Consider the following 72089-nt stretch of genomic DNA (forward strand, 5'->3'; position numbering starts at 1 on the left):
CCAGCACGTATTATAAATAAACAAATAAAATTATTTTTTTAAAAACCCATTAATCTATGTATCACTTTGATCCTAAGCCTTCTTGTTAATTCTCCCAGAATTCCAAGTCTTCTTCTTATCAGTTTCTATTTTTAGCTCCTTCCTTTCTTTCTGCTGCTGCTGCTGTGTCACTTCAGTCATGTCCGACTCTGTGTGACCCCATAGACGGAAGCCCACCAGGCTCCCCCGTCCCCGGGATTCTTCAGGCAAGAACACTGGAGTGGGTTGCCATTTCCTTCTCCAATGTGTGAAAGTGAAAAGTGAAAGTGAAGTTGCTCAGTCGTGTCCGACCCTTAGCGACCCCACGGACTGCAGCCTACCAGGCTCCTCCGTCCATGGGATTCTCCAGGCAAGAGCACTGGAGTGGGTTGCCATTGCCTTCTCCGTCCTTTCTTTCTATAATGATAAAATTCTATTCACCAGTATTCCAGGGGGCTGCCCCCAGACAGAGATGAGCAATCAGACCTGACCAGACTTCCTGAATGCTGGCAACAGCCCCAGGGCAGCAGTGTGACTGCCAATGCTATGGCTCTGGAAGGAGCAGGATGCGAGCAGGAGAGAAGTGGAGGGGAGCCCTGGGGCCACTGGGGGCACAGTGCAGACCCAGACCAGCTGGGAGAATCTGGGACAAGAGATTTGTGAACAACACCCATGAATACTTCAGGAAGATGAGCGCATGAAATCTTAGGATGCTTTCCTGCAATTTGCTGGGTCCTTTCTTCAATAAAACCTACGCTAAAGAGAGGCTGTATTTCTTGCTCTCGTGTTTCCCTGCAAAGCCCTAACCCAATTTCTATCCACTAAACAGTCCCTTTATTTTTCTTGGCTCCAAAATCACTGAAGATGGTGACTGCAGCCATGAAATTAAAAGATGCTGGCTCCTTGGAAGAAAAGCTGTGACCAAACTATACAGCATATTAAAAAGCAGAGACATTACTTTGGCAACAAAGGTCTGTCTAGTCAAAGCTATGGTTTTTTTCAGTAGTCATGTATGGATGTGAGAGTTGGGCTATTAAGAAAGCTGAGAGCCTAAGAACTGATGCTTTTGAACTGTGGTGTTGAAGACTCTTGCGAGTCCCTTGGATTGCAAGGAGATCCAACCAGTCAATCCTAAAGTAAATCAGTTATGAATATTCATTGGAGGGACTGATGCTGAAGCTGAAACTCCAATACTTAGGCCACCTGATGCAAAGGGTCGGCTCATTGGAAAAGACTCCGATACTGGGAAAGATAGAAGGCAAAAGAAGGGAACGACAGAGGATGAAATGGTTAGATGGCATCACCGACTCAACGGACATGAGTCTGAGTAAGTCCTGAGAGTTGGTGGTGGACAGGGAGGCCTGGCATGCTGTGGTTCATGGGTCTCAAAGAGTCGGACATGACTGAGGGACTGAGCTCAGCTGAACTGAACTGAACAGTCCCAACTGCCCACACCAGTAAGAAAAGATCCCACCAGAGACAGGAACTATCGTGGGTCACATTTTCATGGAGGGTCTACTTTAGACACTTGGTACTCAGAGTTCAGTGCTTGCTGTGGGCACCACTGTTGCACCGGCTGAGACTTCTGGCATCAGGCAGGACTTTGGCGCTCTGCTAAAGAAGTTGTTTATAAGACTTGGGAACGAGTGGGCATGACCAGAGCTCCCAGACATGAGCGTGGTACTTTTTTCTACTCCTACACTAATTGCCTCATTCACTCTCAGGAATTCTCTTTTCTCCTCTCTTCCATAAACCTTATCAGCTGTCCATCACAACTTGTGTATCAACTTGGCCGCTTATAGTTCTAGAGCAAAGCTTTCTCCTCATCAGCCATCCCGATTAAAACAAATTGGAAAAGTAGTTCTGGTGTTTACTTGTGTGCATGTCACCCTCTTCCTTCATGATATGAAAAGTTGCTTTGAAGGAGAAAGGATTTAGAAAAGGACCCCTGGGCCACCTGGTAGTAAAGGACTTTATGTGTTGCATTGGCTTAAAAAGCAGGAAGGAATCTCCACAGGTGTCTAGTTAGTGATCTTACAATGCTGGTAATGGCTAAACATTTTGCCAGATGAAAACCTTAGCTCATTCTGCCAGACGAAAACTTCCCTGACTGTCCAGTGGTTAAGGCTTTGCTTTCCAATGCATGCATGGGGTGCCAGTTTGATCCCTGACCAGGGAGCTAAGATCCCACATGCCTTGTGGCCAAAACACCAGAACATAAACAACAGAAGCAATATTCCAATGAATTTAATAAAGACAAAAAAAATGGTCCACATTAAAAAAGACAAAACAAAACCCGCAGCCCAGATTGGAATAAGTGAAGTAGGTTCTGACCCCGGGCCAGCTTTCTCCTCATCCCCCATTTCCCCTCACCACGTGGCTCTATGACCTTGGGCAAGTAGCTGTGTACCCCACTGTGTTCTCCTGTGCCCACAAAGTAAGACAGCAGTGCCTGTTGCATGGACTCGGTGCAAACATAAAACAAGAGGGTATAAGTGAAACCCTAGACACCATGCCTGGAAAATAGCAGTGTCCAGCAAACGGTGCCATTACTGTTTTTCTTACTGATGGCAGAACTAAGTCTAGAGGCCTTCTCACTCCTCTTTCAGGCTCTTCCATTTCTTTATACTGAAACTTATACAACTTGTCCCCACTTTGCTTTTGTTCTACTGCTGTTACTTTCAGGATGCTCTCACTTTCAGATTCCCCCTACTGCCACCACCGGCTTGGACGCAGCCACCAGTCCCAGCCTATCTTCTTCTCTGTTAACAAGCTGGGGCCCAGGCACGCACGCGCACGCAGATATGCACGTGCAGAAGAGCACCCAGCCTTGCTCTCTGCAGGCAGGCTGGGTCAAAACTGTCTTGTTCCTCTGGCCTCCCTCTCTGGCAGCATCACTGCCTCGCCCTCTCTGTCTTGGCCTTTTCTCCTTTGCCTGATAGAACAGGTTTTTCTTGGCCTCCTTGTCCTTTTTACAGTCTCTTCCTGCCTTTTCCTCCCCTTGCCTGCCTCACCAGCATCCTGTCTCATCTCTTTCCTGTCTCCCATTCCTGCCTCCTTACTGATGGATGAGCCCACTTGATCGCATGCTTGGTCCTGTTCCATCCAGTTTTATCCAGTGGGTTCCTGCGGTCTTTGCCTCGTTTGAAGGTTTTAAACAGGGACTGAAACACCATCCTAATGCTTGAGGCAGTACCATCATCTCACATCAGGGTCTTATGGTTACAACAGGAGCGCTGTTGGAATAAATATGGGAGCCAGGTGCTGCTACTGATAATCCCCAATAAAGGGCTCCGCGAGGCCCACGATGATGTACTACCAGATGAATCAATGCCATCTGGATGTCCAACTCTGGCCAGGAAGGCAGTGAAGTTATTGTGCTCAGTATTTAATGTTAATTTCCCCTGAATAACCCAGAGTGAATTTTGTAATTTTCAATATTGTAAATTTTGTCAACATGTGGGGAGCTAAAACACTGTTTATCCTGTACACTCTGGCTAATGATACCCTGGCTGTCTTTCTGATTGCCGATTCATTTTGTTCATACTTAAAACAGAATAAATGTATCCCAGAGAACGCACTTGTCTGGATGAGCTCTGAAATGGAAGCAAAGGCTGAGCTACGGAGGATAATTGGGTTCAGAGCCAAAAAAGTGCTGCTTCCAGGGAAGAGTGCATCTATCAATACTGAAAGAGTTAGGTTCTCAGGTAAAATTGGGATCAGCACATAAATCTTGGAGAAAAATTCACCTTCCCAGACTCCCTGATCATTCAAGCCACTTGCTTGTCCAATGGTAAAAATATAACCCCTCTTACCAAAATTCTGTAACTAGAGAATTCTATTAGTCAGAAATCTCTGTTGTTGGTGCTTTGCTAGTATAATTTGATATATACTATATGTAATGCATATGTAATTACATGGCATATAATCACATAGTATAGATGGGTTACATCATATAATTATGTATCATATGCCATATCTACTGCATTTATAATATGTAACTATTGGTGCCTTCCTAGTAAAGTTGAGTATGTAATGAGTAATATGTAATACAAATAGTCATAATAAAGAACTTGCAGTTCAGTTAAACTACAAAACATAGCTCTAATAACCAAAGAAATTCATTCATCATTCACCAAAGATTTAAGAAACTTCTGTATGAAAAATAAAACCTGGAATTTCAAATTGTGTTCAGTTAGTTCCCATGTTAAGAATATTTTATTGTAGTTTAGTGATCAAAGATTTGAATGCACATGCAGGATCAGATTTGGTTTTTCATTTCTTAAAGGCTGTACATTGAATGATCATATATGATTTGATATATTATAATCTGTCCAAGGTACATCTGCTGCGTTTGTCTGCCCGGCATGTCTTCTTCCTCATTGTGAATTGTGTCCCAATTCATCTTTGGAGAACTACCCTACCCCATTGCAAGCAGTGATATAATATATATTTAAAGGATAAATATATAATCAAATAGCCTCCACGAACAATTAACCTATTTTTCCTTTTGGATTATTTGCAGGTCAGGTGGTTCCCTTTTGTCCCCTTCCCAATATATTCCTTCTTCCCCACAAATCAATGAAATTGAGGCTGCTGGGCAATCTTTTTAAGTTCATAATCCAAGTGTTTCTTTTCCTCTCTATCTGCCTCGCGCTCCCCACCACCCCCCTTCTGAGAGCTCATTATTTCCACTGAGTTTCCTTTACTGGCGTCGTCTCTGTGACCTTCACTCTCCTCAATCAGAAAAGTAAAGAACAAAGGAAGTTGATAATAGCATGAGACACTTCAGCCTGTTGAAAAGGGATATCCCTGAGGCTCCCCCTTCAGAAAATTTCTGATAGGTTGGGGATCTACCTGAGCTATCAGTCCTCCCTGAGCTGGGAGACCCAATCACCAGGTTAGGCTGAAAGACATCATTATACAGTGTCACCTGTAACCCAAGCCTGCAGCCTGGACCCCAGAGCTATGTCCTAGCTCTGGTGGCAGCATCATTCACCCACGGGAGAAGCTTGATGCTTCAATAACATTTGCTCCCTACACTGCAAGTTTTACATCCCGGTGACTTTTCGGAGATTAATTACAGTTTTCTCTAAGAGCAAATTGTGAAACTCAGCAGCTCACTTTACGTGGCTGCAAGAATAATTCTCATTTGGCTAAAATTAAGAATTTAAATGGGTGCCTTTGGAGTCCAGGTAGTTTAAGAACTCCCTGGGTCCTCTTTACAGCTGAGTTATGCTCTGGAAAGTCCTGGTAGAGGAGCTACCTGTGACCAAAATGCCATGGAGACTGCTTCTTTAAGACACTTTTGACTTCTCTCCCCGACTTCCCAGTAAAAACCCAGCAGTTGGGTGGCCTGTATTATTAGAGGACAGAGTCATCCCTGTTTAGGGACTCTACTTGATGGGTCCTCATTCATCTGCAAATAAACCCTTTTTCTCTCAATTTTCCTGCTGTGACACACTCATCTCTCTGATTCTCTCCTGCTCTCATTTACATATTCCCCACATTAGTATAGAAGATCTCTGAAAACAGAGAAGGCAAACATGAGCAGTTGCCGTGTCCGAGTGTCTGGTTTGGATTAGAAGATAAACACCTCTCACCATCCTATACCCTACTGAGTCTTACTGGGAGGGGCTCTGAAACTTGCAATAATTTGGTGACTCTGGGAGAGAAGTCAGTATTTTACATCATCTATATCTAGACAAAATCCTTCTTTGTGTCTATTGCACTACATCATCAGTAAATCCTCAAAATAAATATTAACTACATTTTTAGTAAAGATCTAATGATTTAAATTCTCTATGTTTTATAAATAAGTCACTTGCTAATTGTGTAACCTTGGGCAGGCTGTTTATCTCTCTGTTCCCCAGTTGTCTGTAAAATGGGAAGTAATGATACGGGTACCAATCTCCAATGGTGATTATGAGGATTCAGTGAGGCAGTTTGTGTGTTTACCCACCTGCTGCTGTATGTAGTAAGAGCTCAATTAATGTTAAGCATTTAGCTGCTATGGGAGAGACCTTGTAATTGGATTCCCATCCCTGAGTCAAATATGCAACAGGTCTCTACTATCCAATCTTTTCTTGTCTTTGAGCTATAGCAATGAATAAACTACAGTGCCTATCCTCAGAGAGCAAGCAGTTAGACCAGGGGAGAGCTACAGAATCCTTTATATAGCCTACAATATGGTTAGAGATAGTAATAACCTTAACATTTATTGAGTCCTTAATACTATGCTGGGCATTTTACATGGATTGCTTTATTTAATCGTTTCAGAAACTTACGCGGTAGACATAAGTTCTTGAAGAAACTTAAGAAACTTGTGTTTATTGTTCAGATGAAGAAATTAAGGCTTTGAAAGATTAAGTATCTTCACATCCGTCAGACCTCAGAAACTATGCTTTTTACCATTTTCCTTTACTGAGTGCTGGAGATACAAATACGTACCATGTGCTAAGATTGCCCACATACAGTGGAAATCATTGTGTTTTCAGAACCTGTGGACAGGAGGTGGCACATGAGCAGGGTCTTGACAGAAGAAGGAAAACAGCCAAAGAATGAAGGGGAGGAGGAAGCATTCAAAACCAGGCGGGTGTGGCCGTGACCAGATAGCATTGCGGGTACAGAGAGCGGGCAGGGATGACTGGAATGGGCAGGTCCATTGGGAATGGCCTGGGGCACAATGGGACAGAATTTGAATTGATTGTGTGTTCAAGAGAGGTTTCTAAGAAGATACAATACAAGATCCCAAAATCAAGTGATCAAAAACCAAGCAAGCAAAAACTTTGCCAACATCAAGCTGGCCTAGGGGAGACCCCTAAACAAAACTCAAGAATGAAATAAACGTCAGGGATCTTTCCACACAGAGAGGAGAAGAGCTCAGGCAGGTGAGTAGCACATTTATCTGTGTGTTTATTTGACAACTTTCTGTCTCCCCCACCAGATCATTGAGGTTATCAATGCAGTGACTATGCTAATTTTGCTATTTTAATTCTAAAACTTAACACTGTCCTGTCCTTAGCAGATATCCTATAAATATACTTTGCCTGAAATTTTGGAGTCACTAAAAGCTCAGAAGAGGGGCTCCAGATATGGTGCATAGTCAAGAAATCAAAACAAGGTGATCCTTGTGCTGAGCCTTGAAGGATGATTGGACATTAATAGGCCAACGGTGGGAGAGAGGGATGTACTGGAGAGGAAAGGTCACTGGGTGAAAAAATGGAGGCACGAGAGAGGGCAGTGCATGCAGGCAACTCCAAGTAGGTTGGTCTGGCTAGAACAGGGTTTCTAAGCCTCAGCACTATGGACATTTTGGCTAATTCTTTGTCGTGTGTAGCTGTTCTATGCATTGTTGGATATTTAGCAGCACCTGAGGCCTCTGTCCAGTAGATACCAGAGGCAATTCCCCCTTTCGCCCCTAACCATGACCATCTAAGACGCCCCCAGATATTGCCAATGACCTCCCCCTGCCAATTCAGACCCACTGCCAGGGTTTTTCCAGTGAAGAGAAAAAATAAATATGGGGACATAACACAAGATGCTGCTAGAGGAAAAAGTAGAGGGAAAAGGTCAAAAGACATGTGGGTCATGGCCAAAGTCGATGGGCTTAACCTGAGCTCAGTGGGAAAATCCCTGAGGGACTGAAACCGAGCAGGGCCATGAACACAGCCTTGTGTTTTGGGAAAATCACTTGGCAGCAGTGGTTCGCAGAGGGTTAGGCATGTCTGCAAGGAGCACAGGCTGTTTCAGCCCTCCATGCAGGAAGACACGAGAGCTGGAACTGAGCCCACGGGCAGGAGAAGTGGGAGGGCAGATGAGAGCTTCTTAGGAGGTTAAACCCACAGTGTTTTGTTCCAAAGAAAGATGATACCAGCAGAGATGTGATGAAAGTAACCCCTTCAAGGATAGAGGGGAAGCTAAGCAAGAGAAGCTAGTTGGAAGCTAAACAGTTAATATCGGAGAAGGATGCTAATCAAATGAGCAAGTGTGAAGTGAAAATGCCAACCCAAGGGAAGAAATCCTGCCAAAGGTGGCACAGGCACACAGAGAAAACTGTGAGCTGTGCGACTGAGACGGTCCTGAACGTGGACTCGGACCGCATGAGAGGATTCAGGCAGAGGGAAACAGATGGTCCTGGTGATGTCCTCAGTCACTTGACAAGCTGGATAAATAATTGTTGCCAGGGAAGAAATAATAAAAGCAGGATTCTGCCAGCATGAGCTGCTGCTGCTGCCATGGCCTTTGGTTCAGAGCATGCTTCTGGAGGCGAGGGGAAGGAAAATAAATATGGAATGACGGAGGGAAATCAATTAGCCCCTCACAGATGGCCTCCCACATCCAAGAGACTGTTATTGCCACTAACACGAAAGGTTGAATAAGGTAGGAAGAGAAATAACACGGAGAAGGCTGTGTCCAGGGCTTCGTGAGATAACCTCACAGCAGCAGAGGTGCCCACAGGGCTCACAAGACAGCTGTGGAGGATGGGACCTGGGCCAAACCCGGCCAGGCCGGTGCCTGAGAGTTCAGGCCAAGCTCCCCTGAGGGGGCAAAAAGTCGGGCTTGCAGAACCGGACTGCGGCAGTTATGGACCCTGACAATTTCACTGACTGCAGAAACCCACACGGTGTGGCGGGGTGTGGGGGTGCTTTGGTGGGAGGAAGAGATGGATGGATTGTCTAAAATAGGGTATTTTCTTCCCATTAAACACATTATATTTTGAAGTAAACAGCACAACAGGCTAGCTCATGAAATGGAAAGAGTACTGAAAAGAGAATAATACATAATTAAAGCGAAGAACTGTATAAGGTACGTAAGCTGGACTCTGACTTCACGTGATGCTCAACAAATTAAGATGGAGGAGGAAAAGGGGAAGGGAGAAACGGCGGGAGGAGGAGGAAAGAAAAAGAAAAGAAAGGGGAAGAGAAAGACGAGGAACAGGGAAAAGAAATTTGTGAGCAAAACATCACATTGTATTTTTTTTTTCCCCACCAGAAGCATGTTTATATCAAGCTTGAGTCTGGGGTAATAATCTGAGGTTTTGCTCATGTTTATCTTTAATCATTCATAATTGAAATGTTATTGGCATTTCTTGGGCATCTGAAGATGAGCCTAATTTATTTTCATCTTTTCTGAATTTGATATCAATAATATTCATGAAGCCACACAATGCCTAAATGGGGACCCAAAAGTTGTTACTCTAAATAAAGAAATTCTTGCATTTTTATAGTTCTTTACATGATTTTATTGGATCCTGACAACAACCCTGTGTGAGGGGCAAAAGGAGGTATTATTATCTTCACTTTTTTTTCAGTGGAGGAAATGACAACCTACTCCAGTATTCTTGCCTGGAGAACTTGCATGGACAGAGGAGCCTGGCAGGCTACATGAGGTCGCAGAGTTGGACATGACTGAGTGACTAACACACACACAGTAACAGCAATTTACAAAGTCTAATGAGCTTTCCAGGGGCCTCCCTGGTGGCTCAGTGGTAAAGAATCTGCATGCAATGCAAGAGACCTGAGTTCGATCCCTGGGTTGGGAAAATCCCCTGGAGGAGGGCATGGCAACCCACTCCAGTATTCTTGCCTAGAGAATCCCATGGATACAGGAGCCTGGTGGGCTATAGTCCATAGAGTCACAAAGGGTCAGACACGACTGAAGCCACTTAGCATGCACGCATGCACACAATGAGTTTTCCGAGCTTTCCTAGCTCATTGTATAAAACTTGGGGTTGAAAATCATGTCTTTGATTCTCCATTTAGTGCTCATGGGATCTTAGTTCCCTTACCGGGAATTGAACCCGGACCCTTGACAGTGAGAGTAGAGTCCTAATCACTGGACCATCAGGGAATTCCCCTAACCATATCTTTTGATAGCAATAAATACAAAGTCCCTTTTCTCACTCTATCAATTTGCCTCTGAAAACAAGGCCACTCCTGCCCCTACTGTGCCCTGACTTTTCCCATTAGCTCATAACTCTATTTTAAGACCAGGAAAGCTCACTTCTTCTAGAAAATTCTCCTTGATTAATTCTACCTTAATTAACCCCACTTTTAGACTAACAGGTTCTTAATTCTTCAGTTCAGTTCAGTTTAGTTCAGTCACTCAGTCGTGTCCCACAGCACACCAGGCCTCCCTGTCCATCACCAACTCCCAGAGTTCACTCAAACTCATGTCCACCGAGTCGGTGATGCCATCCAGCCATCTCATTCTCTGTCGATCCCGTCTCCTCCTACCCCCAATCCCTCCCAGCATCAGACTCTTTTCCAGTGAGTCAACTCGTCGTGTGAGGTGGCCAAAGTATTGGAGTTTCAGCTTCAGCATAAGTCCTTCCAATGAACACCCAGGATTGATCTCCCTTAGAATGGACTGGTTGGATCTCCTTGCAGTCCAAGGGACTCTCAAGAGTCTTCTCCAACACCACAGTTCAAAAGCATCAATTCTTCGGCGATCAGCTTTCTTCACAGTCCAACTCTCACATCCATACATGACCACGGGAAAAATCATTGCCTTGACTAGACGGACCTTTGTTGGCAAAGTAATGTCTCTGCTTTTTAATATACTAGCTTGTACTAATTCTTAGTTTGCACATGTTGGGTTGCATTTTTTAAAACTAGTGATTTTATTACAGCTACTATAGTGAAGGCTTTTGAATACACCTTCATGTAGTAGGAAATGGCTTTTAAAATATTAAACAATTTGAAATCTATATCTTGTAAGTAAAAAGGGCTGAATATCAGCAATTTAATATTTTAATATTAGCAATTTACTATCAGCTCAATCTTAACCATCATTTTTGTAGAGATTGCTTTTTTCCAGTTTTCACTTCCTGTCATTCAAGAAACTGTGCTGGTCTGAACTAACTGCTTGCCTCAGTTCCCAAAATAAAAGGTGATAACAGAAAGCAGAAGATAAAGAATATTTTCTGCCTTTTTAGGTCTCAAAAGGGTGAACCTTTAAGGAAAAAACTAAACTTAAGGAACAGATAAAAGTTTGCAGAAAAATATTTTAGGCACAAGCAAAAACCAACGAAAACCACTCTCTGGGACTTCCTCTGGTGGTCCAGAGGATAAGACTCTGAGCACCCAATGCAGGGTGCCGTGGTTCGATCCCTAGTCAGGGAACTAGATCCCACATGCCGCAAAGAAAGGTCTCGCACACTGCAACTAAGACTTGGCGCCACCAAATAAATAAATCAACCCCTGTCTTAGCTGGAAGGGGAAAAAAGATTCACCGGACCCAGGAGAAAGTGGGAGAGGACCAGAGCTAAAGGGATTAGAGTCAGCTTCACGGTTATAAGTATAGATGGTCTGAGACAATAAGGCTGGATCTGCAGGAAGCACAGGTTGTGAGAAGATCCAGACGTGCAGGTCACCAGGCTCCTCTTAAGATGGCACTGCCCATCATCCATAGATAAAAGCCCTTGGGAGGTTGAGGTGACACATTAGGTCCACTGGGATGGTCAACCCCTAAGGGCTGTTGCCTCACAGCTGCATTTCCTATCCTTTGATGGTCAATAGCATGCTGCTCCTTGATCATCCCAAAAGGAGTCAAAAGGAATGTCTCCACTCTCTGCCCTGATACTCTGCCTGGCCCCTGTCTACTTCTTCCCTATTTACCTCCTCCCCTTGGCATCCAGAACCCCAGCCCCAAGTGCTATCTACTTCATACTTTTGCAACATACTTGATCAGTTCACCCAAGGCAGAAATGTCTTTCAGATGTGCATGTCCCATATTATACTTGCATGTGAATTTCCAACACTCAAAGCACTTTTCTAACTCACCTTTTTTTAGATTTTTCCAACAGATTTTTCAGTAAGTAAGAGAAAAAAAAAGCTAAGAATTAAATTCTCTCTTTTTATTGATTCACTGAGTCTTCATCAAGGCCTACTCCTCACCTGCTAGGACATACAATGTACCCCCCCACCCCCCATTTTAATGTTGTGTTCAGAAAAGGGAAGAGCCACAAAAACTCCATTATTGAGTTAACTTGTGTTCCAGGAGCTTCCAAAAGACTAGTCTGGCATTGGTGTGCAAGACAGATGAAGCAGAGAGAAGAAATGTATAGGGAGGGATTGCTGGAATCCAGGAATGATGTGACATGCTCAGAGATGCTTATTGTACCGGGCTTTAAAAATGATACTACTAATTCTTTTAGTGATTTGTTATCTAAAACCTGGGCTAGTCACTAAAACAGATAAATAATTTATTCATTCGTTGTTCATTCCTTGGTGCCCCAAAGTTACTGGGCCAGACAAGATTTATGGGATGCATTTAAAAGCCCAAGATAGACCATTGAAAGAAGGGAGATCAAGTTCCTAGAAACTGTCATTAACAATCTTCTGCCTCTTTAAACTCTTTCCCATGTGGCATCTTAGCAGCGGGTCAGAACCCACATCGGAATAGGAATTGTAAAGGATTCCGGCTTCATAGCTGTTTGTGATAAAACAGAAATTGACTTTCAACTGAAGTTAGCATGGGGGAAGTCAAACATGAAAGACGGTGTAAAACCTCCAGCATTTTCATGGGCTTGGAAGGTAGACTGTTGTTCAGAGACTGCTCAAGACTGAACGTGTCCCTGCCGAGTTATCAGTGGGCTGTGGGTATAACTCCACTTACAAAGCACTTGAGCATTGTTTATCTTGAATTTTATTTGCCTCTTTATTGCCCAGTTGCTCAAGCCAGAAATAGGAAATTATCCTCCTTTCTCTTCTTCTTCAACGCAAATATCCAATCAATCACCCATTCTCACAGCTCAGCAGCTCAAATTTTAGCATGCATCAGAATCACCCAGTGGGTGGATTGTTCAGCCCAGCCTTAGAGTTCCTGGGATAAGGCCTGAGCATCTGGGTTTGTGACAGATTTCCAGGTGGATGCTTTAATTTGGCGACCACACGTTGAGAACCACTGCTGGGGACTGGGTCCTGAGCCTCCATCACATTCATCCATTTTTGCTATTCCCATCCTTAGCATTTTAATCCAGGTCACCCATTGTACATCAACTGTTTTATGGCAGGGATCTTTTTAAAGTCACAAATCTGATCATTTAGACCCCTGCTGAAAACTTCAGTGACTCTCTAGGACCCCAAAGATGATGTTCATCTCCTCTCTGCCTTCCTCAGAGACAAAATTTTAATCCTTTGTCTGACTATTTTGTTATTTAACTACATATTTCAAAGTAACATCCCTGAATTGCCATTCCTTACAATTTTAGTTTTAGGTTTTATCTATTGAATTTCCACTATAAGACATACGGTTCTCTCTAGATATTTAATCCTTCATGAGCCCTACACATTCTCCCATTCTCTCATATCATCCTTTTGTCAGCATTAACGGTAACTGCTTACATACTGTGACTATGCAAATGATATTCACAAATGATGATCACTTTTTGTTTTGCCTATAGTGAATAATGAGTTTGGTCTTATTGCTTATCTTTTATATCCTTGTTATAGAGTGTATATATGTGTGTGCGTATGTATGTATATATACTTTCATATACTTTCCATGCTGATCTTCTGTATCTGGAGTGTTCTTTACCCTGGATTTTCTCCATAGATTTTGTGAAACATATTCTCCAGTAATTTTCAAAGCAATGTTGCATGAAAAATAAGTCTCTTGAAATTTTGTATGTCTTAAAATAGTTTTAGTCTATCCTGATGTTTAATTGACAGTTTGGCTCAACTTCAATTTTGAAGTTGAAAATAATTTCCCTTTAGATTTTTGAAGGTACTTGTCCATCACCTTCTAGTTACCTGCCTTTCTTTTGATAAAATCTTTTAACTGTGACTTTTCATGTCCTTCTGGAAATTTATAGGATGTTCTCTTTGCCCCCAGTGTCCTCAAATTTCTCTATAAAGCACCGTGGTGTGGGTCTGTTATGTCCATTGTGTCAGACACTTGATGACCCTTTTAAAATAAAAACTGATATATTTCAGTTGTGGAAATTTTCTTCACTATTATTTTAATTTTTCCTACCTTCCATGTTTCAATCTTATCTTTTGTGTACCTCATATATATTTATGCTGGACTATTTCTTTCACTATTATATAATGATTTTCTTTATTCCTAACACTGATTTTAGCCTAAAGCAATGTTATAATAATAGAGTCATATCGACTTTATTTAGGTTACTATTTCATATTTATAAAATAGTTTATATTTTTATATTTAAAAATAGTTTATTTCAATATTTGGGGGTCATTATATTCAACTGTGTCTCTAAAAGAATATAGATATCTCTATATGCATTCATAACTGTCACTGATCAATACAAGTTTATTTCTCAAATCACATTTTAGGCTTTTTAAAAAAAACTTTTTTTTTCCTCTTTTTCCTGCTTTCTGTTAGACTGTTTCATTTTCTTTATCCATTTATTTTCCTCCTCTAATGACTTAGAAATTTCATAATTTATAATGCATTTCTATTTAGATTGTAGTGTTTTCACCTTGAGCAAGTTCCCTCATCTTTCTGTATATTTGAATTTCCCTATCTGTAGAAAGGAGTTGATAGTGAAATATTCCTTAACAGAGTTACTGTTAAAATTTAATCAGATAATAAATTTAATACATTCAGATATTTAGCATATTGTGTAGCTCACAATAAACACCCCATAAAAAGTAGGTGATGATTATTACTAATGTTTTATATATTTAACTTTAAATGACCTGAAAATCTTTCCAGACACTTCACTAACTTAAAAATTCTGAGAAGCAGATTGTGTATTCTAGTGCAATAGTGTAGTTTACCTGTGTGCTGGGAGTTTAATTATGTACCTTCCTGCTAACGCCTTTAGTGGGAAGTCAGACTATCAACACTGTGGGAAATTGATTGATTAACTCAATCAAGATCATCCTCAAAGATGACTCCAAAAATATCTCTGACGGCTTGTGGTTGAGAAAATCAGTCAGCATTTGGGGTGGGGGGAGGAGGAGTCAGGCAGAGGGATCACTTTCACTGAATTACCAGTCCTGTACAAGACTAATGTTATGTGATAACTCCATGTGAAAAACTCTTCCTGTTACCTACAGAGTTTTGAAAATAACTCTTCAAAATTCACTCCAAGACGATTTGTGTTTCAGCTTCTGGGGCTTAGGGTATTTATTTGCCCTTCAGGCAATATTTTTAACATAGAATATATACCATAGAATAAACAGTAACTTTTATGAAACTGTACTGTACTGAGCAACTTGGAGAAGGAAATGGCAACCCACTTCAGTATTCTTGACTGAAAAATCCCATGGAGAAAGGAGCCGGGGGAGCACCAGTGGGTTACAAAGAGTCAGATATGACTGAGTGACTAAGAAGGCAGAGCGGCCATTTTGAGGAACTGGTTCCCACATAAGGAAGCATTTGTTTCAAATAACCAGACACTAGGGACTCAAACCAACTGGCCACATTTCTCAGTCCTGAAAGAAAGATACATGCATTTAGATCAGGGCTGAAAGACTTACATGGTGTACATCCTTCTTTCTCCCCCACACATGTGACTAAATGGCTTTGTAGTCAGGCTGATTAAAAGCAGAATTGAGAAGTGAACATATTTGTTTTCACTAGGACTCCATCCTCTAGATCTAGAAAGCATGTGCCTGTACACACACACACGTGCGCGTGTGCACACCCACACACATGCTCCTCCTTTCCATCTCTTCTCTTTCTACTGCCATTGTCAAGAATCAAGTGGCATTTTCAAAAGTCAGCTCATTCCATTAGAGCTTGGGTACCTGTAACCATTAGGAAAATCAAATTCTAACTCAGCCATTCAAAATCTTAGCAAGATCTAACAACTTGTGTCATCAATCTTTTACCATGATGCCTTCTGTGGGTTCACAAAAAAGGTCCTGAGAAAATCTTGGATGGGATATATCATAATTCAGAGCAGAGCTGGTAATGTACCTCTGAAGACATCTCTGTTAATCGATACTCTGGATACAGTCATTCTAAAAAGCTCAGCTTGCGTTTCAGCACTTCTGCTTGAACCATTTCAGGGGCTCCCGTCATCTCCCTTATGTAACTGAAGTGTGTTCTATGAATTAGAGTTGAACTGCAAGCTGCTAATTTCCTTAAAAAATTTTTTTATTAAGGTATAGTTGATTTACCATGTTGTGTTTGTTCCTGCTGTACAGCAAAGTGAATCAATTATACATGGACATATATCTACTCTTCTTTAGATTCTTTTCTCATGGAGGTCATTACAGAGTATTGGATAGAGTCACTGTACTATACAGTAGGTCCTTATTAGCTATCTGTTTTGTATATAATAGAGTGTGTATGTCAATCCCAATCTCCTAATCCATGCCTCCTCCCCTTTACCTCCCAGTGACTGTAAGTTTGGTTTCTACAATTGTAACTCTATTTCTATTTTGTAGATAAGTTAATCTGTAGCCTTTAAAAAAAATATTCCACATATAAACCATATCATATGGTATCTGTCCTTCTCTGTCTAACCTAATTTACTCAGTGTGATAAGGTGCTTATTTGCAGTCTGCATCAAGGTCAGTACAGAAATTGAGAATAAGTATAGTTAGTAGAAAGAGTGATTTTATGTCAACTGAATCTCATAATTAAAGATTTGGCTAGTATTTTGTGTCTTTTTTTTTCTTCTAATTATCCATTTTACTGTGTTTCACAAATATATTTGATTGGTCAGTGATGGAATAAAAATTTAAGAAATAAAAATGGGTCTTTGGTCAAGAAAGTTTGAGAAGTGTTGATTGACAGGATAAAGTCCCAGGTCTTTGTAAGACCCGCAAGGTCACTGGTGTCCTGATCCCTGCACGATTCTGAAGCTCTTCAGCTTCACCTCCTGCCACTCCCCTCCCTTCACAGCACTATGTTCTCGCCATATAAAATCACAGGCGCTGTTCTCTTACAAATGCTGGCCCTCCTGCCCGGAATGCGTTTTGTAGTCTCAGTTTGCTGCTAAATTTCTACACATCAATCAAGTCTAACCTTTCTAGATGAGTCAGGACCCTTAGCTGCAAGTGACAGACACATAACTTGAATCGTTTAAACAGAAAGGAATTTAGGAACAGAGGTGGAGCAGTCTTGAGACTCAATAACATCCGCAGACGAGAATGGTTTCAGCTAGCTTTCTCTCTTTTTTTCTCCACCCCTATTTCTCTTGACATTCTCTTTGTATTACTTCTCTTTTACCGCAGATGGGCTTGTTCTCTATAGCAGAAGACATTGTGGAACCAAACTCTGTTGACCCAACTTAGCAAAGCAAGAGGATAGAGAAGATACCTCTCTTAGCTTCAGAATGAAACCATCCCCAAAATGATTCTTATTTTCATCAAGTACCCACAATGACCTCTGGACCAATTAATGTGGGCAGAGAGAAGGGATAGTCTCTGCAGTCCAACTTCTACCCTTTTATCAGAAAAAATTATTCTAAAATATAATTACATCTTTCCTCATTTTAAAGACCTTCCCTGCTCTTTCCTCCGCTGCCGCTAAGGTGCTCGGCTCTTCCGAGGAAGCTAAGGCCGTTTTGGGGTGAGGCCCTCACTTCATCCGGCGACTAGCACCGCGCCCGGCAGCCACCACCTAGCATTCGCCCACACCATGGCCTCCGTCTCGGAGCTCGCTTGCATCTACTCTGCCCTCATTCTGCACGCCAATGAGGTTACGGTTACGGAGGATAAGATCAATGCCCTCATTAAAGCAGCCGGTGTAAATGTTGAGCCTTTCTGGCCAGGTTTGTTTGCAAAGGCTTTGGCCAATGTCAACATCGGGAGCCTCATCTGCAATGTGGGGGCTGGTGGACCTGCACCAGCAGGAGGTCCTGCCCCATCCACCGCTGCTGCCCCAGCTGAGGAGAAGAAAGTAGAAGCAAAGTAAGAAGAATCTGAAGAGTCTGATGATGACATGAGCTTTGGTCTTTTTGACTAAGCCTCTTTAGTAACACATTCAATAAAAAGCTGAGCTGTTTAAAAAAAAATGAAAAAATAAAGACCTTCCCTGCCCTTCATCTGCAGAAGAGAATTCAGGATGTTTCATCCTTCATAAGCAAGGTTTAGTGGTTTCCTCTACTTTCACCACTGGGGTGAAAGATGCAACGATTTCCAGAACCTATGCTGTTCACATGCTGAAACCCTCCCCCAACATTCCAGGAAGGAATCCCTATGAATCTCACAACAGAAACAGGTGTTGCTTCACTTAGTAAGTCTTCTCGAGTCATCTCTAAATATACTCACTATCACTGAGATACACTTCATGGACTTGCAATACTCTAATATTGCAAGATATTGTCTTTTTTTCCTTATGCATTTTCTACTAAACTCTGAGTTTATCCACATTGTCTGACATATGTTTGGCACCCAGTAGATGCCCAAATTGATGTTTGCTGAAACAAACTATCACATTGACCCTCTTGTAGTACAGTTGTATATTTACTTATCTTCCTTTCATACTAAAGTTTGATCTCTTTAAATATGAAGAGTCCTTCACTGCATCTTCAGAAACTAGCGTAGTGCTTAACACATAGTAAGTGATAAATGAGTGCTGAGGATGAATAATTAAGTGAACAGATTAAGGGGAAATTGCTATATATGGAGCACAGTTGGTGACTTTACCAAGACTTAATTTGCTAACGAGAATTGACTGGTTACTGTGGGGTTACACAGTGCCTGTCTGTGATCCTTCCTTCTTTACAACTAATCTCATGACAGGTTGGGTGCAAGACAGATGAGAGAGGCTGTTTACCTTACAAAGACAAAATTCATTTCTGGCCCTGGGTCATAGTTGAGGGTCGTGTCTACTTCCTAGTTCCTTCCACTCAGTGTTTATTAAATCACTCTCCGATCGACTCACATCCCTCTTAATACTTGAGGTCCAAAAGGCAGGGATCTTCTGCTCTGTACTCCTGATAACTACAAAGAAACATTCATCACCGAGAGAGTCTTCCACATAGATTCTCATTAGGCATAAACAGCAGCTAGTGATCTGGTTCTACAGAGATGCTCAGAGCAGGAAATGAGGTCTATCTGGTACACAGGGTTGGGGTAGGCAGTAAGGAAGGGTGGGAGGATGGCTGCAACTTACCAATGTAAATAACAAAGTCAGGTCATGATAACCATTGCCTTGGCGACAAGTCATTTCTATCTCTCCAGCATGCACATAGTTTGTCATCTGTCATCATCTCCCCAGTGTCAGGTTGACACAACCTGAGACGCTATTAACATCTCAAAATTGCAGGCCCAGGAGAGTGATACCTTGGTTGTTTATTTCTAAGCGAGACCCAAGAACAATATCTTGGGTGCTTATTCGCAGAAATTTTGTATCACACTGGGGGACTGGAAAGCATATACATTTGACTTATGGCCTTGAAGTGTCTTGTTTGAAAAGATACCACAATCTGATTAGAAATATTCACTTTTGAAGGGGCTTTGTTATTTGTCAGAGAATTTTTGCTATTACTGAACATTCTACATCTTATAAAAACACTTGATAATTATTTTATTGGTCTTCTGTGAAACACTCTGGAGAAGCTACCTATTCGCTCAGTACATACATGAGCACAGGTCTGTCTCAAAGTATATTTATTGTGCTAGAACTGATGTGTCTTGGAAAGTGCTAGGTTGATTTTAACCTATAAAACAGAATCACATAAACTTTGTGTAAAACTTTGAAAAATTATTTTTATGATTGTTACTCATTTAACTATTGGACTATGAGATTTGACTATATATATGGGACCAATACTTTGACCACCTGATGCAAAGAACTGACTCATTGGAAAAGACCCTGATGCTGGGAAAGATTGAAGGCAGGAGGAGAAGGGGACAAGAGAGGATGAGATAGTTGGACAGCATCACTGACTCGATGGACATGAGTTTAAGTAAGTTCTGGGAGTTGGTGATGGACAGGGAAGCATGACATGCTGCAGTCCATGGGGTTGCAAAGAGCCAGACATGACTGAGCGACTGAACTGAACTGAATGGGACCAAACTTCCTTCATTGCCTAACAATAGCAGATATCAAAGATAATTGCTGAAAAAGTAAATGAATTAACAATTGCAGACCTGTTGGTATATGTACTATTATAAGCATAGTGACTAACTTAAAATCCTGCAAAACACAGAGTAAGAGTCAATGCAGTATCCAGACTCAAATATTTGTTCTTTTCCAAATACTTAAGGCTGTCCAACCTCTAACATCTCAGTCTACCTTTGTTCCTTCTGCTTTGAGCATCCTTCTCCACTTTGCCCAGAAGATAAACTCCTATAGTCATTCCTGATCTTGCTTCTCCCCAGCCCTAGCCCTTCCCACTGACCCCTCATAATGACAGAGTCGGCTATGCTCCCCAACATGCCACAGGCTTCTCAGGTGGCGTTAGTGGTAAAGAACCCTCCTGCCAATTCTGGAGACGTAACAGATGCAGGCTCAGTCCCTGGTTCGGGAAGACCCTCTGGAGGGCATGGCAACCCATTCCAGTATCCTTGCCTGGAGAATCCCATGGACAGAGGAGCCTGGCGGGCTACAGTCCAAGGGGTCACAAAGAGTCAGATATGACTGAAGCAACTGAGCACACATGTACACATGCCACACTGTAAATTGTGAATTCCTGTCAGTGTCAGTTCCATTAACCACACTGGGCCATAATGATCTTTTTCAAGGTCAGAAGCATCTCAATTAGCTTTGTATTTCCAGTGCCTGGGTAGAGTAAGGACACAATAAAATTTGGTTGAAAAAAATAATTCTAGTATACATGGGAACAAAATTCAAGTGCAGCTAAAATTTATACACTAGAAGAATAGTGCATTGGTTCAAATCTAATTATTTACAGTCCCATAGCATGTAAGTGGTAAGCCTCTGAAGACTCCCAAGATCTGAACCTGACTCCATCTGATGCCAGTATCCATGTTCTTTCCCCCCATGTCTTGAAGGACACTCAAGGGCACTGGGAGTACACTGGATCAAGAAGGGAAGCTTCCTGAGGGAAGTATTTGAATTTAACATCTGCAAGTGCTAGGAAAGAGGCTGATGCAGAGGAATGATAATAGAAGCAGGGAGAAACAGAACTGATTCCATTCCTTTAGGCACTAACATGCCAGGCAAGGAATCCTATGGCATTTCATCACCCTCCACAACTGGAGCAAGAAGGCAAAGGCACCTTCACTGTTTTGAAATTAGACTATAGACTCCATGATGGAAATTCAATTTTTACTTCCCACCACCTATGGGCACATAGCAGGCAGTGAATAAGTACTTCATGAACAAAAAGTACATGCGACCCAAGCAATTATGTCTTTGGAATGAAGTTTCCAGCTCTCCTTACGAAGCTGTGGGATCTCACATTTTAGCTGGGTTTATTTTTACCCCCGATCCCGCAAGGGCTGTGGTGGAGGTGAAAACAGAGCTTCTCTGAAGGAATGATTCTTATTCGGCACCTTATCCCCAACATTTTATGAAAAGGCATTTTCCAAGAGGTCCCCTAAATACTTCAGATCTCCAGGCAGTAGTACTTCAATGTCTTTTAAAATATGAAAATCTTGCCCCCCCACAATCTTTTGCTTGGCTCTCTCTCCAGGGTGACTGGTTGAACCGCACAGCAGCAGCTCAGCTGCACCTGTGTTTGATCTTGCACACGCTGAACTGCAGTCCTTGGGTCTTGGACTGCAGACAACTTCCAACATGTACATGAAAGTCTACCTGGCGCCCTCTGCCAAGGACGTGGGAGACCTTTTTTTTTTTTTTTTTTTGTCAAAGAAACAAATACATGTCGTTTCAGAGGTAGCATGAGGCAAGGCCACGCTTCTTTTTTTCTTCCCTACCTGTTCTTTTTACTCTGTCTCAGGCTGAGAAGTAGCTAATTATCTAGCGGGGCTTAAGGGAGCAGCCACAAGAATCACAGCCTCACATGGACACTATACTAGAAGGAAATCTAGGTCAGGCTTGTCTTCCAGAGATGCAAATTGAAATAATAGCCTCTGCCTGCGTGTCAGGGTGAACAAGCTTTCAAACGTGGTGGCAGGAGAGGAAATGTCGTCCGCAGGCTCACAATCAGTAAAAACGTACTTTTTGATCTTTTGGAGATAGAAATTGATTTTCTGAGCTTTTGTGCACTGTCCCCAAATGCCTTCGCTGTTAAATCTCTGAAGTGGCTACATAAAACAAGAAGATCTGTGTGCCAGGATCGAACTTTCTTTGGCCTTGAAGATGATCTGAGCGTCTGGTTTTCTACCAGCAGAATCAGAGTCGGGTCTGGCCTAGGAGCTGTCTCAGTACATGCCAGATGCAGCTGAGCAAACTCTGTTATCAGATTTAACCCCCGGTCAACATCTAAGATACAAAAACCTTTGTCTAGTAGAATTTAGTACAGCCTGTGTGGAATCCAGTTCACACAGGAATGAATATAAACAGAAATCATCAGTGGCCTCTTCCACTTACTGACATCTGGAGATTTTTGCCTTGCCTGATATTTGAGGTCATCCCACCCTGGTAGGATTTTCTCTAATCTTATATTTCAAATTGCCTACTTTTTAAAGAACTATTTCTTTTGCATATGCCTGTACCAGTACTCTTGCCTAGAAAATCCCATGGATGGAGAAGCCTGGTAGGCTGCAGTCCGTGGGGTCGCTAAGGGTCAGACATGACTGAGCGACTTCACTTTCACTTTTCACTTTCACACATTGGAGAAGGAAATGGCAACCCACTCCAGTGTTCTTGCCTGGAGAATCCCAGGGAAGGGGGAGCCTGGTGGGCTTCCGTCTATGGGGTCACACAGAGTCGGACACAACTGAAGTGACTTAGCAGCAGCAGCAGCAGTACTCTACTAAGCATTTTACAATATGTCAGTATTTGTAGCTTTACGAATATCACAACTTTACAAAACACTACAAATATTTCATGTACTTCATTCAAAAAATATTTTTAGAGCATCTACTATGTGCCAGGCATTGTTCTAGGTAGGCCCCAGTGCTAACACTTCAGAGAGCTTAAGGGCTGGTGTAGGCACAATGTTAATACGTAACTTATTAATTCATTTCAGAAAATAAACTCAGGTGAGGGTAATGAGACACCAAGAAAGGCATTTAGTTTAGGGTGCTCCTCTGAACACTCTAACCAAAACCCCTCCGTATGCTCTAATGGAATTATCAAAGATATGAGGCATGCAAAAAGCCAGGAGACCAAAAGCCCTGGGCTCAGATCTTAGTGCATTTGAGAAACTTCTGGAAAGAATAGGGGGAAAAAAATCAAGAGTTGAGGTCAAACAGAAGGGACCTGATCATGTAGGGCTTTGGAGGCCAGGGTAACAAGTTTGTGTATCTGTGTGTTAGTCGCTCAGTCATGTCTGACTCTTTGCGACCCCATGAACTGTAGCCTGCGAGGCTCCTCTGTCCATGGGATTTCCCAGGTAAGAATACTGGAGTGGGTTGCCATTTTGCTCTGCAGGGTCTTCCCAACCCAGGGATCAAACCTGAGTCTCCTTCATTGCAGACAGATTCTTTACCATCTGAGCCATTTGCTTCTATTTTCAAAATAATATTTAAAAATGATATTAGATCATTCTTTAACACCATGAACAAAAATAAGCTCAAAATGGATTAAAGACCTAAATGTGAGACTGGACACTATAAAACTCATAAAGGAAAGCACAGTCAGAACATTCTCTGACATAAATCACAGAAATATCTTTTTCGATCCATCTCCCAGAATAATGAAAATAAAACAATTGGGACCGACTTGAACTCAAAAGCTTTTGCACAGCAAAAGAAATGATAAACAAAATGAAAAGGCAACTCTCAGATTGGGAGAAAATATTTGCAAATGATGTGACCAACAAGGGATTGATTAGTCTTCAAAATGTACAAACAGTACATAACACATAACAGCATCAAAATGAACAACTCAATCAAAAAATGAGCAGAAGACTTAAATAGACATTTCTCCAAAGAAAATATATAGATGGCCAATAGGCACAAGAAATGATGTTCAATATTGCTAATTATTAAAGAAATGCAAATCAAAGCTACAATGAGATATCACCTCACATCAGCCAGAATGGCTATCATCAAAAAATCCACAAACAATAAATGCTGGAGAGGATGTGGAAAGAAGGGAACCCTCCTACACTGTTGGTGGGAATGTAAATTGGTACACCCACTATAGAGAACAGTATGGAGGTTCCTTAAAAAACTAAAAAGAGAGCTACTATGTGACCCTGCAATCCCACTCCTGTGCTTATATCTGGAGAAAAACGTAATCTGAAAGGATGCATGCACCTGAATATTCATTGCAGCACTGTTTACAATAGCCAAGACATAGAAGCAACTTAAATTTGCATCAACAGAAAAATGGTTAAAGAAGATGCAGGACATATATACAACGGAATACTACTTGGACATTAAAAAGAATGAAATAATGCCATTTGCAGTAACATGGATGGATCCAGAGACTGTCATACTGAGTGAAGTAAATCAAACAGAAAAGGAGAAATATCATATGACATCCCTTATATGTGGAATGTAAAAAGAAATGACAGAAATGAACTTACAAAACAGAAAGACACTCATAGACTTACAGAATGAACTTATGGTTGCTAGGGGGAAAAGATGAGGGGAAGTGATAGTTAAGGAGTTTGGGAGGGACAAGTACATACTGCTATATTTAAAATGGATAACCAACAAAGACCTACTATATAGCACATGGAATTCTGTACAATGTTATGTAACAGCCTGGACAAGAGAGGAGTTTGGGGGAGAATGGATACACGTATAAGTATGGCTGCTTCCCTTGTGGCTCAGCTGGTAAAGAATCTGCCTGCAATGCAGGAGACCAGGGTTTGATCCCTGGGTTGGGAAGATATCCTGGAGAAGGAAATAGCAACCCTCTCCAGTATTCTTGCCTGGAGAATCCCATGGACGGAGGAGCCTGACAGGCTACAGTCCATGAGGTCGCAAAGAGTTGGACATGACTGAGCAACTTTCACTTTCATAAGTATGGCTGAGTCCCTTTGCTGTTCACCTGAATCTATCACAACTGTATATATTCAGCTGTACCCCAATACAAAATAAAAAGTCTAAAAAATAAAATAGAAACAATAGGGAGACTCTATACAACTTAACGGAGAAGGCAATGGCAAACCACTGCAGTATCTTGCCTAGAAAATCCCATGGATGGAGGAGCCTGGTAGGCTGCAGTCCGTGGGGTCGCTAAGGGTCTGACATGACTGAGCGACTTCACTTTCACTTTTCACTTTCACACATTGGAGAAGGAAATGGCAACCCACTCCAGTGTTCTTGCCTGGAGAATCCCAGGGATGGGAGAGCTTGGTGGGCTTCCGTCTATGGGGTCACACAGAGTCGGACACGACTGAAGTGACTTAGCAGCAGCAGCAGCATATAACTTAAATATCATTGCATTGGCAGCTGAGTGGAGAACAGGTGGTAAAAGGCAGGAGCAACAAGAGACAGGCGGGCTTCCCTGGTGGCTAAATGGTAAAGAATTAGCTTGCCAATGCAGGATATGCAGGTTCAATCCCTGGGTCAGGAAGGTACCCTGGAGAAGGAAATGGCAACCCATTCCAGTATTCTTGCCTGGAGAATTCCATGGACAGAGGAGCCTGGCATGCTATAGACCATAGGGTCGCAAAAGAGTTGGACACAGCTTAGTGACTGAACAACAACATAAAGAGACAGACAGGAGGTTTGAGCAGAAGGTGAGATGACAGTGGTACACTCTTGTGATATACCCTTGTGACGGGGGCAGGGGGCAGTGGGGTGGCTTGGGGATAGAGGCATAGCTAGGACAGGCTCATTTGCTCAGACAATAATTCAAAGAGATGAAGAAGCTGAGATGGTGGATGGAACTGTGATTCAGTGGATCAGCCAAAAAGTTCATTCGGGTTTTTTCCAGAAGATAGTACAGAAAAACCCAAACAAACTTTTTGGCCAACCTAATATCTGAGTGTGGCTATGATAGGAACTAGCCTTATGATGATCCACAGAGGTGAAAAACAGAGCTGAGAGGGAAGGCAGTCTCTAGCGAAGAATCAAGAGTGGAATGAGGGAAGTTAGAGAATTCAGGCTAAAGCAGCCCTCAACCATATTTTCCAATTGTTATCTGGAAATTTCCAAGGGATTTTTTTTTCATTTTGGCATTCTTGCACCTCATCGTTCCTTTACTTGATGTGTTTCTGCACTGAGAAAGACTCAGAAGCTCCACAGTTTGTTTCTTCCTTATTTAGGTGGTTCATGTGACCATTTGATGTTTGTGTCTCTCATCTCTGCAAATGAGCCACCAGAAATAAAAACCCACAAAACTGCTTTTGCGAACTTCCAGAGCTTGCCTTTGTTGCTCTGTGTTGACAAGAAAGAGAACGCTGTTGGCAAAATCTGATGCAGCTGGCTGTTTGTTTTCTTGGAGGATGCAAAGGTGAATATAAATAATTTAAAATAGCTTTTTTTTTATGATCTGTTTCTGCATGACAAAATTAAAGGAATAACACCAAGACTGAAGAGAGAAACATATAAAAAATATTTGAAGGAAAACATAAAATTTGATTTGGCCTAACAAATATTTATTGAGCAGTCACAGTGTGCAAAAAAACAAAAACTATATAATTGCTGAGTGCTTGGTTCCCACATACACTAGAATCCTGCAAAGACACAATGTAGTAGGTACAATTCTTATTGTTTTATAGATGAATAAAGAGGTCTAGAGACGTGAAGGAAACTGCTCTTAACTCTTGGATCTGGAATACAGCAGCGTGGACCCCCACTCATGCACCTGCCTGTTCTAAAGGTCAGGTTCTCAGTGAGGGTGTGGACTGCTTCTCAATTAAGGGGCTCGTCAGGCATTCACCATCTAGTGGTGTGGGATGGGGACAGACTGCTAACAGCCAGAAGTGATTTAAGGTCATCAAGAGAGGTTATGGAGGAACTGCCATTTATGCTGGGAGTTAGGAGGAAGTAGCTGATTTAAACAGAAAGATGGGGTGTCTTCTCAGGCTTCAATAATGGGGAAAAATGAGGAATCCAGGTTATCGCCTAGTAACTTCTCTCTTGATAGCCAAGCAACATTTTTGTTGCATGTCTACTCCTTTTAATGATAACACCTATGTATAATACATAATATAATGCATTATAAGTAACATTATCATGTTACTTACAATATTGCAAGTAAAACTAATATCTTTTATATATCACATAATATTTAAGGCACAGTATATTATGTAATATATCATAATGCTATAATTTGATATGAATGTATAACTTTACATAGAACTTTAACATATATATTCATAATACTTACACACATATTATGATATATAAATATCAGTATATTTTAATATGTATACTGTATTTTTTTCATGTGTACTCAGATGTATCCGACTCTTGTGATTTCATAGACTGTATCCTGCAGGCTCCTCTGCCCTTGGAATTCTCCAGGCAAGAATACTGGAGTGGGTTACCATGTCCTCCCCCAGGGGATCTTCCCAACCCAGGGATCGAACCCAGGCCTCCCGCATTGCAGGCAGACTCTTTACCGTCTGAGCCATCAGGGAAACTCAGACGGTATTTTTTTTTCATAGACCTGACTGATTGACTTGGTTTCAATCTGTGTAACAACGAAAGAGCTAGATTGGAAGTCTGAAGATGTGTTTCTCTATTTTTTTCAAGCCCCTTAATTTCTCAGGTTTGAATGGTCTTCCTTCAGATAATTAAATGGTTGTATTAAATATTTCTAGGATCCCTGACAGCTTGAAAATTCTTGGCTTTGGCCGTGAAAACCCAGCTGAGAAGCTGTACTACTTACTGGGTGACTGTCCTCAGTGTCAGTGCTGGGTGGGTATATGGCCTTGTTGTATCTACTTGCTTGTGTGCCTGTCAATCCTTCCAGACTGTGAGCCCCCTGGGGTCAGGGATGGTGTATTATCCACCTTTAACTGTAGCAGCTAGCCTGTGGCCAGGGACCAATACCTATTCCTTTTCTTGTACATTCTGCTTTCAATTATTCTATATCATTTTTTTATTAGGAAATATCACTCCAATTCCCTGATGCTGGGTAAGAATGAAGGCAGGAGGAGAAGCAGGAGACAGAGGATGAGGTGGTTGGATGGGATCACCAATTCAATGGACATGAATTTAAGGAAACTCTGAGAGACAGCACAGGACAGGGAAGCCTGGTGTGCTGCAGTCCATGGGGTCACAAGGAGCTGGTCATGACTTAGTGACTGAACAACAATAAATCACTCCAACTATGCTTCATCCTTCACTATTTCAAAGTAGTTTATTTCCAGCTTGATAAAAATAAACAGTTCCTGTCCATTGGGGTTTACTTTGGAATCCCTCATCAGAATGTTGCTAAAAAGGCTTCATAATTACTATATATTTATCCTTTCAACAAGAGATCTCAAAACAATTTAATAAGAAGGTTATTACTTTGTCATTCAGACTGAGGTACAAAGAGATCAGCAACTTATTAAAGGTTAATAAATTATTCACTGATTGGGACTTGAGCTTCTGATCCCCAGAATCACAAGTTTCTATTTAAACCCCAAAGAGCAGGCAAAGGAAATGGTATTCAGTGGCGCTCCGTACCCAGCGTGCTTAGCATAATCAGTTTACCAGTGTCAATTTCATTACCGTTTATAAACAGAGATGCTGCCTCGTGGGAAAAGAAAAGCTCTCCTACTCTTTTTCCATCTCCAAACGGGGTAATTCACCATTCAAATCTATTGTGAAAGGGGCACAGAGTTTATTTCAGCAGGCTTGGAGAAAGGATGCAGCTCTCTGCAGAAGAAGCCCCTCTGGGATTTGACTGGGGTTGAGAGACTCCGAGGTTAGATGTTATGTGTCCCGAGACCACTCATTCTGGATGCCTTCTTCATCAGAACCTTGTTTGAAAATCCTCTTATCTTCCTTTGACCCTGAAAGGCTGTTACCCAAAGGAATATATACTCTAATCCTCCTCAGCCTGTCTGGGGAGATTTAGGTCTCAGTCAAAGGAGTTTCAAAGAAAAGATTTTTCAGCAGCCCTCCTGGAAGGGAGATGTGTTGTTGACTATAAAGAAATGGGTCACGTTTACATGTTTTTGTGAGTGACTTGGAGATGTTTCTGGAAATTCAGAAACGTGTGTGTGTGTTTAGAAACAAATGTGTGTGTGTGTGATGATCACTTCAATATTTGAGGGCGAAAAGAATCAAAATTTTGTATAAATTTGAATAAGGTTCCCTGAATATTCTGGAAGAGTTTGAATTAAGGACTATTCAGCACTAAAGAAATATCCTTTTGTTACTTCCCAGCACAAAATTAATTCAGACTAAGAAAACTGTGCCTAATGAAGGTCCTAAGGGAACTGGTTTTTAGGGGTAAAAAAGGATTGCTTAAAATTAGGTTAACTTCCAAGTAATATAGGACATGTTTTCTCGGGGGTACTTTAACAATGTGACTCATGCTTTGTTTCACTGTTGTTTAAAAATACTCCTTCTACAAACTTATTTACACTTTCAACTGCACAAAATTTGTGTCTAAGAAAATAGTATCGGGGGGACTTCCCTGGTGGTCCAGTGGTTAAGAATCCGTGCTTCCACTGTTCAATCCCTGGTTGGGGAACTAGGATCCCATACGCTGTCAGGGGAGGGAGGGAAGGGATGGAGTGGAAGAAGGAAGGAAAGGAGGGAGGGAGGAGGAAGGGAAGAAGGAAGGAAGGAAGAAAATAGTGTGGAGAGATGGAAATTGTGTCCTGGAAATCAGACATACTTTGGAATCTCACCTGGTTCCAATTCCAACTTTGCCGCTGCCTGGTTGGGTAGAATCTGGGATGTTCCTTAAATTCTCTGAAGCCTCAGATTCATCTTCTGGAGAAATGATGACAAAATACTCTCCGTGAGAGATTATTGTGTGAATGGGATAACATTCACAGAACCCGCAGCTGGTGGAAATTTTTAAGATGGTATTTTCCATTTATAACCTAAGTCTTGTCCCAGTTTTCCTAAATGCCAAGACAATTGAGATTGAACAAGCGGGTATTTACTCTGTGTTATCTGTGTTTATCTCTTTGCTGTGCTGACTTCTCTCTTTCCCCATGGTTTAGGCATTTTATATATCTCCCACCATGTTTCTCCAATAAATACTTTTAAAATGTGACCTGTGGTAAATTTGAAAAGGATAGCTTTCTGTTTTCCTTTGGGAAAGAATATGTCAAGTGACAACTACTGGAAGAGCAGTCAACTTTCCCTAACTCTAACCTATTGCTAGTTTACAGATATTCAAACTCATAGCTATGTAATTCAAATGGCAGATATGTGAATTTGAGGATTAATATGATGGAATAAAACATACTAAATTTTTCCATCTTAATAAACTGTTTAGTTATCAATGAGATGTGTGACTTGGAATGAAACTCCTGAATTCTCTGAGAATCTAGTTCTTCAACAACAACAAAAAAATATAAAGTATTATTATAGGGATTAAAATACAGTAGGATATGATATTATGTTGGCAACTAATTTAAATTTTTTTAAAAGATGTGGTCCAACCAGCGGCCTTCACTTTGATGATCTTTTTAGTTTCCTCCTGCTAGGATTCATCAGAAACAGGCTTTGTCTATGATAAATGACTTTAATAGACTCCCTTTCACAGAGCCCAATTTGCCTATTATTGCTGATGTTTTGTAAGAATCAAAAATTCTTACAATTTCAGAATAGTGGAGATCATCAGAGACATAGCCTATCTACACTACAGCCTAAGAGGAAGAGTGATGAATGGAATGTCTCTAAAAGGTCATTTTCAGACCATGAATCATGTTTCATTGCTTTCAAGGAGGAAACTAGAATTCCATGGTATTGATGACTCCCTGGAATTCTTCCCTGGACTTAGGAAACTCAGCATTTCACATGAAAATAGCCAGCTTGTCTTGATCTTCCTTTTCCGCCTCCATTGGATATTATGATATTTGCATCTTTACACGAGAAAATGTACACGTATTTGAATATATAATTAACTGCCCTATTTTCTGCAGTAAAAAAAAAGGCAGGACCTATATTGTTTCTTTTTTTTTTTTTTACTGGTATCGTCACTCCCAGTGATACTGTATTTTAAGTGGTTTTTTTAAAGTGAGTACTTGACCTTCAGTGGTTAACTGAAAACCTATGAGTCTTAGCTGTGAATTTTGTCTACATGCATATAAGTACTCATATCCAGAGACATAAAAGCCTACAGGAAACGAAATACACTGATCTATTCTACCTCTATCACTCTAAACAAATAGCCCACTTGGAATCACTGTTTTAATTGATACAGCACTGTAACATAACTGCTGAAGGCAGTCTGCTTAGCACAACAAGGCAGGAAAATGCACGTTTGAAGGATGATTATTGGTGGTGACTAAGAGATTGTCTAAGAAACTAATAAAGCCATGATACAGCAACAATCGCTTTATTATTAGATGTTAAAGAACATCAAGGAAGATTTATATGTTCTTTGAACTTCATGCTCAGACACTTTCCAATTCAATTGCTGGGTTGTTTTAGAGGAAAGCAGAAGTTCAAAAGGAGAATATCTTTCAATGGGCTGATAATGATTTAGAGTAAGTTTTAATCATTTTTTGCTACCTCCAGGAAGATTACTAACATGACTAAAGCAGAACATACACTAATTTCATCCTCAGAGAAGGGGGGAGATGTTAAAAGCTCATTATGAACAAATGCATTTGCATGCAGCCTGTTTCACATTCACAGGGAGCAGAGATTCACAACATGGAATTCAAACCAGAGCATTTAGAATGTAAAACATGGTGTGGCTCCTAACGAATAAACAGAATTCCTATAGCCTCAAGGCTTTTAGCATAAATGAGCTCTAACTGCAAACTTAATACCCACCTTAAGTAAATTTAAAATCTCCATGTGTATCTGAATAAAAAGTTTTTCAATGAAAAACGGTAGATTCCCTGACTGTCTGGGGATTTATTTGAGATGTTTTGTTTCCTGAGTATAGTCCTTCATCTTAGACTCCTCCACTTTTCACACCCTACTTTCCAGCCAAAGGAGACGATCCCTAATTCTCTATATTCTGAATGTGCTTCACCTCCACTTTGAGCCATTGATAATGGCTGCTCAAGAATGTTCTTCCCACCCATTTTTGCATGCATAAGTCCTAATTATCTTTCCTGGCCCAATTCAAACATTACCTCCTTCAGCAAACCTTCTCTGTATCCCCAGATGGAAGCAGAATATCTGCTTCTGAACTCCTGTAGCTTTAATATGTGCATAATGACACCACACTGTATGCTACACAATGGCCACATATGCATCACTGTCCTTATTTCCTCTGCTGCTTCCTCAAAGGCAGGACTGAGCTCTAATTCAACTTTGTTTCTCTCACAGGACCTAAAATAGCCTTTTGCCCTTAATAGATTTTCCCTTAATGGCTGATTCATGTTGACATTTGGTAGAAAACAATGCAATCAGTTCAGTTCAGTTGCTCAGTTGCGTCCGACTCTCCGTGACCCCATGAATCACAGCACGCCAGGCCTCCCTGTCCATCACCAACTCCCGGAGTTCACTCAAACTCATATCCATCAAGTCGGTGATGCCATCCAACCATCTCATTCTCTGTCATCCCCTTCTCCTCCTGCCCCCAACCCCTCCCAGCATCAGAGTCTTTTCCAGTGAGTCAACTCATTGCATGAGGTGGCCAAAGTATTGGAGTGTCAGCTTCAGCATCAGTCCTTCCAATGAACACCCAGGACTGATCTCCTTTAGAATGGACTGGTTGGATCTCCTTGCAGTCCAAGGGACTCTCAAGAGTCTTCTCCAGCACCACAGTTCAAAAGCATCAATTCTTCGGTGATCAGCTTTCTTCACAGTCCAACTCTCACATCCATACATGACCACGGGAAAAACCATAGACTTGACTAGCCGGACCTTTGTTGGCAAAGTAATGTCTCTGCTTTTTAATATGCTATCTAGGTTGGTCATAACTTTCCTTTCAAGGAGTAAGCATCTTTTAATTTCATGGCTGCAATTAGCATCCGCAGTGATTCTGGAGCCCCAAAAAATAAAGTCTGACACTGTTTCCACTGTTTCTTAATACTGTAAAGCAATTATCCTTCAATTAAAAATGAGAAATAAATAAAATTGAGGAACCTAAAATTTCAATCACTGATATTCCTAGGAAAAATGCTATATGACGATCAGTTTTCTTTTATTTATTCCACAGACATTTATTGAATACCATCTGGGTGTCCAACACTGTCCGAGATGTGGGGAATGCACAGACAATGAGATCACTTATCTTCTGGTGAGCAAATAAACAAGGAGAAATATATAGTCATCAATAGTATATTACAAAGTAAGATAACGTGATAGTCAAAGGGCTGCACAAAGGACTGCTACTTAAGCTGCAAGCCAAATGACTTTTAGTTACCTGCATTATATAAAGACAGAGGAAAAAAACTTTCCAAGAGAAAGGCCAGACAGAGTGAAGTTTTAAGACAATGAAGATCGACATACATATCACAGTCAGGATTTGGACAAGAGAGCAGAAATCATTCTAGGTATTTAAAGAAAAGGGATTTAATACAGAGAATAAGAGACTTTCTATTTGACAGAGGATGAGATGGTTGGATGGCATTACCAACTCAATGGACATGAGTTTGAGCAAACTCCAGGAAAGAGTGAAGGACAGGGAAGCCTGGCACGCTGCAGTCCACTGGGGTTGCGAAGAGTCAGACGCCACTCAGCGGCTGAACAACATATACTTTTGGATGCCCTCCTGAGAGTTATTAGATGTCTTGTTGGCAGTTTTCTTTGATTTCTCCATGTGTCCCTTTTCCGAATGCTACATGGGAAAAGGACACATGGAGGAAGCAAAGAAAACTGCTAAGAAAATGTGTAATTCTCAGGAGGACATACAAAAGCAAATGCAGGTGATATTACAATAGGTGTGTATGCTGATGGAAATCATTCCATCAGCATTGAGAATGCAGAGGGAAAGTGTAAAATTTCAGATATATCATCCTTGCAGAATCTATAGGAAATGGGACCTGGCGCACAAGTGGGGGGTTTGGCTTTTGATGGGAGTGAAGGCATTTCTTTCAGAGTTAAGAAAAGGGAAGGCAGAGGTCATAGGAACAGAAGCAAGTGGCACTGTACCTGCTGCAGTAGGAAAAAGACAGTGTTCCTCTCTGGCAGCTCCTCTGTTTTTCAATGATGTAAAGACAGTAGCTGAGAGTGTGATGTTGGCAAGAAGAGGTCAAAGGATCTGAGGTGAGAAAAGAAGCCATCAAATAGCCGTCTTGGAAATGAGAAAAGCTAGGGAAGTGATGTAAAGCTGAACAGCAGTGTTGAGTACCCCATGTGATTTGGAACCATGAGTTTCAGATGACAGCAGTCATCAGCAAATTCGTTTTTTTTTTTTTTTCCTGCAAATGTTACTTAGTATAAGCAAAAATAGGTAGATAGTTCGATTTAATTAGACTTGAGACTTTGCCAGGTAAGCACAACATAGGAAGAGAGGAAAGAGCTGCCAAGAAGTTAAAGTATTTGCAAGGATGTGATGGTAATAATGAACAATTGAAGCTAGGAAGGAGAGCTGTGAAAATGTGAGGAGGTTACAGGAACATGCGGTGATGGCCATGACTGGAGATTTCATTAAGATCTGAAATTGGCAGTTAGAATCTTGGTACAAGTGTGTTGGAAGAACCAGAGGAAGTGGTCAGAAAATGAGTGAGAGATTGGGCATTTGGCAAGGATGAGGTCAAGAAAAAGTCCCTGAAAAAGTTTCAAGTTGCTCCATCTTTGTGAAGCTATTGGGGTAAAAAGATCCAGCCCTCTCATATTGTGAGTCAAGATTTCCATATGCCTTCTGATATTAGTGTTTTTTGTTTACCTATTTAAAAGAATAAAGATTTAAGAGTAAATTAAAAATTAACAGAAAATAAATAAAAGCTAGCATGAGGTACCTGGAGAAGGAAATGGCAACCCACTCCAGTACTCTTGCCTGGAAAATCCCATGGACGGAGGAGCCTGGTAGGCTACAGTCCATGGGGTCGCACAGAGTTGGACACGACTGAGCGACTTCACTTTCACTTTCTTGCATTGGAGAAGGAAATGGCAACCCACTCCAGTGTTCTTGCCTGGAGAATCCCAGGGATGGGGGAGCCTGGTAGGCTGCAGTCCATGGGGTCGCACAGGGTCGGACACGACTGAAGCAACTTAGCAGCAGCAGCAGCAGCAGCATGAGGTACCAGATAAGACAAGATGAAATCTAACTTTTTAAAGTCTTTAAAGACCAATAGGGACCCTTTACCTGAATTTAAAGACCTGAAATAAATTAACAATGCCCCACTCAATAGTAAGCTGAGTCTGGGCTCCAGGAAAATAAATCCACAAGAAACTGGGTCACAACCGAGATTAACAGAATCACATGCAGAGGACCCTTAGCCCTGCAAGAGTTTGAATTACAATAACAGAAATAATTAAAAAGTGGTGACACTAGTGATGCTGACGATGACACCACTGAACACTAGGAGTGTGTCAAGCACTTCATATCAGATTATTTTTCCATTTAATTATCTGAATAATCTTTTTTACAGGTGAAGAAAATGGATCTTAGAGAAGTTAAATAATTTGCCCAAGTAAACAAAGTAAGTTTGAAACTCTGGGCATTTGGACTTCTTGATGACTTCAGTGACCTATCTCCCACTCCCCTGTGTCCCTATGTGAGAAAAACAAGAGAAATCAATTCATCTAAACCCCAAGTCAAGCCAGTCTGTCATGATAATTAACCGAAGACTGACAAGTCAGGGGTTATGATGGAAAAAGCAAAGCCACAGTCTTCACACAGACCAGAACAGGAATTATAGACTAGCCACATATTCACCATGGGATTTGGGCAATCTACTTAATCTCTTAAGTAGCTTCTTATCTGTAAAGATGAAAAAAATATTGATGTGTTACTAGTGTTAAATGAAAAGACTAAATGAGATGAGACTAAGTCATATCTATGTGGTTCATGGTAGATTTCTTACTTTGAGGGAAGGGTATGGATTCTACTCATCTTTATTTTCTTTTTTTGGAGTCTAGTTGCTTTACAAAGGCTGTGTTAGTTTCTACTGTGCAACAAAGTAAATCAGCTACATGTATACATATGTCCCCTCCCTCCCATCCCATCCACCAAAGTAATCACAGAGCAGAAGCTGAGCTCCCTAGTCATCCATTTTACACATGGTAGTTAATATATGTCAATCCTAAGCTCCCAGTTCATCCCACCCTCCCCTTTCCCCTGTGTCCACCTATCTCTTTTCTATGTCTGCATCTCTACTCCTGACCTGCAAATAGGCTCATCCTGTACCATTTTTTAAAATGGTACCTAAGTTATCTAGTCATCATGTATGGATGTGAGATTGGACTGTGAAGAAAGCTGAGCACTGAAGAACTGATGCTTTTGAACTGTGGTGTTGGAGAAGACTCTTGAGAGTCCCTTGTAGTGCAAGGAGATCCAACCAGTCCATTCTAAAGGAGATCAGTCTTGGGTGTTCATTGGAAGGACTGATGCTAAAGCTGAAACTCCCAATACTTTGGCCACCTCATGCAAAGAGTTGACTCACTGGAAAAGACTCTGATGCTGAAGGGATTGGTGGCAGGAGGAGAAGGGGACGACAGAGAATGAGATGGCTGGATGGCGTCACCGACTCTATGGACATGAGTTTGAGTGAACTCTGGGAGTTGGTGATGGACAGGGAGGCCTGGCGTGCTGTGATTCATGGGGTCGTAAAGAGTCGGTCACCACTGAGCGACTGAACTGAATTGAAGTCATCTAGTAAGTACTCTGTGTTTAAGGAAGATGAGACAATGAGTGGATTGATGGATTGATGGATGACAAGCTTGAGGTGATGGTGGATAAAAACGAAGGGGGACTTCCTTGGTGGTCCATTGGTTAAGAATCCACCTGTCAGTGCAGGGGACAAAGGTTCAATCCCTGGTCCTGGAAGATGCCACATGATACGGAGCAACTAAGCCCATTTGTCACAACTACTTAAGCACATTTCACTTTCACTTTTCACTTTCATGCATGGGAGAAGGAAATGGCAACCCACTCCAGTGTTCTTGCCTGGAGAATCCCAGGGATGGCGGAGCCTGGTGGGCTGCCCTCTATGGGGTCGCACAGAGTCAGACACAACTGAAGCGACTTAGCAGCAGCAGCAGCACTTAAACACAAGTGCCTAAAGCCTGTGTTCCACAACAAGAGAACCACCTTAATTAAAATCCCATGCACCACAGCAAGAAGTAGCCCCTGCTTGCCGCCACTAGAGAAAGCCCTCACACAGCAACAGAGACCCAGAGCAGCCAAAAACAAATACAGTTTTTAAAAAAGAAGACGGGTATGGAAGAAATGTAAGATATATCACTCACTGACTCTCTCTGCCCTCAGACCCACATTCCTCGCCCTTTTGCAGTTCAGCCAGTAGCTATAAGCAGAAGTGATATATGTGACTTCTGGCCCAAAGCATTTAACAGTCAGAGTCGGAGAATGACTTTCTCATCCTTTCTCGCTCTGTGGCGATAACCTGGAGGACCTATGTTGAGACAGAAGAGTCATAGGGTGGGAGGATCCAGGAACACTGAGTCTTTCCAGGGCAGAAACCTACCCTGGAGTTACAGGACTCGCACCAGACTGTGAATAAACTATGATTTTATTGAGTTAACTTGTTTCTGCAGCATAACCAAGCATACTCTGCCCCTTGTAACATATATTTGAGGCCAGAAAACCATCTTTCTGGCATACAAAATTGTTGACTTTATAAGCAGGCTCAAACTAATTAGAAACAATGTCAAAGACAAGAAAAAAAACTTGAAACAGAGATAATGCTTTGGATAAAATTTGGTAAAGTCAAGTTTCACAGAATAAGCCATTGATGCTATATAAAAACACAATTAAAAGCACATCTAATTGAAGTTATGAGATTCATATTCCAGAGGGTTTGGATACTTTCTAGAGCTCATTTCCTCACAGCCCTCAGAAGCTTAGGTATAAAGCAATCACAAAGGTCATCAAGAATGACCTCCTTACTTTACTGATGAAAAATATGAGGTTCACAGCAGTAAGTTGATTTTCCCATGGTGTTTCAGCAACTCAAGGGCAGAACTAATGTTAAACACCCCATCTATCAAGCTTCAGCCTAGCATCTTTCTATCCCTACTCTCAAGAGGCTTTTTGTGTTATTACCACTGCCCGGTGATACCTGTATGCTGGGAAAGAGTTAATGTATCTTGCAAAGGGTTATTTTTCTTTAAGTTTTGAAGAAAGCCAAACTGAATAAAAACCATTTGATCCTTCTTGAGGGTGTTCATCCAGAAAATGTTAGAAGATGAAGTTATCCAGAGAGCATCTCAGTAAAAATACTTACAAGGAAAAAAAAAATAGAATTCTAGCTACCCAATTGAAAATTTACATAAGTCTTTAGAGGATTGATGCCAGTGAAGTCAGCAGTTCTTCCGGCAGGATAATGGGATCATGCCTTAATTCTCTTCATTTTTTATTTTTGAAGTTCTACCACTAGGTAGATCTGAATGAGTCAGCAGAAAGTGAATCTCGTTAAAGGGCTGCTCTGTGAAATGCATGGTGTTTATCACATAGTGATTACTTATCTGTTGCCAGCAGTTCTCAAAGTTCTCTGCTGTGCCCAACTTTTTCTCTTTCCTGGTTTTCTCTGCTTCCTAGAGAAAATGGGTCTGAGGCCCCTACCTAAAGTACATTCTTATCTGCCTTCCAAAAACTCAAGAGATTTTGTTATTCAGAATAACATGAACAAGTGCCAATCTCACAGTCTCCTCACACATCATCAGATTTTCAGACCCTCCTGATTAACTTAGGTCTCTGGGATAGCAAATGTCTTGTGAATAGAAATAAAGCAAAACCAAAAAAAAAAAAAGATCAAACAGAAAACAGCCTGTGGTAACAGATGCTCTTTCCGTGAAGATGTACCGTGTGGAGGAAGCAAGTCACAATAGACAGAAAGGAGTAAGCATTCTGGTATTTTGATTTCGTGTTTTGTTTCAGCTTTCTGATGTGGTTTATTGTGAGCTTTTTTAATGAAGCAATATCAATTAAGTGAGGAGGAAAGAGAAAGAGGAACATGGCTCTTTCAGTAAGTTGGAAAATCACTGCAATCTGCCTTATTTCTGAGATTCTGATGGAGGTCTCTGCAATCTCTGATTCAAATAAGCATATGCCTTTTATTTCCTATCAAACTTTTGGATACTTTCAATTAAACAGTTGGAGGTATCTCAAAGCTTTAATTTGCATTGCTTTGATTACTAGTGATACTAAGGATTTTAAAATATTGCTTACTGGCCATTGTATTTAAATATTTGCCTTTTCTTAATTTACTTCTTGAGAATTGGACTAAAAAGAAAGCTGAGTGCCAAAGAATCAATGCTCTTGAACTGTGGTTTTGGAGAAGACTCTTGAGAATTCCTTGGACTGCAAGGTTATCCAACCAGTCCATCCTAAAGGAGATCAGTTCTGGGTGTTCATTGGAAGGACTGATGCTGAAGCTGAAACTCCAATACCTTGGCCACCTGATGCAAAGAGCTGACTCACTGGAAAAGACCCTGATGCTGGGAAAGATTGAGGGCAGGAGGAGAAGGGGACGACAGAGGATGAGATGGTTGGATGGCATCACCGACTCAATGGACATGGGTTTGGGTGGATTCCGGGAGTTGGTGATGGACAGGGAGGCCTGTTGTGCTGCGGTTCATGGGGTCGCAAAGAATCAGACACGACTGAGTGACTGAACTGAACTGAGTTTACCTGTTCACTATTTAGTTGATGATTTTTTTACTCATTGATTTATAGAATTCCTATAAATATTATTAACCTCTTGTATGTTAAGTATATAGCAAATATTTTTCTCTAGGTAGGTCATTACACATTAAGTTTGTATATGGCTTCTTTGAACATACAAAGGTTTTTATTTGCATTACAGCCATATATGTCAGTATTTTCTTTCATGGCTTTGGGGTTTGGTCCATGCTTAGGAAATCCTGCCCTATTTCAACATATAAAAAATACCTTCCTAAATTTTCTTCTGGTGGTTTCTTAGTTCTCTCTGACGCCAACCTTCTGCATGTAGCCATAAAACCGTATTACATACTGTAAACCATATTGGTTAAGACCACAAACTCCAAAGCCAGTTGCCTTGGTTCATATTCCAGCTTCACTTATTACCAACTGTATGACCTTCAACGTCTGGCAAAAGCAATAATAATAGTTCATATGAAGCTGTTCATAGTATTAACAAATTCATTCCCATGAAGTATTTAGGATGGTGTTCCATAAATATTAGCTATGTGAGGGCACCAAACATCATTTATCTCTGTGAGCTTACCCTGAGCACAATTCCTGGCCTACAGTTTACACTCAGCAAATAAAAAGTCAGTTCACTCAAAATACATTTTTCCCATTTTGCTTTTTTATTTATTACTGAATCTGTCTGTCCACAGTCTCCATAATCATTGCAGCAACTCTTAGCTTAAATAGTTGTTTTGATTCTCGGTCAATCTTGAGGCTCTTAAATGCAACAAGTTAAATAGCTTTGCAGTAAAATTTAAACCAATCTGTGGTCTTTCCTCACCAGCACCTGGTTCTTTGGAAGGCAATGAACATTTGTTAGCCTGAAGGTATAAATAAGAACCTTGCATCTTTTTCCTTCAGGTTTTCAGTTCAGTTCAGTTCAGTCACTCAGTCGAGTCCGACTCTTTGCAACCCATGAATCACAGCACGCCAGGCCTCCCTGTCCATCACCAACTCCTGGAGTTCACTCAGACTCATGTCCATCGAGCTGGTGATGCCATCTACCCATCTCATTCTCTGTCATCCCCGTCTCCTCCCGCCCCCAATCCCTCCCAGCATCAGAGTCTTTTCCAGTGAGTCAACTCGTCGCATGAGGTTTTACTGATGTGTTTTTGTCTCAAGCCTCGATCTGGTAAATCAGTGATGATTTGCATGACTATTGGAAAGAACTTTCCGTTCTCTGGCACCAATAAATCAGAAACCAAACTATGGGATATGGGATGTGTTTCTTTGCCCTGAAGTATCTTACATCTTTAAAGAAGGAAGAGGATGAAATTGAAAAGACAAAACCTCTAAGCTTTATCTATGTGATGGAGTTGCTTAAATGATTCAGAGAACTGAAGCTGGGAACCAGGGCAGTATATGCCTCGATTTATCAGACACCTTCCTTTCAACCCATGTCTTAACTGTAGAGCCTCAATGGATTGCTTTAGCTTCAGTTACCATTCATCTCTCAGGAGCCACTAAAGCCAAAAAAGATGGGCTTTTCCCTCTTTCACTGTTATACATTCTTTCCAGACAGAGTAGCAAACCTCATGGTTTGGCCATCACAGAAGAGACTTCATACAGCTTTTAGGCTTTGATTTTCTTATTAAAAAAATAGAACTAGAGGAATTTTGAAATTTCCGTATTTCTCAGAAAACCTAGTCTCAAGTTTTCTCCCTCCTGATAGTACTATCTGAAGTGTCAGAAGTTCAAGAGACTTCCCTGGTGGTCCTGTGGCTGAGACTCTGGGCTGCCAATTCAGGGGGCCCAGGTTTGATCCCTGGTCGGGGAACTAGATCTCACATGCTGCAACTAAGGATTTGAATGCTGCCACTTGAAGATCCCACATGCTGGAATGAAGATCAAAGATCTGCATTCATCAACTAAAATCTGGCGCAACGACATAAATAAATATTTAAAAAACAATCAGAAGTTCAGCATTAACTTGTTCCTTCTCAGTTCCTCCCAACAGTAACAATGTGATTTCTTCCTGGTGGATGGATGCCTCAGCCCCACTAGGGAAAGGCCCATGAACCTGAAGAGGCAAAGGAGAAAAGCATATTAATGTTTTCCCAGAATCTTCTCCTAATTGAAAATGTATAATGGCCTTAAGGCCACTATCAGGCAAGCTGTTTGAAGTGGATCATAAGTAAGTTTGCTTGGCTAGAAGGTAAAAGGAACAAGCAGGGGAGGAGAGTGTGGTAGGAAAACCATTTGGGTGAGGACCTTGAAGCCTACATGACAACACTGGAGTTGCCTTTGATGGAGAACCAGAAGATTTTGTTCCCTTCCATGAAGAGAGGTATTATGATCGAAACGACACTTTGGGACAGCAATCTTGTTGAGGATGAGAAGGAAACAGAGGAAAAGGAAGCAGAGTACCTCAGAGTCTACTGAAATCATTCTGGGGAAAAAAAAAGGCCCTGACCCCAACAAGGTTTGCAGACCATATAGAAGAAGAGATGTCAGGTTTGGTAGTTACCTACACACCACTGCAAAAACAAGAACCAGTAAAATCTAACGTTTAGCTCAAAGTCCATGTCTCTGTGACAGACTTGTTGAACTTAGAGAACTGAAGCCAGGAGAGTGGTGTGATTCTCAGTTCATCTGATACGTTCTCCATCTTTATCTCATGCTTGTGTTTTTTAGTGATCAGTAAAGGGCAGTGATCCTACGATGTAGGTGCTTTGATCATTTCTGTTCTACAAATACACAGATGAAGCTCAAGGAGCATGACCAGGGTCACAGAATTAGAAAGTGGTAAAGCCAGGATTTGACCCCAACCCCACTGACTCTGGGGCTTCCCAGGTAACGCTAGTGATAAAAAAAAATCCGCCTGACAATGTAAGAGACACAGGTTCGATCCTGGGGTCAGTAGGAGATGGCAACCCACTCCAGTATTCTTGCCTGGAAAATTCCATTGACAGAGGTGTCTGGTGGGCTACAATCCATAGGGTCGCAAAGAATCAGACACAACTGAGCCACTGACTCTGGAGCCTGCACACCACTGCCCCTTAGGTCTCTGTAGAGACCCTGTGTGACTAAAGAGGAAATGAGGGACTTGGGTGAATTGACTGCAATAGCCAATAAGAAAAAGGATTTAAGATCATTTCAAAATTACTAATTGAACATGATTACCAATGGTGGTAAGACAATGTGAAGGGAATTGGTAGTTTCACAGGAGAAATATTTAAGCTCTTCAGTCCTTCAACAATGATTGAAGACAAATGTATCTACCAGGCACTGTGCAGGTTTCTGGAGAGGTGAAGGAGAAGAGCCCTTACCTTCATGGAGATCAAACTAGCAGAGGAGTTAGATTCTTTATTTCTTACCATTAAGAATCTGCTTACATTTTATACAATATGTAAAACTCCACAGCTCAGGATAAACATCCAGGATATTATAGGAACTCAGAGGAAGGTATCTACTTGAAACAGGGATCAAGAAGGCTTCTGAGAGGGGTGCATCCATGGGGTGTAGTGGGTAATAGTTGGCAAGGAAGGTACATGGTGGTGAGCAGAGAGATGCAGTACCAGCGGGGACAGTGTGGACACAGGCACATGGACAGGAAGGAATCAGCAGAGTCATCACCAGCTCGGTTCTTGGGCTTCACTTTCAGGGCACTGAATGGCGTCACAGTTTTGAGTAAGTCAGGCTCGTGATGAGTTATGTGCTTTGGCCAGATCTCTTTCAGTGGCATAGTCTAAAATGCAAGAAGGCACACTGGGAGCCTTGTATAACTCCACATAAGAGACATCAGTAGCTCAAAATAAAAAAAAGTGGCTGATGAATTTGGAGACAGAAGGCCAGATACTAGAAATGGTCTGACATGAGGTTTGGTAATTGACTGGATGACGAGGGAGCTGGTGGGGGTGATGTTGAGGAAAACAAGCTGAACCGTCTACATGAATAGTGGTGCTATCAGTTAGAAAATATGGGCAAAGAAACATTCAGAGAGGTCAATGAGTTCAGCGTGGGACACTGGAATAGTTTCTGAGGGATGTCACAATGAATTACTGAAAATCAGGGAGCTTAAAGTGAGAGAAATTTATATTCCCATAGTTGGGCAAATCCAAAATCAAGGTGGTGGCAGAGTTAATTCTTTTGGGAGGCTCTAAGGGGAGAATTTGTTCTATGTCTCTTTCCTAGCTTCTGGTGGCTGCCAATAATCCTTGGTGTTTCTTGGCTTGGAGGGACGTAACTCCAATCTGTGCCTCTGTCTTCACATGGCTTTCTCTTCCATGTCTGTGTGTGTCTTCTTTTCTGTTTATTGTAAGGACACCTGCTATTGAATTTAGTACCCACTCTAATCCAGGATGATCTGATCTCAAGAGTCTTACCATAATTTCCTCTGGAAAGACCCTATTTCCAAGTAAGATCACATTTGGAGTTTCTGTGGGCATTTCTTTGTGGGGACTAGTCTTTAACCCATACAGATACTTTGGGAATACCCAAGGGGTGAGTCAGAAGCTGGGATCTGAGTAAGCTGAGAATAATCAGCATTTGAGTGTAATTGAAACCAAGATAATGAATGAGAAACATAGAAGGAAGGGTGTCAGGAAGCCAAGAACAAAACCTGGGGATATACTTACTTACTTGGTTAACAGCAGTGGAAAAGGTGCCTACTGGGGCAATAAGATGATATAGATGTTTCAAAGAAAATCAAAGCATTGTTTCATGGTATCTAAATGTCTTGAGAGTCCCTTGGACAGCAAGGAGATCAAACCAGTCAATCCTAAAGGAAATCAACCCTGAATATTCATTATTTTGGCCACCTGATGCGAAGAGCCGACTTACTGGAAAAGACCCTGATGCTGGGAAAGATTGAGGGCAGGAGGAGAAGGGGGCAACAGGGGATGATATGGTTGGATGGCATCACCGACTCAGTGGACATGAGTTTGAGCAAACTCCGAGAGACAGTGAAGGACAGGAAAACCTGGTGTGTTGCAGTCTATGGGGTCACAAAAAGTTGGACTTGACTGAGAGACTGAACAACAACATATATTTATAAATGATAGATGACTTACTGTGTTCCAGGCACTATAGCAGTTCTTTATACTTAGTTCCCCAAACAGGTGTTCACAATAGGTAATCTTATTTCCACTTTATAGATCGACTAAGGCTTGGGAATGTTAAATAACTTGAACAAGATCCAAGAGCTAATTAGCAATGAACTGAGAACCGAACATCTGTCTGATTTACAAGTTTTAGCTGCTTTGCCTCACTATGCTTTTGTAACATTTGAAAAGGGTTAACTTTGTAGAAGAAATGATTTAAGATACCATGGTAATGACTGAGTTGTTTATTCATCTTTTCCCTTTCTAACAGAATCCTGGTTTTTTGGAGGAAGCAACGTGCCAAGTTTCAGAAGAATTGTCTCTTGTCTTTCCTTGGAGATATTACTGCCCTTATGACAGAATGGTGAGCAATGAGATAAGAAATTGTTGGGTCTAGGGACTATCCTTCAAAAGATGACTCCCTAAGCTGTAAGATGTCCTTTTGATATTCCACCCCTTTCTTCTTTCCTACCCTCAGGCATGCGGACATGATGTCTGTGACCACTCTTTGATCAAGAGGCATCTCTTTGGAAGGGAGTCAAGTGCAAAGCAAGGAAGAACAGAAAGATCAAAGGGGCCCAAGCCATTGGTGCCACTATAGAGTTTCTGTATCAGACCTAGAATGTCTCTTCCTAATCTTGGTAATATGAGGGGAAAGAAAGCCCTAAGTTGTTTAAGCCATTGCTTTTTTGGACTCTATTTGAACAGTCAAAGAAGTGCCCAATGTAGTGCTCCCTTCAAACAGGGTCCAAAATGAAGGAAGAGGATCAGAAGATGGAAGTGGATATAGATAATTTATGGGGCAGGAGGTAGGGCTGTTAAAGTAGATTAAACTTGATGGCTTCAACTTTTAGGATGAAGAAAGAGGAAATGTCTGCTGAGACCGAGTGTAGTAGGGCTTGGAGAAAATAGATTTTTAATCACTTTAATGGTGTGCTAAAATAAAATACTGTGCTAACTCCTAATCTAATGTACCTTGCCTACTTTGTGCTATAACCTGTCTTTGAAAAAAATTGGATAGCATTTCTCCCTTTCTGAACATAAATTACATTTGGTTTTTGTAGTTGTGCAGACTAATTCCATTTTGAAAGTTCATCGTGAACCTTTTCAATTTTTCAGTGGTAATAATAATAACCTGCAAGCTGGTTCAACCTGAAGAACATTCTTCCTTTTTTGTACTTCAAAAGAGCTACTAGAACCTTACTTGACCTCAGAAAAATCTTCAAAGTGAATCTGGAGGCAGTCAGACAACAAGTGAAATTTTGTGGTAAACATTTGCACTTTCCTGAAAGAGTCTTTTCAACACAAGCTTATAAGAAAGTGGTTGAGATAAGATGATTTCAGGGGAAAACTGTAAGGTCTCCTTTTTTTTTTTTTTTTTCCCTTGGCCTTTCTGGGGTGTTTAATTAATTTTCTTAAGTCAGTTTTTCAGTCTACCTGGAATAATCAATATTCTCAGAGTTTTATCACTAGTTTTTGGCGACAATCCTTAAGTTCACTGCATCTTGATTTATGCTCAAGCCTGGGTAGCCATGAGGTGAATTTGTATTTCTATTAGGACTAGATTTAATGATAGGATCCCATGATATTTTCGTTTTCCTAGCAAGGATCATATTCTTCTTAGGAACACACTCCTTAAAGAGGAAATGTTTTTATTCTCCCAAGTACTTTGCTAGTGATAATTCAACTTGAGATCTTACCAAATTTAAACTGATTATGCATTGAAATAATAATTACAGAGAGAGAGAGAATATCATTGCAAAATCTGCAATATCACTATCAAACAAGATAACACACATATACACATATGTTGAGACTAAAAATGATAGATGGTTAAGAGTATTGGGTCTATCTTAATTTTAATTTTTCAATATCACTTATTTAAATGTTTGTTTTTCCTTGTCCTCTGTGAGCTACCAGAGAGCAAGGATGGTGTGTCTCTTCATCTTCGTCTCCTCAGTATCAAGTAAGCACAGTTTGAATAACAAAGCAAGTTTTCCATAAATGGGTGTTGGGTGAATTGTTAGATAATTGATTAGACAATAGACATTAACACAATTCCTTTGACACACATCCCATGTACATTATGTTGCTGGCTATGGCATTCAGTTCAGTTCAGTTGCTCAGTTGTGTCAGACTCTTTGCAACCCCACAGATTGCAGCACACCAGGCCTCCTTGTCCATCACAAACTCCTGGAGCTTGCTCAAATTCATGCCCATCCAGTTGGTGATGCCATTCAACCATCCCATCCTCTGTCATCCCCTTCTCCTCCCACTTTCAATCTTTCCCAGCATCAGGGTGTTTTCCAATGAAAAGAGCTTTCAGTTCTTTGCATCAGGTGGCCAAAGTATTGGAACTTCAGCTTCAGCATCAGTCCTTCCAATGAATATTTAGGACTGATTTCCTTTAGGATTGACTGGTTTGATCTCCTTGCAGTCCAAGGGACTCTCAAGAGTCTTCATTAGTTGCTGGGAATGGAATCAAAGATTAAGAAGCCATAGGCTACCCAGAACTCACACACACATGTTAATACATATATGTAACACTACATGATTAGTGTATCAATACAAGTAAGTACCAAATGCAAAGGACAGCGCTGGAAACAAATGGAAGTCAAACTGCTAAATTTGGAAGGTGATGAGTTACGGAAGTGCATGCATGCTAAGTCACTTTAGTCATGTCCAACTCTTTGCTAGTTTGTGGACTGTAGCCCGCCAGGCTCCTCTGTCCATGGAATTCTCCAGACAAGAGTACTGGAGTGAGTTGCCATGCCCTCAGGGTATCTTCCTAACCTGCATCTCTGTGTCTCCTGAATTTGTAGGTGGGTTCTTTACCACTAGTGCCACCTGGGAAACCCGAGTTAAGGAAGTATAGGAAGAATAAAGAACCGAGAATGAGGTTGTGAGGTTGGTAGCTTGGTAATTCCATATCAGCCAAGATATGGAATACAGAAAGAAATGTAAGTCTAACAGAAAGGACACATTGGGTCATTTTTTCTTTTCTCTTTTAAAATAAAAATTGTTTATATTTCAGGTATATAACATGATGTTTTCATATATATAGTGAAAGATTAGTACAGTCACGTGAATTAAATCTCTATACACAGTTATGTGTGTGTGTGTGTATGAGATCTATTCTCTTAGCAAATTTCTAATATATGATATAATATTATTAACAAGACTCACCATGCTGTATATTAGATCTCCAGAACTTACTCATCCAATACAACTGCAACTTTGTACCCTTTGACCCACATCTCCCATCTCCCCTGCCTCCTCACCCCTGGTAACCACCGTTCAACTCCTTGATTCTGTGATTCCACATATAAATGACATTTTTAGATTTCACATACAAATGAGATTATTTTTCCTTTATGTTTGTGGCTTATTTTATTTAGCATAATGCCTTCCAGTTTCATCTACATTGTTGCAAAGGGCAAAATCTCTTTTTTAAAAATATTTACCACAATTTCTTTATTCATTTATGCATCAGTGGACACTTGGGTTGTTTCCATATTTTGATTCTTGTGAATAATGCTGCAATGAACATGTGAGCCCAGATGTCTCTTTGAAGTACTGATTTAATTTCCTTTGGATATATACCCAGTAGAGGGATTGCTAGGTTACGCAATGGTTCTAGTTTTAATTTTTTGAAGAACCTCCAAACTGTTTTCCATAATGGCTATTCTATTAAAATTTTTATGGTAGTAATGTACACTGGGAAGGAGAATGTGAATCTGCTCCAGAGAGAGGCCTGGAATATAGGAATATAAAGTAGGACATCATGAGAACATATAAAAAGTATCTGAAATGGTACCAATAAAAGTGATAGCCCTGGAGGAGCAGGTAGAAACTGGAGAAAAAGCAAGGATGACACAGCACCAGTTACGCAGCCCTTTTCTATTTTCAGACCAGAGGGTTATTCATTTCTTTAAGACCTAAACCATATCCCAGCTTCTCAATGACACCCACAAAACTGCCAACACCCATGCCACTCTCTCCTCTCAGGATGCAGTACAAGCACTGTTTTGTCACAGATTTTTTGAAGGAACATAGAGTAAATATTTATTAAATAAATGAATGAATAAAATAGATTCTGGGAGAAAATTAAGGGTAGTGTTTATGGTATTACTATTATACTAGGTTTAGTTATAATGTGCATTGGTATATTGGACATACTGGAAAGTCATTTTGTCAGTAATTCCAGTTTGTTATGTACCTCCCCCCACCCCATGAAATATGTGGGTTTATGCCATTTTAGTGTACTTAGAAACACCTGTAACTCCTACCCTTTTATATAGCTATCGAAGGGAGAAGAGAATAAAGAAAAATATTTGCTTCCAAATGATTTAGATTTCTTAAAGATTGGGAGCAGATATTTTCTGCCTTTGTATCTCACACAAGGCTTTGCATGGAGCTGTACTCAATAAATATTTGCGGATAATTGAAGACTACCTGTTTTGACCATTAGATAATGCAGCTCGTAACAGACAAGGAGCTTTAGCAAATGTAACAAGCTAGATCACTGGCATCCCCAACACTTCGTTTATTAAGAAACAAAAAGTGTTGAGAGATATCCAAACTCTGACTTTATCGGCAGCAGTGGAGACCACATAAAAGAAACCAAACATTCCTATATACATTTTTATGACCAATTTTATAAAAGTTCCCAGCCAGGAAGCAGGTTTTCCCTTAAGGCAGGTTCTATTATACAAATCCAAATGCTATATGGAAATTCTGCAAGTGAAACTTTCTGGTTATACTTATTCGACTATCCAAACTTAATTAAATCTTCAATCACCTTCCTGGGAACTGAAATGATGAGATGAGATCCAATGACCTGAAATTTCTGGACTCTCCTTTTATTTCCCCCACCCCTTTCCCCTGGTGAGTAACACATTAAGTTTTTTCCTCTAGGCTTTGAGAGCTGCTGTTTATAGAGGGCATCTTGTGTCCTGACTGGCAGTACCACTGTATCACAGTTTCTTTCCTTCAAGAATTCTCAGATGAATACCAGAGGACACTAGGGATTTACTGTATCTGAATTCCTTAAAGTTAGTCAGGGACTGAATCCTCAGAGACTAAGACACACTTGAATTTCCTATCGAGTTTCCTATAAAGACTATTTAAGATAAAGAAATATAAAGATTTCAGCCTCTACACATGGTGTCAGAACATGGTATCAAACATGTTTTTTCCCCCAAATGTGGCCTCTCCTGGGATCTTTAGCAACCTTTTAAAAAAATAAAATATCAGACAACTTAATTTTAATGACATATTTACATCCCCATATTATTTTAGGACCCGAATGACCTTGCTCAGAGTTCAGACTCCTGCCCAGTGTTCAGATGCTACCCCGGAAGCTGGTGAGAAAGTCTGACTTGGGGAGCACTCGGTCCCAGAATACTGCAGACTCCAGGACTTTTCCAATAATGGCAACTACGCTTTGCATACATTGGATAATGGAGTGGACAGGTATTTTCTATTTGTAATTAGCCATTCACCTTTCTTCTAGAAATAACAGCTCAGTGTGAGAGGGCAACCCCTTTTCTACTTGTAGTTCATATAGTTCAGATGACCCCAGGAGTTAGCACATCCTGAGATGGACCAAACAAAGAACTGCATCACCCTGGCCACATCAACTGATTTAGGGATGGGCGTGTTATCCAGGTCAGACCAACACTCTCAGTCTTGGTTCATGGTTGGCAAATTTTCTACACAGCCTCCAGAATGATCTTTCTAAAAGGTCACCTTATATTTCTTAGCTGTCCTCATTTCACTGTGACCCGGATTACATCCAAACACCTACCATGGCCTATAAAGCCCCTTCAATCTAATTCCTGCCTATCTCATGTATCTGATCACCTGCTATTTCTTTACATTCATTTCACTTTACTTAGAACAGGCTAAGCCGATTTCCATTTTAGAAGCTGTGCATCTACTCTTCTTTCTCCATGCAATATTCTTTCCCTAGATCACCTGGTTGCCTTTTCTCATAATAGTTCATGTCTTAAGTCAAATGCCCCTTAAGATAATAGGAATCCCGGGATAATGAAACAAAAATAGCCACCATATTTATGTTCTACCACATTTGCTTACTCACTCGCTTAGTCACTTCAGTTGTGTTCGACTCTTTGCAACCCTATGGATTGTAGCCCACCAGGCCCCTCTGTCCATGGGATTCTCGACAAGAGTAAGAGTACTGAAGTAGGTTGCCATGCCCTCCCCCAGAGGATCTTCCTGACCTAGGAATCGAACCCACGTCTCCTTTGTATCCTGCATTCAGGTGGATTCTTTACCCACTGAGTCATCTGGGAAGCCCTCTACCACATTACCCTGTATTATTTTTTCATATTAATGACCAGAGCCCAAATGGCTTTGTTTGTTTACTTATCTATTCTCTCTCATATGATCAGAATGTAAGCTCTCTGAGAGCAAGAACATTAATTATCTAGTTGATCACTGCATGCATCTCCTATTTCATATGTATCAGGCCCTCAATAACTATTTGTTGGCTGAGGAGGAGCTCTCGTTGGCTGGGTTTGCTAAGTTGGCAGAATATAAGCCAGGAGCTGCTAGTGTCAAACTGTCAGCTCAAAAGCCAACAAGAGAAGTGAGAGCTGAGAAATGGAGAGGGACAGATTCCCAATAGCATAACCAAAGCCAGATACCCTGGGATGTCGGTTACACAATCCAATAAATTCTCCTTTATGCCTAATTCACTTTGGGTTAGATTTCTGTCACTTGTAACCAACAGAGTGCTTACAGAGAAGCATGTGAAAGAACTTGTTAAGTACAAAGTGACACTGTGTTATACAAACTCCATTTCCTTTCTCACCATACATCTTTCTATTTTTCTGTCTTTGGTCAGAATTTTAGTTATCTGAAAGGACTGGAAAACTTATCTGAGGATATTCAGGTAATTCAGCAGTAGAAAAATTTTTTTTTTGCAATTTATCTATAAAACACAACTTACATAATTTATTGGGGAAAACATCTTACAATGCGCATATATATCAAAAAAATCACCCTGTATACCTTAAACATGCACAATGTCTGTGAATCATACCGCAAGAAAGCTGGAAAAAGTTGTTTTAAAAAAGAAAACACAAGTTACAGAATAACTGACTAGAGTACAGTCTACGCTATTTTTATTGATGTGCTTTAGTGAATTCTTTGGGTATCTCTCCTTCCAGGCATAATAGAGTAGCTGTACTAATTTGCTCTCACAACAAATGGGGCTATAAATTAGGAAATTAAAATCAATAATAAATAAAAATATATAATATATGTGATACCTCTGTTTTTTGGGTATTTTTTCTTAATTGAACAAAGAGTAGTGCAATATTGCATTCCTCATGAATAGGGAAATACGTAAGAGAGGTACCAAGGTTATACCATGATCACCCAGGCTTTCTCCCTTCTGCAGATTAGGGAGAAGTAGCCTATGTGGCGTAGGGATTTCACTGAGCTAGTAAACGAGGCAGAGATTGGAAGTGCCAGTTTCTAAAGTGGCTGGAATTTGTAGGACAGGATACCTGATAAGAGAGAGCTGCAAGGAAATGGGGGTGGGAGCGGGATGAAGACTGCACGGGGATTCCATAGTCACATACAATAAAAATGGACTAATTAAAAAGCAGAGATTGTCCACAAAAAAGATAAGACCTGAATATTTCTATCTAAAAAAAAAAAAAAAATCCACTTTGGAAACAAAGAAAAAAGGGTTTAAAAATGAAAGGAGAGGAAAACAGATATTAGGCAAACAGTAAGCATCAGAAGATCCAACCAGTCCATTCTAAAGGAGATCAATCCTGGGTGTTCATTGGAAGGACTGATGCTAAAGCTGAAACTCCAATACTTTGGCCACCTCATGCGACGAGTTGACTCACTGGAAAAGACTCTGATGCTGGGAAAGGTTGGGGGCGGGAGGAGAAGGGGACAACAGAGAATGAGATGGCTGGATGGCATCACCGACTCTGTGGACATGAGTTTGAGTGAACTCCGGTAGTTGGTGATGGACAGGGAGGCCTGGTGTGCTATGATTCATGGGGTCGCGGATTGTCAGACACGACTGAGCGACTGAACTGAACTGACTTAAAGCATCAGAAAGCTGGTGTGGCCATCTTAATTTTAGACAAAACAGACTTTGAGACCAGGAGTATCTGTAAATTTAAAACCATGAATTTATACTGAAATGTTAAATTTCAATCCAAATCCACAAATTACCTTCCTTTCTTCCTGATATCCACATTTCTAATTCCCTTCCAAAAGAGTGAGAAACCTGGCTTCCATTCCTCACCAAATACTACTTATTTGCTTAAACCTAAAGAATCTGCCTGCCAATGCAGGAGATAAAAGTTCAATACCTGGGTCAGGAAGATCCCCTGGAGAAGGAAATGGCAACCCACTCCAGTATTCTTGCCTGGGAAATCCCATGGATAGAGGAGGCTGGTGGGCTACACAGTCCATGGGGTCACAAAGAGTGGGACATGACTTAGTGACTAAACAACACAGAATATAGTTTCAAAAGGACTAACAAATAGCGTTATGAAAATCAAGACTGACAGGGCAGAAAATACACAAAATGAGTTTTGAATATTGGTGGTGCCAGAAAATACAAAGTGCTCAAAAACAAACAAAAACCACATATATAACAGTATGTCAAAGGGACAGAGGGGTTACTGCTGGTGCTCACAGTGAACAAGACTGAGCAACAAAATAGTGCTGGATTATAACCCAAAGCACAAAATAAATATTCATGAGGCCATGCGTATATAAATAAGTAAGTAAAAGGAAAAGAGACATACCTCTCACAAAACAATTCCAAATAATTTATGTAGATACTCCACCAACAAGAAGCAGAAGCAATGTGGGCTTTGAGTAGAGACTGTCTTTCAACAAGTATGGTATACAAGGATGGGAAGATAACATTACTATGGAGAAACGTTTTCTGCAAGGTAATCAAGGTCAACATCAACAGTGAAAAATTATATTGCTAGTATGTACCCTTAATATGATATGATGAAAATGGACCTCTGAGGTCATTCTCTAAAAACACATGCAATCCAAGTCTATTCATAAGGTAAAAAGACAAGTGCTAATAAAGGAGCATCCTATGAAATACCGGACTAGTCAAACTAAAAACTGTCAAGATCATAAAAAAAATAAAATAAAAAAGAAAAGTTTGAGAAACCCCCAAAGTCAAGAGGAGCATAAAATGACATGATAACTAAAATGTAATATGGTATTTTGGATGGGACTTTAAAACATAAAAGGAACACTAGGTAAAGCTAAGGAAATCTGAATAAACTGCTAATTTTAATTAGCAATGATGTACCCACATTAGTTCATTAATTGTAGCATGCACTACAGTAATGTAAGATGTTAATAACAGGGAAAGTGGGGATGGAACACAAGGGAACTCTGTACTATCTTCCCAGATCTTAGTTTTTCTATAAATCTAAAATTGTCCTAAAAAAAGAAAAGGTCTATTAAAAAAAATAGATTTAGTTATGATTGCTGAATAAAGCTAGTTCAGCATTAAGAAAATGGTTCTAAATCTTATTTATCTGCAAAGTGGAAATATCCACCCATTTTCTAAAATTAAACAAAGCTACTAGTTGTTGAAACAAAGGAATGCATGTGTGCATTTGTATATCATATCCTAGCTCTCTACTGAGAAGTCACAAAAGTAATAACTCTACAGAAGCAATAAGCATACCCAGTGACTGGTTTCTAATTACATTCTCCTCTAAAAAGTAACAAGTCTCCTTGGAGAAAAGGTGGATTCCAGGGCTCAAGTGCAAGACAAGCCTGGAATATTTTTCTACACCTAAAAATACGGAAGATGATGAGAATGTGTAAACAGAACATGGGAGTGAGCTTGAAAGGACTCTACTGGCCAAACCTGAGTCAAACTGAGCCTCAGCATAAATGAGGCTATAAATGGTTTATAGTATTAATATATTGAATAAAAAGAATATAATTTCATAGTAATATAAATAATTCAGTTTTTTTTTTTTACAGTAGAATGCTAATAAACAGAGAGAAATTGAATGACTTAAAAAAGTCATCATTGGATACTAAAATTTTTTTGATGAGGAACAGATATATATATAAATCAAAAAAATTCCCCAGAAATTGCTTACAAAGAGGAAGGCAGGCATTTGCAGTGGAGAAACATGGAAGTCACCACTGTCGGCAGGTGATCAAAGCAAACATGACCAAAACGGGGAGGAACTAGTGTCACAAGTCTTCTGATATGATTATTTTGTATGTCTGCTATTCCTGCTAAAAGTACTTAACCTGAATTCAGTCAAGAAAAAAGTCAGAAAAACCCAAACTGAGAAGCATTCTATAAAGCAACTGGTCTTTAAAGATGTCAGTGTCAAGAAAGATAAAGAGAGACTTCCCTGGTGGTCCAGTGGTTAAGACTTTGAGCTTCCACTGCAAGCCGTGCAAGTTAGATCCCTTGTCAGGGAACCAAGATCCCACATATCAAGTGGCATGGCTAAAATAAATAATAAATTTAAAAACTAAAATAAAGATAGATCTTACACCCAAAATTATTACCTTAGAGAGAATTCTGCAACCTCAAAAATCTATAAAGCATTAAAAAAAAAGATAAAGATAAATTGAGGGAATAATACAGATGAAAGGAAATTATAGGACATGACAACCACATGCAATGTCTGATTCTGAGTAGGATCCTGAAGCAGAAGAAGATAGTTATAATAGACCTACTGGCAGAAAGGAAATAAGACTCTGATGCTAGGAAAGGTTGCGGGTGGGAGGAGAAGGGGACGACAGAGAATGAGGTGGCTGGATGGCATCACCAACTCTGTGGACATGAGTTTGAGTGAACTCCGGGAGTTGGTGATGGACAGGGAGGCCTGGTGTGCTGTGATTCATGGGGTCGCGGAGAGTCAGACACGACTGAGCGACTGAACTGAACTGCACTATGGATGATGTCATAATATTTTGATCAACATTTAATTTCCTGATTTTGATAATTGCACAGTGGTTATATAAGAGAATGTCTTTGTTCTGAAATCTGTCAACAACCTAAATGAATTTGGAAGTGGATTTCTCCCCAGAGCCTTCAGGTAAGAGTCTGGCCCATTGGAATACTCCGAACTCAGACTTATTAAATCCTAACCAGAGAACCTAGTTTAGTCAGCCTGGACTTCTGACCTTCACAGCTGTGAGCTAATAAATGGGTGTTTTTTAAAAAAATTATTTATTTTTAATTGGGGGATAATTGCTTTACATCTTTACATTGTATTGGTTTCTGCCATATATCAACATGAATCAGCCACAACTGTATACATATATGTATACCTAGGGGTGTTCTTTGAAATCATTAAGATTGTGGACATTTGTTAGGGAGAAATAAAAACTGAATACAACCCTCCACCTACCCATATAAACACACACAAGTACATAAATTCATACACATATACTGTCTCACACATAGCCTACTGACATATAAATTTCTCTCTTACAAAGCGTTGAAATCAAGAAATAGTTATGGATAAAAGTCAAACAGGCTCAAATAGATTAAAAAAAAAAAAATCAGGGTGGTTAAAACATTGTTCCCTCCAAGACTGTTTCGGATACCTTCAATTCAAGGTGGAATTTCTGATAAAACATAATGATAAAAGATAGTCCTCAAAAAACAAGAGCCAGAGTATACATCTCTTCTGGATACTGAACACACAAAATAAGACCCCTGAGCACACATTCAAAACTATGCTTGGAACCAGAGGGTTTCAGGGAAGGCAGCAGAGAGAATAGGGGTGGGCATAAGAAAGCCTGAATTCAAATGAGAGGCTAAGTTAATGCTATGCTCAAGTTAGTTGAGTGAAGGAGATTTTGATTTATACTGCATTCTCTTCCCAGGGGTGCCAAATTCTTTCATAGCTGTGATTGAATTTACCCTCACAGTGACCCATTTGGTCCTTCATTTCTCCTTACAAAGCTAATTTTTAAAATGTTGGTTCTGCCTTGACCATGGGATGAAATCCAAAACTCTTTCCAGGGCAAAGAGATTTATACCAATTCACCTCTCTAGTCTTATATTCCTGCCCCTACCCACCCTCACCCTGTAGATGAACACCACAGGACAAATCCTCCAGTGATTACCTTGATGGTTAACGTCCTTCTGCCTTTGTGCATGCATGTGTGTGTCTCTGTGTGTAGATTACAGCTCAGTTTCAAATGCACTTCTCAATTTTACCATCATGGTAAAGCCTCACATATCCTTCAGGACAGGAAATACAGGTCCTGATTTGCATCAAGTCTCCTGGAGAGGGATGGTTCCAAGTATAGAATGAGTTCCTCCTTGCTTCTAGTTTATTATGCTATCCATTTTAGATTAGATTACTACTCACTGTGGGACAGTTAACGCAATAGCTGTTAGAAAACTAATTTTAACACACTTTGAAACTTGCTAGCAAAAATGAATAAGTTAATAAGTGAATCAAATAAGAAAAGAATATTGGGGTTAAAAACCTGGTAGTAAGTTGAGTTTTGATCATTCAATCTTCTAGAACATTTACAGTTGACACTGAAAAGGTAAGAATTCTTCCCAGCCTCATTTCTGGTCACTCCTTAATGTAATACGGGGCTTCCCTGGTAGCTCAGATGGTAAAGAATCTGCCTGCAATGCAGGAGACCCTGGTTTGATTCCTGGGTCAGGAAGATCTGCTGGAGAAGGAATAGGCTACCCACTTCAATGTTCTTGGGCTTCCTTGGTGGCTCAGTTGGTAAAGAATCCACCTGAAAAGGGGGAGATCTGGGTTCGATTCCTGGGTTGGGAAGACCCCTAGAAGAAGGGAACAGCTAACCACTCCAGTATTCTGGCCTGAAGAATCCCATGGACTGTATAGGGGTCACAGAGTCAGACACGACTGAGTGACTTTCACTTTAATGTATTTTCCATCAGGATGACTTCCTGTCAATTCCCTTTTTATAGAGTTATTGAGATATAGTTCATGTACCATAATTCACTCATTTGCCGTGTACAATTCAATGATTTTTAGTATATTCACAGAGTTGTGCAATGTCACCACAATCTAATTATAGACGACTACTTCCCTTCTGTGCTTACTTTGATCTTACTCCTTACTATTTATTCATTTATTTATTCAATCATTTAACATATATTTAGCCAGACAATGTCAATTCTAGAGAAACTTTGATATGTAAAGAAGCAGTTAAAATACCTGGTGATAAGTCCTATAATGGGGGAAGATACAAAATGTATCTATGGGAGGAAGCTCAACATTCAGAAAACAAAGATCATGGCATCTGGTCCCATCACTTCATGGGAAATAGATGGGGAAACAGTGGAAACAGTGTCAGACTTTATTTTTTGGGGCTCCAAAATCACTGCAGATGCTGATTGCAGCCATGAAATTAAAAGACACTTACTCTTGGAAGGAAAGTTATGACCAACCTAGATAGTATATTAAAAAGCAGAGACATCACTTTGCCAACAACGATCTGTCTAGTCAAGGCTATGGTTTTTCCAGTGGGCATGTATGGATGTGAGAGTTGGACTGTGAAGAAAGCTGATCGCCAAAGAATTGATGCTTTTGGAGAAGACTCTTGAGAGTCCCTTGGACTGCAAGGAGATCCAACCAGTCCATTCTAAAGGAGATCAATCCTGGGTGTTCATTGGAAGGACTGATTTTGAAGCTGATACTCCAATACTTTGGCCACCTCATGCGATGAGTTGACTCACTGGAAAAGACTCTGATGCTGGGAGGGATTGGGGGTGGGAGGAGAAGGGGACGACAGAGAATGAGATGGCTGGATGGCATCACCGACTTGATGGACATGAGTTTGAGTGAACTCCGGGAGTTGGTGATGGACAGGGAGGCCTGGCGTGCTGTGATTCATGGGGTCACAAAGAGTCGCACATGACTAAGCGACTGAACTGAACTGAACTGATGTGAGGATATATACAGTGGTACCCAACTCACTGATGACAGAAAGTCAGGGGAGTTATTCTAGAAAGAAGTGAGGCTTTTGTAGAACAGGAAAAGTAAAATGGTACTGGTCACATGAAAGTTGGGGGGCAGAGAAGGCACTCAGAGAAGAGCGTTCTAGGTCTGGAAAATGGCATCTGCTAAGACCCAGAGAAAGAAGGAAATGGTGGATGCAAGGGTCTAAAAAGAGTCTAGCTTTTTCTGCTTAGAAAACCTGGATGCTTTAAAAAAAAACCACTTTTTTAACGTAAGTATTCATAGTAGCCTTATTGTCAATATTCAAGAACTGATAATAGCTCAAATACCTATCAACAGGTGAATAAATCAATTAACTGTGGCATACTCATGCAATTCAATACTATCTAGCAACATACAGGAAGAAACTATTGGTACTCGCGACAACTTGGAGTGAATAAACAAAGCCTGACAGAAAACAGTAAACATTGCATAATTCTATCAATATAAAACTCTTGAAAATGAAAACTAACCCCTAGTGACAGAAAGCAGATGAGGGGCTGCCTGGAGACAGAGGTGAGTGGTGGGTGGGGATTATACAAAAGCATGAGAAAACTTTCAGGGGTAATAGTATTACTTTGATTGTGGTTAATTGCGTCAAGGGTGAATATGTAAATCAAAATTTATTAAATTCTATATTCTAACATACTTAGGTTATTGTATATATCAACAATATCCCAGGAGAATTGTTTTTAAAAAAAGACGTCTCTCGTTGGTGATAAATTATTAGCTTTTCCTATTAATAAGGGACCTGACATCTAGGGAGTGCTTAATTAGTGCTGGGTATTAGTTTTACTGCTAATGTTAAAATATTAGTGCTATCCTACCTGCCACAGTCATGAAGGCAACAAGAATGAAGCTGGTTCTGATATGCAGACATCAGATTAGAGACAGTAGATCTGGTTGGGCATTTGGCAGGGGGGATGCGGGGGATGGTGGAGTGGCTGTGGAGACAGTACAGGCAGGGTTAAGATCTTGAGGGTTTTTGGGTGGGGTGGAGTGGTCAGAAGGGTTAAAATTCTAGCTCTGCCACTGACAAGCCCAACTCATATGTCACCTCCCATCAGAAGCCTGATCTGTTTCCACCACTCAGAATTAATTATCTCCTTTTCTTCATTCGCTTAGCATTTTGTGAACATCTCAGTACAGCATTTCCCTTCTCACAGAATACAACATCCTTCAATCGAACAGCCACTGTCCACCAAACTTTGATTAATCTTCACAGACAGTAAGATAATGTTAGGCAATAATATACTTAGGTGAAAACAAAACAAAACAAAACTCTATTCAATGTGAAGTGGTAAGCAGTACAAAGAATGAATAAAAAGCATGAGAAATGATTTCTATTTTATCTCTTTAGCTGAAGAATATATACTTAAGTCATTATTGTTTTTATTACAAAACAATATCTACCTGTTATACAGTTATAAATATTATAGAAACATTTAATATAAAATATTTATTTACAAGGCTGCTTCCTCTATATGCCTAGCTGCTGCTGCTGCTAAGTCACTCAGTCATGTCTGACTCTGTGAGACCCCATAAACCGCAGCCCACCAGGCTCTTCTGTCCCTGGGATTCTCCAGGCAAGAATACTGGAGTGGGTTGCCATTTCCTTCTCCAATGCGTGCATGCATGCTAAGTCACTTCAGTCGTGTCTGACTCTGTGCGACCCTATGGACAGCAGTCCACCAGGCTCCTCTGTCCACGGGATTCTCTAGGCAAGAATCCTGGAGTGGGTTGCCATTTCCTTCTCCCCTGTATGCCTAGAAGGTGGGATAAATAACTTCTTACATCTTCAAGGTAGTTCAGTCCCCAACAAGAAAGTCACGTTCCAAATAGAAATGATCTGGAAAATGGAGGGCTCAACTATTTTATAAGAAAAGGAATGACTGTGCTACTTATGACAAATAATTTAAGCAAATGTTACATTGAAGTCATTTCAAATGGCATATAACACCTTTCCTGAGTTAACGATGCTGAAATTAGGAAAGATTTTTCTAATTACTGTCATCTTTGAAAAGCTCACTGTTTTCAGTTCAATAAAAATTTTAAGATAACATCAGTATCTTCTTAACCTGGAGTCAAGCTTTTCAACACTTTTGGAAGAACTTCCTCCAAGTTTATAGGTGAGCCACTCCACCAGGAAGTTGGCTGCATTCTTTTAGGAGATACTACAAGTCAATTAATTTTATTGATGTGGCTATGTCCATGTTCTCAAAAGTCCTTAGAATATAACATTTTAAAGCATAGAAGAAACCCTGCATATTATTTAGTCCCAATTTTTTACTTTAGAGATGAGAAAAGTAGGTCCTAGGGAGAGAGTGATCTGACCAGACTCACAGAGCAATGAGTAGCAATATGTGGCCTAAAACCCTGCTGCTGCGGCTGCTGCTGCTGCTGCTAAGTCACTTCAGTCGTGTCTGACTCTGTGTGACCCCATAGACGGCCTCCTACCAGGCTCCCCCATCCCTGGGATTCTCCAGGCAAGAACATTGGAGTGGGTTGCCATTTCCTTCTCCAATGCATGAAAGTGAAAAGTGAAAGTGAAGTCGCTCAGTCGTGTCCAACTCTTAGCGACCTCATGGACTGCAGCCTACCAGGCTCCTCCGTCCATGGGATTTTCCAGGCAAGAGTACTGGAATGGGGTGCCATTGCCTTCTCCGGGCCTAAAACCCTGGATTCCTAATATCTGATATCAGTGCCTCTTCTCAATAAGGAACCTGAAACTTTAGCTAAGTGATTTTGCACAAGGCCATCTTTGATTGGGAAACTGGTTTAAATACAGCTGGATACCAACTCAGGTTTGGTGTCTTTTCTTTTTAAAATGACTTTTATCATTGCTGCATGACAAATTGCCCTGTAAAGTAGTGGCATAAAACAATCATAATTTTCTTTTGCTCAAGGTGTTGCAGCCAAGAATTTGGGAAGAATTTGTCTGAATAGGTGGTACCTGGAGTCTCTCAAACAGCTGCAGTCAAATACTGGCTGGAGTTGCAGCCATCTGAAGGTCTACTGTGCAGATCCTTCAAGAGGGCTCACTCAAATGGGTGACGATGTGTACAGAGATCTGGGGGCTCAGCTGAGGTTGCTAGCTAGAGGATCTGCACACGGCCTCTCCTGCATGCTCATGCTCATCTCAGATGCTCTCTCGTGGAGACTGACTTCCTTTAGAGCAAGGATGGTGAGTTATCCAGGCAGAAGGTACAAGCACTTTTCAGAATTATGCAACACCACTTTTCTAAAGTTATGCACCCTCACTTCTATTGCTTCTCCTACAAGCAAATTAACAAGGTCTGCTTAGATACAAGGGAGGAAAGGAAACCCCCCTCTTGGTATGAATACTTTCAGATAACTTGTACACATATTTTTAAACTACCAGAGGCTCACAGAGGGCTTGCCAGGTAGTTCAAACAGTAAAGAATCTACCTGCAATGCAGGAGACCCAGGTTCAATCCCTGAATTGGGAAGATCCCCTGGAGAAGGGCATGGCAACCGAAGCCAGTATTCTTGCCCAGAGAATCCCATGGACGGAGGAGCCTGGCGGGCTATAGAGCCTGGTTGCAAAGAGTTGGACACGACTAAGCAAATAACACACACACACAGGGTCACGGAGAGTGACATCTCAGGTAAGTTAGGAGATATGATATAAAGCTAGAAGAACTGATCAGTTGCCTGCACCCACCAAAGAAACTGGAAACTAGGACATGTATTCTTCCATTTGTTTATCATCTTAATACCCTACAATAGGAAATGTAATTGAGTGATTAATTCAGCTTTGCCTAGTTTCCAAGACAATGGGATTGACATTCAGCATAAAGTTCTAAAAAGGAGATGACATAGAAGGCAAAATAATAATATTCAAGGTCAGGAACTTGAGCTGCAAATCAAGTGTTTCACATTTGAGTTAGTCAAAGACTAAAGAGACCTTTTATCATTCCCCTCATGAGTCTGTTGAATTAAATTTTATGGAATGTCTTGGAGAGTGGTGGTTCTGTCTTTTTAATTTAACTTGTATGGCATTCCATAGAGCCCAATGTGGAGGTTAGTGCTTAACAAATTTCAGATAGATGATTTAATTGGAACAGAGTAGTCAGTAAATACCTCGGTCCATAAAAACACCAAGGAGCCTGTACTATAGACTTCTATGAGTCCAAGATTTGAGATGAATAAGGGAATATTTTCAAGCATTTGTGATTTCAGAAACTGGAAAACTGGAACAATTGCTAATTGTACTGATAAGGATCGAAAACACCTTTTGGCATGTTAAACTATGTCAAAAAAGGAGAAAAGAATCAGACACACATTAGGGAATCAATCAGGATGCTGAATTAAAAAATCCTTTTCATTTTTGACATCTGATGATATTCAGAAATAGGTTGGAAAATATAACAGGTAAGAGTTCTCATACCATGAGGAAGGGAGCTATTTGTGGAAGTCATAAAGTGATTTTCCCTCTTTCAAACTTCACCCTTGTCAGTAAAGAGGTAAAATGCCTCAATTCCAGAAGGCTGATTTAGATTACTGTGAAAATAAATTATTTAATTTAGGATTTGAGGTCTTCATAGCCCACTACCCAAAAACTCGAATTAAAAAATAAAAGGGACTTCCCTGGTGTTCCAGTGGTTAAGACTCCATGCTCCCAAAGCAAGGGGCCTGAGTTCTATCCCTGGCCAGGGAACTAGACTTCACATGCTCCTACTAAGAGATCCTGCATACCACAACTAAGACCCAACACAACCAAATAAATACATATTTTAAAAAAAATCAATGGCATATCATTTCTTATACTCTTTTGCTGATCTCAGCTGGGTTCATTGACAGGCCTGCTTTCTTGGCTGCACTAGAGGAGCCAAGAGGGCCTCATTCCCATACCAGGTACTTTGGTGCTGGCTGTGGGATGGAGCTCCTTGGTTCTGCTGTACTTGGCTTTTGTGGTAGACAGAATAATGGTCCTCAAAAGACATCTAAGTTCTAATTCTCAAAACCTGTGAATATGGATAGGTTACCTTCCAGGAGAAAGGGGATTTTGCAGGTGTGATTAAGATAAAGATCTTGAGATGGGAAGATTATCCTGGATTATGCTGTGGGCCCAATCTAATTATAAGAGTTATTTTAAGAAGGGGGGCAGGAGAGTCAGAGGAGATCTGACAAAGATAGAGTGGTCACAGCTAAGCAAGGAAGAGGTTAACTAGCCACGGAATGCAGGTGGGTTCTAAAAACTGGAAAAGGCAAGGAGATGAATTCTCCCATAGCTACTCCAGGAGGAATTCAACCCTGCTGACCCATGATAGATTTCTAACCTTGAATATTATAAGACAATAGATTTGTGGGGTCTTTTAGATCACTGAGTCTGTGGTACTCTGTTAGAACAGCAATAGGAAACTAACACAGCCTCTTCTCTATAAGCCATATCATGTCCTGAGTGGTGTTTCCAGAGAGGCAGAGAAACTGCACATAATACTTCCAAAGCTCCTCCTTGTGTGAAATCCCTTTTGCCAAAACATGTTACATGGTCAAACACAGACCTCAACGTGAGAGGGACTTTGACTTCACCTCTTGAAGGGAAAAGTGGTGAAGTCTCAAACTTGCACTTGAGATGGCAGGAAATTGTGGCTATTAAATCTGTCTCAGGGGAGATAATATGTTCTATGTGAGTAACTTGGCTTCTGTTTTAAAAAAGTCTTAACGTTTTGATTCAGTCTCTCAGCCTAGTGCTTAAGTTTTGATTGTCCTCTGTCAAATATTCCATAATGTCTAAGTCAGTCACCACTCTGCTACAGCTAAAATTCAGATTATGACTTTTTTTCTTTTCTCTTCTATCTGTCTCTGGCCTTCTCCCAACTGTGTTCCTCTTCCCATTCTTTTCCATCCGAGCACTACTTCCAAGTGAACTTCTCAGACTGCTGAGCCACTGGACCATGAGGGCTTTACAGACTCAACAGTGTTTTCAAGCCTTCCTTTCCCTCTGATGCTGGGAAAGGTTGGGGGCAGGAGGAGAAGGGGACGACAGAGAATGAGATGGCTGGATGGCATCACCGACTCTGTGGACATGAGTTTGAGTGAACTCCAGGAGTTGGTGATGGACAGGGAGGCCTGGCGTGCTGTGATTCATGGGGTCGCAGAGAGTTGGACACGACTGAGCGACTGAACTGAACTTCCCTTGGAGGAAGTTAGTATCCATGCACTTTTATATGGCAAATAGTTCTGTGACTCAATCCTGAGATATTTATTTGCAAGAAGTACAATGCCAGCTGTCAAGGTTTAGAAGTAATTGCTATTAGGTATCTTTTTCTGTGTATTTAACCTGAAGGGTAGCACTTGTTGGAGGCATTTAAAAAGGCAGAAAGAAAACTCCTTCAGTGTTCTTCAAATTTGCATTTTGCTTCATCTTTTAAGCCAGAAATAAAATACATTAGAACTCTCACATCATTAACAGAATGTGTGGGTAAACTTAAAATTTGCATTTAAACACATTCAAAAACAAAAATTTCTGCAAAACTTGCAAGTAGATCAGGGGAAGATGCCAGTGGAAAGAAAACAGTACTTTCTTGCCAAAAATCATCGAAACTGAATTTATATATGCTTTAATTGTCACATTTATTTTTAAAGAATATATTGGTTCAAAATAGAACTATGAGTTTCTTGAATAATTTATTGTTGTTATCAGTTTTCTGCAAGGGTTATATAAGTTTTACAAATTAGCTGATTTGGCTAACTGATAAAACTTTATGTGGGTTTCATCAAAGTCAAAAGAAAGGCATTTTCCAGGTAACGCATGTGGCCATACCAAGCTGGCCAACAAACCTCAGGAGAACATAACCTTAGAATGAATTTACTATAACTAGGGGCCTAATCCTCAGGCTTACAATTCCAGAGAGCAGATCTTAGCTATTCCTAATAATGCGCTGGTTGCTCAGTGGTAAAGAATCCTCCTGCCAATGCAAGAGACTCGGGTTTGATCCCTGGATTGGGAAGATCCCCTGGAAAAGGAAGTGGCAACCCATTCGGACAGAAGAGCCTGGTTGGCGACAGTTCATGGAGTGGCAAAAGAGTCAGACATACCTTATCAACTAAACAACAAAAAAATTAATCCTAAACTTCTTATGAACTATCTTTCTTTCTGGTATTGGCAAGATTGACAGATGAATCCAAAGGCCCTCCTGAGCACAGTATTTGAGCAAAGAAAAGTAGACTCTCTAGGGTCTCAGTGCCATGATGAAGGCTAATCAAATATGGCTGACCCTTAACAGCCTTCACTCTGACCATCTGAGTCTCCCAGATTCTGAAATGAGCAGTTTCTACCCAAAGCTCCTTCTCCGAACCCCATGTTTCTACATGGCACATTTTAATTTCTCTGTGCCTTCTTTCTCGAGATATGTCAATATTATTGATTAAACCATGAGGGATGCACCAATAGACACCATGTGTCTCCACCCTCCCTTCCTGAGCAATCGTTCATTTGAAAACAACCCCTTTCCCCTGAAACCCTGCTCAGCAGGGCCCTCCAGGCAACCACTTCCAGTTTGAATTGATACAGGAGATGCAGCCTAGCATCTTTGCCACCTCTGGTGCAGACGCTCTTTCTAAAGACTTAGAAGATTCCCTGTCTCTTCTTATTAGCTGCTTATTCCGTTTGACCATGAATTCAGCCAAAAATCTAGCTCAGTAACAATGACCAAGGCAATGGAGTCAGGTCCTCAGAATCTAGTCAGTTTCTCCCTGTCTCCTAAGTGTAACTGCACATTTCCTCCGCAAATGTGTTGGCGCAAGGGAGGCAAAGCTCGGAGAGTTACCACAGGTTCATATTATTACAGGAACGCACTGCCCGCGTTTTCTCACTTACAGTCTGTTGTCCGCATGCGATCTCAAGCTCCGGAGAAAGTCTGTGCCTATTAACCTTGTATCAGCAGTGCTGACACACAGGAGCTCAGCAAATATTCTCATGACACCTCTTCTATGAGGATACTAATGGCAGGAGGGTTCCAAACTGTGTGTCAAGAATAGCTTTGGGAATTAAAGCTACAGTTCTTCATTTGACAAAAATTTTCAATATTTTTGTGTGTGTGAAACAATTAAGGTTTTGGTTGCTGACCTGCCTCCAATCAGATTTTAGACTAGGTAAATCAATGAGAGGTCCATAATAATGATAGTTAAAATAACAAAATTCGTATCCAAAGAGTATAATAGTAGCAATAAACATGACAGGAAAAACACTTGCAGAAGGAAAAACATGTTCTCTAAATTTAAGATTGGAAAATATCACTTTTGTTCATGCTGGTATACACAAAACATGGCATAATCCCTCATGTAGACTGGATGAGCCATGGATATTGTTTGAATAAATGAATTGATCAGTGAATACTAAATAATTATAGTTTCATGCTATTCTTTGCACATTGTTGGGGTTTAGTATGAACTTTATGCCCAGTACTACAATTGACTAATGGTGACACAGTCTCTGAAGTTACCCCAGAGAAAGGCTAAGGGATTATTATTGAGTCCACTGCTCCCTGCCCCCACACATATAGTAAACCTGCAGACATCTTTTCTACCCTCCTAATGATGCTAACCATTCACTCTCCTCTCTATACCTTGCCACTACCTCGTGACTATCAGAAATGCTCACCTTAACTTGCTCTCCTTTGCCTCCCTCCTATCCATTTTCTAAGTGCCACCAGAATGACCCATCTAAGAGCATATGTGATCAAGATACTGCCTTTTAACATACCTTTTCATGGCTTCTCATTGATGTAAATTCCTTGGTATGGCACACAAGACCCTTCTTAATCTGGTATGTGCTTGCCTTACTCCTCCACTGTCATCATCCCACTCTAAATTTCAGCCAGACGGCTTCTTAAGTGGCCAAGTGACAGCTCTCTCTCCCACAGAAGTTGGGTTAGCATCCTCTTTTCTCTAGTTAGACTCCACCTGGCTCCCCCTGGCTCATTCCTAATTGGCCTGGAGATCTCCCCTTCGTCTTCACTCCCAGCAGAAAACACTAAAGTATCCTGTATTCATTCTTATTTAGCAACCATCACCTGTCTTAATTGCCTATTAACTGCCTAGGTGTCTCTCATAACTGAACTATAGGTTTATTGCCTAACCTGAATTTATCTTATTTACAGTTGTATCTTTACTGCCTGGGGCTTCCCAGGTGGCTCAGTGGTAAAGAATCCACCTGCCAGTGCAGGAGATGCAGGTTCAATCCCTGAGTTGGGAAGATTCCCCGGAGGAGGAAATGGCAAACCACTCCAGTATTCTTGCCTAGATAACACCATGGACAGAGAAGCCTGGCAGGCTACAGTCCACGGGGGCAGGTCACAAAGGAGTCGAATGAGACAGAGCACTCAGGCTCGCATCCTTAGTGCTGAGCTCATGGTAGGAATTAATTATGCATTTACAGAAGGAGAAAAATGAATGGTGGCAAAGAACAAGTTATTTATTCGAATTAGCTTTATCGACCTATTGCATTCTTCCCAGAAGCAGCTAAGAATCCTCATCCCAGGCATTTTTAGGACCTTTTCCAAACAGTTGCCAGGACCACACTGCTGGGGATGCTGAGGAACGTTAACAGGACTTTCAGACCACCTTAAACTAAAGCTGCAGTGTTGTCTAGCAGATCTGCGTGCAGAGGACAGTCTCAGAGCCATCCATCCCAACTGTGTGTTTGAGAAGCTATAGGAGAATAGCACCCAGGACTGCAGTTAGAGTCGGAGCAGGGAAGGGGAAATGGGGGTACGTGGATCAGTCAATAATCAGTACACCTTCCTTCCCACCCGCCTCCCGGCCAGCATCCAGGGGGATGCTGCATCAATGGCCACTCTGATTTTAGACAGTGCACTTCTGCCATCTAGTGGTTCCTTACACTTTCCAAAATGCCTTGAGCAGAAACAGGTCTCCTGTATTGAAAACCCAGTAGAAGCAGAACCAAACCAGGAAGCCAGACTTAAAATAATGCACAAGTACCACCAAGGTCAAAACAGAAAACCACACTGTTATTGCTGTCCCTTTATCCTTTGAGATCTTTTGAAAAGAGGTCATCCTGACCGGTGTTCCGCGGAACACAAGGTTGAAGGCTGAGTCACAACCGAGGTCACAGTGAAATCACATTTGGAACTAGCTTTTATTTCACTGGGAAACAAGAGATGATTTTAGCTCATTGGTGGGTTGACTATGCTTTCCTCCCTTCTCACAAATGGTTCTAAATGAGTTGCAAATATTGCCTAGAAATCATTTTTCCCCAACATCAAACTAGAGAATTCCAAAACTGAAAGAAAAAAGGCCAAGAATGTGTCTGTTACTTTTGGCACACAAATGCTAAAAACAACCAAAGATGACAGTGCTGAGATTTAACAAGGAAAACAGTTCAGGGAGCAGGACTGGCAATGGATGAAATGCTCCTGATTTCAGTCCGGGAGGGAAGCTGGCGCTCTTACTGTTCTTTTTTTTTTTTTTTCCCATGATGCCCCTAAGGTAATTCATTAAAATATTAATAGTCCCCATTTGCTCTGGGGTGGTAAACTGGGACAGATTCAGCTGTACAGAATCACATCCACACCAGGGACACACGGGTCTTGTCTGCACAAACTCTATGCCAGAGAAGATGGAGCCTGGAGCTATTCTTAAGACAACAGAGCAGCAACTGGCCTACAGCCACACAGAAAGGACAAGAGTCTTCACCACCAGCTGGAGGAAAGCAGAATTTCTCAGGCAGAAAATAGGTTTTTACTTATACAGAAAACTCACATCCTGCCTCTACAAAAAGTCCAACACCCAGAGCAGCGATGGGGGCAGAGATAAACGAACTCAGGAGAGACTGCAGCTGATTTAAAAACTGTTTCTTTCCAAGTGCTCCTCATTGTATGCATATCACAGCTTCCAACAGGGCAGAGACCCACAGCAGAAACCCGCTAACAGCTGACTCAGTTACACGTCCCACTTGGTCGTTTCATGAGATTCCCATTTCCTGTATAGTCTCTATTGAAGTTTGCTGTTTGTTTAGTAAAACATATAAAAAGGATGGACCCTGTCTGAAAGATACAAGAATCATTAAATTGAGTTTAAAAATAGAAGCGTTTCTAAGAGAAAAAAAAAATCAGCTCATCCATGTGTTTGATATCCTATAAAAAAATCAATTCATTGCTCATCAAAAAAATTTAAATAAGCTGCCTGACCAGGTTGACATTGCTTATGTTATAAAGAACTACTGAGAAATGGAATATTTTCTGCCACATCAGTAAACAAAGAACGTCACAGTCATCAACTATTGCAGCCCTCCAACAGAAGAAGCTAGTCCGTGAGATGAGTCCTGAGGGAACTCAGGAAGCAAAGAATACCTGCCATCTAGCAGCCATCCGACCGTTCCTACAGGAGCCTTGAGGGAACTCAGGATGTGAAAACACAGGATACTGGCCCCAGAGAGCTGAGGTGCATACCTTCAAAGGTGAGCCCAGACTCTTGCATCTTTCCATCCATAGAAAAGTGCTAAATTGGATAACAGGATATCTAGTTTTCTTTAATTTAAACAACAATTTTTTTTTGACGTTCTGACTACCTGCCGTTGGTTGCAAAACTCCTAAGTACCCTAGCAGCCCCCTGCACCTCCTCAGAGCAGTTTCTCAGAGCTATCTGAAACGCCGTCTCCTGGGCTCTAGTCCTCATTTTGCCCCAAATAAAGTTTAACGTGCCACTCTCACGTTGTGCATTTTTTAAGTCAACACCATCTTTGGGTTGGCAACTGCCTGAGGGTGTTGCAGTGAAAGGGAAAATAGAGGAATGAATTTTTCCCTTTCCCTTTCCTGAAAGAAAGAAGATAAAGAGAACAGTGAGCAGTCCTGAACATTTCCTATTTTTTACCTTTACTGCTCCTAACTCTGCATGTCTGTAACTAAGTTTGCTTTGCTGCCCCGTAACTCTACAGGAGCTACAGTTCACATTTTCTCCTTTGACTCTCTGCTAAATACACCCCCTATCTGGTGTCTACCCTGACAACACCCTTCCCCTTGTTACGTATCAGAAAGAAGACCACAGAGCCACGGAACTGCCCGACTCCATTATTGGATTACGGGTGCCAGTTTATGTTTGTCTTTGAAGCAATGCAAGAGGAAGAAATCATGATCCTATCACCTTTGTTCCTCATCACTGACTCCTGACTTCGACCCCTTGCCTTATATAAGCCCTTAGACTCTTCATGGAGCAGGGGCACAGTTCTTGAAGCATGAGCTTACTGTATTCCCCTCTCTGCTGAGAATAAAAGCCACCTTACTATTTCCTCCAAACTCTATTTTTCATTTGGCTTCGGTAGGCAGAGAAGGCCAAGATTTTGGCTGGCAACAAGGGATACTTCCATTTTGTATAAAATCCACTCTTTTGGAGCCAGCTGAATATCTCCTTAGTCTGGGAAAGTCATTCACCTAGGTAAGAACATACGATTGTAGGACAAATGATCAACTTTATCTTTCTAGATAAAGAAAAGATGATTGCTGATGTTTGGTTTGTAAAAGCACTCATATTCACAAGATACCTTAGAGGAAGTTTCATTTTTAAAAGGATAAATCAGCCAACCATTTATCTCACGGGCAGACAGCCTTACTCCTAGAGGGTGGTAGGTATTCCTTGCCACAAAGCAGGAAATTCAGAAGGAAATTCCAGTAACAATATAAAGATTGGATTAAGGTTTTTCCGAGAAATGCAAAAGGAATCAAAATGCTGCTTAAATAACAAACTCCAAGTTGCAAAAGCTTTAGCCTTCTCCGTTAATTCTGCAATGGCAGGTAATGAACAAGTGGCTTAAAATGCAGTCACATTAGCATGACATTTTCAGTGAACAGGCTGTCAGGCAAGATGTCTGATTTTCTTTTGCAGTGATGGCTGTGGTCATCAAAGAGTCAGTGATATTCTTCTGCTGAGACTGGCCACTCTACCCCTCCCCTATGACACCCTTAAGGGTTTGGTCACAGGGTGTCCAGCCTCCAGGTCAAGCATAGCAACTAACCATGGTTAACCTAGTCAGGCCTATTTAGATTTGAATCTCAGTTCCATTACCTATTAGCTATTTGTCTTTGGGCAAATTACTGACATTTTTTTCAGCCAGTTTTCCTTATTTGTAAAAATAAAAATAATTATTAGGCTAGAAAATGCAATTTTTGTAAGGCAGGAACAATTGAATGTCAGCAGTTTATTAGTTCTGCCTAGTAAGTTGCAATTG

General features: G+C 40.9%; 1 long non-coding RNA gene and 1 pseudogene across 1 annotated transcript; both read left to right on the plus strand.

Moving 5' to 3' along the window:
• Nucleotides 1-576: 576 nt before the first annotated feature.
• On the plus strand, nt 577-45760 carry LOC148775243 (uncharacterized). Its single transcript, XR_016039305.1, has 3 exons — nt 577-1345; nt 45142-45234; nt 45349-45760. It is a non-coding gene; the product is annotated as an uncharacterized LOC148775243 (long non-coding RNA).
• Nucleotides 17464-17928, plus strand: LOC129560313 (large ribosomal subunit protein P1 pseudogene; annotated as a pseudogene).
• Nucleotides 45761-72089: the final 26329 nt, after the last annotated feature.

This window comes from Moschus berezovskii, chromosome 16, assembly GCF_049115385.1.
Source record: "Moschus berezovskii isolate FMDL1 chromosome 16, NW_MosBer_1.0, whole genome shotgun sequence".
Lineage (NCBI taxonomy): Eukaryota > Metazoa > Chordata > Mammalia > Artiodactyla > Moschidae > Moschus > Moschus berezovskii.